Raw genomic sequence first — 71557 nt, forward strand, 5'->3', positions numbered from 1 at the left:
TCTCCGTAAAGTCTGGGTTTTTCCTCTCAGTCTGCTGCGCATCCAAACAATGGCGATTTTTCTGCAGCATCGGAGCGCGGTGCTCCCGCACGGATTCAGTTTGCGGTTTGTTTCCGCTCCGCTGCTCTAGCCGCACACCGTCACCATCATCTTCATCTTCGCTATTATCATCATCTTCAGTACCGCTCAAACCGGACCCGCTGTGATTTCAAAGGGAACAGGCCGGGCTCCGGCGTCCATGCCGCGGCCTGGAGACGAGCAGGAGGTCGGTGTCTGTCAGCGGCGATGAAGCTGCTGCTGCTGCGGCGTCGCCCCGCCCTGCGCTCCGGAGGCTGCATGGAGACCCACGCAGGTCCTCCCCCTCCTCCTCCTCTTCATCTTCATCTTCAGCATTACAACATACACTTCCTGGGAACCAGCCAGTCATTAAACGTCACCTAAAAACACACCTTTCACTTTTAGCGGTGGAAAGTAACCAAGCACATTCACTCAACTACTGTGTTTAGCACAGTTTAGAGGTACTTGTACTTTCTACTTCTCCTGCACCACAGCTCGGATTATTAACACAAAATACAAATCAACTAATACATGATGATGTATTATTATACATTGAGCTAATCAGCAGAATATAAAGTCATTAAAATGAGCTCCACCTTCAGCAGCTGCAACATGAAAGTGATGAAGTGGAAATCCAATAATATAATATATATTATTCTGCATAATGAGCACTTTTACCTTTGTTACTTTAAGTATATTTTCATGCTGATACTTTCGTACTTTTACTTACAACTTGTGTACAATTACAAGGACACTTCTGAATGCAGGACTTTTGCTTGTAGCAGTATTTCTTCACCGTGGTGTCAGTACTTTTACTTCTTCCACCGCTGATAACTTGATTATATTATACATTTTTATGTATGTTTTATACACACAGTTGTATCATATTTGGTTTTTATTTAACAAACTAGAATCTGAGAGTTTCTGATACGTAGCATCTGGATATGTTCAATAAGTATATTATAAATTAAACGTACATCATCATCCTGCGTGTCCACATTATTGCTCTGTGTCTCATCATCATCAGCATGCACTAACTAGGAATCAGCAAGAAGAGTCATTGAACATCAACTAAAACCTTATTTATTTGCATTCATTATTTTATCTCATTAATTTGGTTTTGTTGCTGTCTCTTTTGTTCTTTTCACTGTGTAACTTGTCTTTGTTCACAAAAGAGCCGTGCAAATAAAGTCATTATATTAATACACTTAGACTAGCTTTTCTTGTTGTTGCGGACATTTTCAGAGGAAGATTTAAGGGATTTAGCGTTTATAAAAAAAACACAAGTTGCTTTTTTCACACGTGAATTCATCTGCTAATGCGAGATAACGTGATAAACCACATCTGCTAATGTGAGAATTGATCACGGTTGGAAACGACACTGTGTGTACATGTAATTCAGGCTGCGACGTCTGATTGTTCAACACTGGGGTTGTTGATACACAATAAGTGGTTCTATATAGAACCTTTTATTGCCTAATTGCCTTTAAAACTTCAATAGCATACAGGATGCAGGGTCACTTGTGGTTCCTAGAGTCTCCAAAAGTAGACCGGGAGCCAGAGCCTTCAGTCATCAAGCTCCTCTCCTGTGGAACCAGGTCCCAGTTTGGGTTCAGGAGGCAGACAACATCTCCACATTTAAGACTTTCCTCTTTGATAAACCCTATAGTTAGGGCTGGCTCAGGTGAGTCCTGAACCATCCCTTAGTTATGCTGCTATAGGCCTAGACTGCCGGGAGACTTCCCATGATGCACCTCTCTCCTCCTTTCCCTCTCCATCTGTCTGCATTTTTATCCCATTACTGCATGTTACTAACTCGACATCTTCTCTCTCCCGTAGTTCTGTGCTTTCTCGTCTCTCTCCTCTCTCCTTCTGTCGCTTTCAGCAGGTATTTCTGCCTCCAGAGCTGCAGAGTCTGGATCTGTGGTTGTGGGCCGCCTGCTGCCCCCCGTGTTCCTGCAGAGTCTGGATCTGTGGTTGTGGGCCGCCTGCTGCCCCCCGTGTTCCTGCAGAGTCTGGATCTGTGGTTGTGGGCCGCCTGCTGCCCCCCGTGTTCCTGCAGAGTCTGGATCTGTGGTTGTGGGCCGCCTGCTGCCCCCCGTGTTCCTGCAGAGTCTGGATCTGTGGTTGTGGGCCGCCTGCTGCCCCCCGTGTTCCTGCAGAGTCTGGATCTGTGGTTGTGGGCCGCCTGCTGCCCTCGTGTTCCTGCTCGACAACTGCTGCTACAGTTGTTGTTATTGGCTCTGTTGCTAATACTGACATTATTCTTCCTATAGCTGCCATTCCTATTATTAATTTATTAATATTAACACTACAATTACTATTGTACTATATAAAAAAATAAAAATTCTACGTGGTCTTTGCATTGTGCCCCCTCTGAAAACCTAACACGGCAGCGGCGGATGGCTGCCCCCCTGAGTCTGGTTCTGCTCGAGGTTTCTGCCTCTTAAAGGAAGTTCTTCCTTGCCGCTGTGGCCAAGTGCTTGCTCACGGTGGGATCTGTTGGGTCTCTGTAAATAATATTATAAAGAGTTCGGTCTGGACCTGCTCTGTAGGAAAAGTGCAATGAGATAACTCCTGTTATGAATTGGCGCTGTATAAATAAAATTGAATTGAATTGAATACAGTAAGCCCTTTGCCACTAGCAGCTTATTGTGAATTGAAGAAAAAGACTGTATTGATCATCAAAAGTAGTTGCACCATATAAAAACTATACACAACATAAATCGTAGGCTACATTACAAAATATAAAATATTACAGTGATCAAAACTTTCCATGCACACAGTAATTAAAATATATTAGCACCGCGCATGAAATACATCTATGAATGTCGCTGGGTCATCATCAACATTGGGAATACAAATAAATGTTAGTGAATAGCAGTGACAGATGGATTAAATTCAACCAGCTAAAGAGGCTTAAGATTTTTAATCTTGGCTAACACTTTCTTGAAAATTACTGATAACATCAACTCCATGGTTCACTGTGAAAGCTGATCGTACATTTTGAGGAATAGACGCTCTTTCTTACCAATAAATAATGTTCCATAAATGAGAGTGTGTGTTTCATCTGTTTGTGCCGCTCTACAGAATCCATCTTTACGTTTGCCTTCACAGCAGCGAGCGGATTCCCTGCGTCGCGGAAGGCGTTGGCTGGGAATGAGCTTGTTGCTTCCTGCGGAGAAGAAACATGTGAAGAACGTCCCGATGGAGTCGAAGCTTTTGGTAACCGACAATACAAGAAATGTCAGCGACAATGCGAAGCTCCAACGCAAACCTCGTCTAAACGGCAGGCAGGCAGAATCAGCACTGCTGAGCTCCTCTGCAGGTCTGAAATTTCACAACAAATAAAAGATCTCTGCGTAAAACCATGTAGTTTTATGAATACAGCTGTGTGTGTGTGTGTGTGTGAGAGTGCACGTGTGAACGTGTAACACGCCATCTTTGTTGGCCTCAGTTCCCAGCAGGCGTGGCAGGAGGCCCCTCCCACTGCGAGCCCCCTCGTGATGTTGGGCGTCGTCACATTGAGCATCTTAAAAGGTTTAGCTCCAAAACGCCCAAAACCCCACCGGTCATGTCACGATGCATCTGCAACAAACGCAGACAATAAGTCCAACGTTCAGAAACGACGGTCACCAGGTTCTTTCAAGTATTCAGCTCAAATGAGACTAAAGCCAAACTTTGATAAAAACAAAAAGTATACTCGTAAATACTTGATAAAGTTTAACCAACGCAGTTAGAAAAGTGTCCCACTGCCTGAGATCTTTAATGAGACGTGTCTGCTGTGGCTGAGACACGAATATTTAAATAAATCTCTAAATGTTGTTTAAACAGTGCCGTCGCAGCAGCAGCGATGGTTCATCAACACTTCCTGTTGCTGGGAGGATTCAGGGTCAAATCAAAGTCGTGGGTTCAGTCAGTCGAACAGTAAAACAAGGCGACTTTATTCTGTTTATTATTGTTTGTTTCTCTTACTTTATACTTATCATAGGCTGTACACATTACACAGTCACAGGGGACATTTCTCTACTTTTACTACTTTAAGTACATTTTCCTGATGATACTTTTACTGCAGTAAAGGATCTGAGCACTTCCTCCTCGCTTTCGAATCCATTAATTGTTTGATTTCTGTCTTTATTGGTGTAAGTGCTTTCCATCTGTCTTCATCGCTCCGATCGGACGTGACGTCATGTGTTCGTCACTGTTTGTTCAGGACATTCGTGACGTCAGCCTGCCCCCCTGCCGGTGGAAATAACGGAGGTGTGATGACCCCTTTAACACAGTTCAATCAGGAAAACTGGGAAAAGATGGAGACCTGGACCTGGACGAGATGAAGGAGACTCCACCTGGACCACTGCAGGTCCTTCTACCTGTGATTTACTCTGAACTGGAAGTGTAGTCCACAATCCAAGGCTATTCGAAATGTTGGCCCAATCACCAAAAATAAACCGGATTATAGATTATGTATCTTTCCAGTTCAGGTGATATGAGAACACAGCTGGTTGGATGCTGCCACCTTGTGGCCACATGTGCATATAACAGCTATTTAGATTTTCTTAGAATTGAAACTGCATTTAATTTCTGTTCATTATTTAATACTTTTATATAATGTCTGTGCATAATGTAGTGTTGTATTAGTATTACATTACTATACATTATTATTTTTCTTTCTTCAGCCACGATTACACACAGAATTCTACAGTCGTACTGGTAGAAGTAATGAGTATTTATTATTAATAATTACTCATTATTAGATTATTTTTTTAACAAAAAAAGCAGAGAAGCAACATTTTAAATAGTGAAATCCATTTAAACAGAAGAGGAAAGTAATAGAAACGGCTAAAACAATAAAATAATTGCTGATGCCACCCCCCACTGTGCTTACCTCACTTCAGCTACATTCATTATCTGAATTTCAGCATGTTTCCGCTCCTCTCTGAAGGTTAGGGCTTCGAGTGTTTAAACTCTGAGGTCATTTCACTGAATCAGGATCAGCTGCAGACGCTTCCCACGATTGATATCCCCGCTGCTCGGCCGCTCAGAGACCCAGAGGGACTGCTGATGACTCTTCGACTCAGAGTTGTTTCTGCACATCTGGCCCTTCGACTCCAGCTGTTAGGAGCTCCATCGACCGCAGCGGTTCAGATTTAGCCGTCACAATAAAAGGGTTCGACGCTGTGATTGTCTCATTCTCCTTCCCTCCAGATAAATGTCATCCGGACTGAACTCCTCTCAGAGAACAAACTCTGATCCAGGAATCCTAAAAACACGAGAGAGATCATTAACGACAGCGTTAACGATCTCTGACATGAACATGAATGAAGTTCCTCCGAGTCTGGGATCGGTTTTAAAAGTTTTGTTTCGGGCAGGATGTTTGGTAATTATTCAATACTTTTATTGGAAGAGTTTCAACGTTTCCTTTGATTTAAAGCCAGTCTGGAAATTAGGCCAAATGTTTTCTGGTTTTTAAGCTTCTTTGTCATCTGAACAAGGAAAGAGTTTCTGTGAGTTTTCAGACTCTGCTTCCAAAATGTTTCCCATTATTTAAAGAAAATGTTTTTTCTAAAAGTTGTGAAATGGCTCCACACAGATCTGATGTTTTCAGCTCTTCATGCTTCATGTACGTCATCGTGTATTTATTTATTCTGTTTCTGGTTTTAACCACAAACAACTTTCACACCTCACACAACAGGAAACACTATATATATATATATACACACACACACACACTATATATATATATTTATACTTCTTTTTAGTAGTAGTTTAGTAGTTTTGGGTGTTTCCAAATGTGCAAACTGTGCATAAAAACAGGTGGATGGAAACACACAAAGTTAGCTCTACAGGTGAGAAATTAAAGGTGTGTGTCTCAAGCCGTAAACAGGAAGTGTGGCTTCAAAACACAGAAGCCCCCCTCTCACACGTAGCGTTAGCATAAAAAAAGTAAGAAAAAAAGTTACATTAGCATAGAAAAAGAAAGGTTAGCATTTAAAATTAAAGGCTAGAAGTAAAATAAAGTAATGCTAGCATAAATAAATAAGGTTAGCATGAAAAAGCAACTTTACTGTAGCATAAAATGGTAACATTAGCATTAAAAAGGTAACATTAGCATGTCTGAAATTCCTGCTGCACAACAAAGTAAACAAAAACAGAATCTGTTAGCAAACCTTAAAAGAGATTAAACAAAAAAGCTACCCACCACTACTGATCCCAGAGCTGCTATGTAGAGGCAGGCGGGCAGGCCGGCCTTAAATACACACACACACACACACACACACACACACACACATATATTCTGGATATTCTGGATTCTTTCTGACTCTGAGTTTCCAGTTTAGTTTTGGTTGGTTGGATATTGAAGAACCATCGACACCACCGCTCGGCTCGCTCTGCTCGGTGTCTCTCAGCTCGCCGACCTGCTGCCAAACCAAACCTGTCATGCTGCGAAGCTGCAGCGGTGGGAATTATTTTAATGGCTCGTAGAGGAGCCAAGTCCCCTGGCCTCATTCTTCAGCCTGGAGCTGTTGATCTTCCCTAATTGAATTCTGGATGGAATTTATGATGACGGACGGCAATTTGTTGACACTTTTGCTCTATTGAGTGGAAAGTTGTGAGTTTCTTTCCTGCTGTATGCGCAGAAGTTTAAAAAAAAAGCTGCCACAGAGGCTTTGAAATGAGTTCTCAGCTGATGGGGACAATTTCCTGGTGGGCAGCTGATGGTGATTGGACGTTAGTTGACTGCAGGAGTGATGACAACCTGCAGAAATACAGCGGAGAGTGCCGAGGGGCCTTTAAAAAAACCTTTATTTTAGCAGAATTTGGCACATAGGTTGAGTCCATGCTTCATGTGAGTGCTGATGTTACACCACAGGGGCATTTTGAGTTGCCCTGCTGTGACTTTAGGACAAAATAAAAGAGGCTCCTCCTAACTGCAGAACCTGCCTGAGAATCCTGCTGTTTCTAAGTTTCCTTCAGTCTCGCAGTGATCCAGAGACAGCCGTCTGTCCGTCCACGGGTCCACTGCAGACAGGAGCTGCTGACTGCTGGTTCAGACGGGGGTGTCGCAGGAGTAATCATCTCATCTTTGTTGGGGAGGAGGGGAGGCTGGTTTTGAAGGATATTATAGTGGGATGGGGTTATTAAATGTATTAAACACACAGATGACTGATGCAAGAATGATGCACTAACATGAGTAACTGCTGAGCGATGTGTTTCAGTCTGTGTTGGAAACACAGTTTCAGTCCAGCTTTTAGTTTTTGTTCGGCTTCAGTGGAAACTTTCATGTTTCTGAACCAACATGACTCAGCCCGATGAAACCAGACTGACTTCCAGAAAGAGTTCAGTGACTCGATGTTTGGAGCCACAGCGGAGCTGAGAGTCTGAGGACAGAGACTGGAAAGAAATACCCGTCAGATAGCTGCAGATTCATTTTCAATAGCTCGACTAATTGTTGCAGCTCTATCTGAAGCCCGTCTGTCAGATCATTGTGACGTTTTGGTGGCCAAAAATCAATGAAAGCAGCTTTTAGTGAAGTGATTTGAGTGACTGGAGATTAATAGGAAATAATCTGCCATGCAGTTTTCAGTAGAGTTGAAGAACTTATTGAAAATAGACATTTTTGCGACATTTTGAGGCTTAAACGAGATGTAATTGAATACCTCCGGGGGCAGCACAAGTCAGAGCTGCAGATGAGGACTTTACAGCCTCCTCCTGTGGATTTCTGCATTCTCATTACCAATAATAGGACAAAGTGACATCAAAGACACGGGAGACTGCGAGGAGGATACTGTCAAATGTTTAATCTGTTCAGTACAGGGTGTTTATCTCAGTGCAAGTGCCAAAAACAACAATATCGAGCCGTGTTTGGTTTATGTACAAATCTGAACTTTGGCATTGAGAAGCAGAGCGGGCCGTGGAGGAAACGGAGACACTGAAGGCAGCAGGAGGGTCGAACACACGAGTGAGACAACAAGCAGCTTCGATCAGAGCCGAAAGCATCCGAAAACACAGCAGCAAAGAAACCAAAAACTGGACGTCTGAACAGAGCGAAAGGTCAAGAATCAAACTGGAAAATAACACCGTCGATTTTTCTTCATTTCAGTCAACCACAAAAACAAGTCAATGAACAAAATTAATGGTATATATATTTATATTTATATATCTAAAGTGCAATATGGTACAAAAATATAGAAGGTCAGCAGCACCTCGATACATTTACAAAATAAATACACCATTCAGACAAAATAAATTACCGCCAAAACAATCTGACATAATTGGAATAAAAAAAAGAAAAAAGCAAGGATTCACAAAGATTAAAATCTGTTGCCTCACAGAGCATCAAATAAGTTTTTTTTTTTATCATATTCTGCTATTTATCCTGCTATATTTAGAATATTTACAGACAATAAATATTTTCCAATTTCTTTCCAAACAATCACTATTACAGAAGACTGTGACGTGAGTATTTAGGAGTCCACCCCAGCTGTTCCTGAAAGACAAGCACAAAGAGGGAGACGCAGGTCAGCTCGCTGGTCTACTGTGTTTCTGGTGCTTTCACATCAGAATTGACATCAGACACAATGTTAATATGACAAAAGGTATTAAAGTTGAAGTAATGCAGAGATGCTACTCACAAGAATTCATTAAGATAGCTAGAGGTTTAGTAGCAAATCGATTAACATTCGTCCAGCGCTCTTACTTATTAACTTTAACTGGATTGCAGTGGTTTCCCAGCGTTTAGTCGTCTTTGAGCACTGATGAGGAAGTTTCTAATCTGCCGAAGGTTTCCGTCTGATTTCTAGATCGTAAGAACACGCAGGTATTAAATCACGGAGTGTGTGTTTCTTGTTTGAGTGCATTTCCCTGTACTAACGGACACCGCACTCAGGAAGACGAGACTCGCTTTAAACCGGCACGTTCAGTCGAAGCCTTCGTGCTCAGGACTTAGTTTGGTGAGTTTGCCTTTCCAGTTTTATGTTGCTCTTACGGCGTGTAAATCCCCCGAGTTGTTTTCACTACTTCATCTGCGACCTCGAGTGCAAATGTAGAGAAGCTTTGAAGCAAAGACTTTTCTAATGTTGTCGTGTTGCTTCAGGCCTGAAGGAATAACGTTTTCTTCAAAGGTCTACTCTCTCAGAACTAGTTTTAAAAACTACTTCTAGACTTTGAGCTGTGGACTCACCTTTGTCAGAGACTGACAGCGTTTTAAAGCAGCGCCCTCTGCAGGCCGAGCAGAGACCTCCACTCCAGGTGGAGTCCACTCCCGGGTTCGTCCTCCAGCCTCCACCCCAACGAACGCGCCCTCCTCTTCCTCTTGTCTCCTTCCCGCCTCTTCCCGGACCTCCCTTTCTTCTTCTTCTTGCCGGGTGCTTTCAGCACGCCGTCTTTGTACGTCTGAGACTTGTTGGTCTCCTGCGGCAGGTTGGTGCCCTCCTCCTCCTCCAGCCTGAAGCTGATGGGGAGGTTCTTGGTTCCTCCGGGGGGTTTGGAGTGCAGGGTGCTGCCGGTGGTGCTCAGGTTGATGCCCAGGCTGACCCCCGGGAGCCCGAAGCCGGCGCCGCTGCTGCTCCCGCCTCCGCCGGCGGTCCGGACCGGGAGGTCGCGGATCTCCGCCGTGTGGACTTCGTCCAAAAGCCCCTGCAGCCACATGCGGCGCTTAAAGTCCTGCAGCGCCCGGCCTTTGTCGTGCATCAGCTGAGCATGAGTCACAGACCGTTTTCTGCAAAAAATCACACCGAATATTTGCTTCAGTTAGACTTTTCTTTCATTTTTACATATTTCAAATATATGTAGTACAATTACATCCTACCGAGACGGCAGGGAAGTACCTCAGAAGTCCATTTTTAATTAAATAAAAGTGTTCTTTACTATCTTTCTTTACAAGTTCAAGTCCTGCATTTAAATGTCATAAATTCAGGACTTTTAATATTAAAAAACAACAACAAAAACTCCCTCTTGTTCCTCATGGCTGAACTTCACCAAACCTCATTTTAACGCTTTTGAGTTATGGTGACTTCTACACTGCTTTGGACAAAAGCGTCTGCCAAAGTAATGTATAGTCATGTGAGAGAATATTATATTTACACCCTGCTGCAGGAGGGAAAGTAGTAGGCCTAGAAGAAACTGGATTTGGGAAGTTCACTTGTTTCCCCAGCAGAGAGCAGCATAAGCAAAGGAACGAGAGTGAAGGCTTCAAACAGCCCAGCAGTTTTCCAATAACTCCCTGTTGCATCCATGAGACGACATGATTCATCGAACCGCAGGAGCTGAATCTGCTTCCAGGGTTGTTAAAACTGATACCGAAGATCTCCACCCTGCATGAGGAGGTCCAGATGAGTTTTCTCTTCTTTTTCTTTTCTACAGAAAAAAGCCAGTTTTCCTTTTGATTGGTCATTAATGCGATCATGGCACGTTTGAGCAAAGCGAAACCTTTGGCGCTTCACTTTTCATTAATATGGACGTTAACTGACAGATTCATGGCACTCAGACCCCGGGGGATAAAAAACCAGTGCCACAAACGCTACAAAAGAAGAACAAGAGGGGGCCGAGGTCTGCTGGGATTTTTAATGAAACTGACTTCAGAGCAGCCAGAGAGCGAGTACCTAAATGCTCTCAGGTGACATCAGGACTACGACGATGAATTGGGCAGAATCTCACTCACAGTTAATATGGCTGTTTGTAATTGTACACGAGTTTCATTCAGACTGAATTTGACACATTCGGAGAGATAATTTCTTAAAACAGCTGAAGGCCCCAGCGAGATTTGAACTCACGACCCCTGGTTTACAAGACCAGTGCTCTAACCCCTGAGCTATGGAGCCCCGCCTTCTTAATCGCACCCACAAGACTCGGCAAAAAAATCAAGAAAACACCAAAGAATTTAAAGAGAAAGAAGTTTTTCAGACTCATTCAAATATCAAACATTCATGTGCCAAATATATCAGCACACAAATGTTAAAAAATCTACACTGAGGCCCAAGAACGCGCTCCTTCATTCGGCCACGGCTCATCTTTACACCGAACTCTGAGATCTTTAATAGTTTTCAGATGTCACGCTTCCTATTTTTCATGTTGCTTTAGCGCCACCTACAGGTGAAACGTCATGAAACATTGCAGTTCTGCATGCGACTGCAGTATTACAAACTGAAGAAACACTGAACTTTGTTCATCCAGAAGGAAAGTTTGAAAATATGTCACAGGCCCCAGCGAGATTTGAACTCGCGACCCCTGGTTTACAAGACCAGTGCTCTAACCCCTGAGCTATGGAGCCCTGTGCTGAGTCTCCTGCCTGGGAAAGAACTACATTAAATGTCCACATGGTGACACTGTCCGCACAAGTAAACTTCATTAGACTTGTGTTTGCAGTTGCACAAGAGTTGTGATGGAATATGAATTAAATCAAAGGAAATCTTTGAAAACGTCTGGAGGCCTCAGCGACATTTAAACTCACAACCCCTGGATTACAAGACCAGCAGTCCAACGCCTGACCTATGCAGTCATGGCACAACAAGGCCACATGGGGGGGCTGTCTGCACAGACAACACTGAGCCCTTGGCTGAACTTCACACCAAACTTCATTGAAATTTGTTGTGTTTTTGAGATGTCATGATGGCCCTTTGGACAATGTAATGTAATCCTGCAACTACAAAAACAGACAAACGGGACTGAAAACATTGACCTGCTTGTCGGTAGATAATAATAATAATAATAAATAAATAAATAAAAGATTTAGAGTATAGAGAAAAAACTAAAACAACAGTGGACTTTAACAAAGTTTAAAGGCGTGACAGAAGAAAGAGGAGCTCCAGCTCTCCATCAGCTGTGCTTCTGCCCAGATGGGACGACCTGTTATCTTTCCAGATAGAGCCGGAGCGGCAGAAGGATTCGGGCTTTGCTTTGCCGCGGTGTCGCGTTACTCAGAGTCTTAACTCTTAGAAAAACAGAGAGGCAGAGGGCACGGCTCGAAGCCTGGGAACCACCGAGCACCAACGCCGGCCAAACACTTCAGGTGTCTGAGCACACAAACACGCCGGCTTCAATGGCAGATACCGGCTGCTGATTGGAGCTCAGCGCCGCCCTTTAGCTGTCAGAGTTTCCCATGATGCCCTCCTCCTCCCCCCCTTTGGAGAGGTCAGTTTTATCTGGAGGGCGTTTAGCTCCACAGAACTGCATAGAAATGATTTACAGTTTGATTTGGATTCAGTTACGGAGGTTTTACAGCAGCAGACGAAAGTTTAGTTGGAAAAACTGAAGCCTGTCGACCGGCAAAAGACAAAAAGCTAAATCAAAGGAAGCAATTTCAACCTGATGAAACCACACGGACAGAAAAAATTAAGTTCTCTTTCTTATTCAGCTCCCCCAAGGTGAAAGTGTATTTTTCTGCTGAATAATAATAATATCCTGAACAAAACTCGCCTCCCAAACACAGAGGGAGCCCCTGAGAGCAGCTTTTGTTTATATGCATACAGATATTTCCTGTAAATCGCAGCCTAAAGAGAAAAAAAAAAGCACACTCCCTGGGAGAACTAGCTTTGAAAAGTGATCCGGCTCTGTTTTTACCTTTAATAAAGCTCACATCAAACAGTTGCCAGCCAGAGGAAAGGAGGAGGAAAACGGCCCTGACACATCCTGAGGTGGCAGCGCTCCAACGCCCCCGTCCTACCTGATGTTAATTGTTTCTCTCTGTGGGAGAGGAATGAAAGAAGGAGTGTGTTTCCTAAAATCAGCAGCGTGTCATTTCCCAGCGCTGCTTTGGCTCGCGCTCAAATGTTTGTCTGTTCAAGTCCCGAAGCTCCCGCGCCTCGGAGATGGACTCGGGTCAGGGTCGACTGATGATGCATGGCTCTGCTTGCTGTTATGGTTTGGTTCTGATCCTGGAGGTTCATTTAAACTCAGGTCATCATCACATTTTTTAAGGAGCTGATGGTCTAAAGTTACAGCTGGAGATAAACAGCTGAAGGCCCCAGCGAGATTTGAACTCGCGACCCCTGGTTTACAAGACCAGTGCTCTAACCCCTGAGCTATGGAGCCCGCTTTCGTCTTGGATTTCTTGCAAAACACTAAATTAAAATATCAAACATTCATGTGCCAAATATACAATATATATATATATATTCATATATAAGCACATAAATGTTGCAAAAATCTATACAGTCCCATGGCCGCCGCGCTATCTGCATAAAACAGAAGAACACGTTCCTTCCGTCGGCCACGGCTCATCTTTACACCGAACTCTGAGATCTTTAATAGTTTTCAGATGTCACGCTTCTTATTTTTCATGTTGCTTTAGCGCCACCTACAGGTGAAACGTCACAGTTCTGCGACTGCTGTATTACAAACTGAAGAAACACTGAACTTTGTTCATCCAGAAGCCAGATTTTGAAAACATGTCACAGGCCCCAGCGAGATTTGAACTCACGACCCCTGGTTTACAAGACCAGTGCTCTAACCCCTGAGCTATGGAGCCCCGCCTTCCTAATCGCACCCACAAGACTCGGCAAAAAATCCAGAAAACACCAAAGAATTTAAAGAGAAAGAAGTTTTGCAGTCTCATTCAAATATCAAACATTCATGTGCCAAATATATCAGCACACAAATGTTCTACACTGAGGCACATATTGATCATTATATAATAATCAGCAAAACATGGTCACATGACTGCGCTATCTGCACCTTATACAAATAAACAAAACCCGCACTTCTTCTCTAACGGGGGGTTTCTGAACCTCCAGGATCAGAACCAGGATCAGCCAAAAAACTGACTAACTGGACAGGAAATCAGGAAAACGTTTTTTCCAGGTCAAATCCTGAAACGTTTCACCTCCTTAAGCTTCTGAAAATATTCAAAATAAACATGTGAGAAGAAAAACTCTCAGAAACGAGCAACCTGCGATGATGCAGACGGAAAAGTCCCGAACGCTGGCCTCGAAAGTCTGATCAGATTCAAAATCGTTCTCTTTTATTCTTTGATCAGACGGCTCCTGATCTAAACCAGAGTGTTTTATTCAGGCGACGTTGTTGTACAGCTGCTTGTGTTTAACAGCTCAGAGTTTCTTCTTCTCTTGTGAAATGAAAAAAAAAAAAAAAGGTTTCCGAAAGAGCTTTGCTTTGCAACTAAAGATTATTTTCATTATCGATTAAGATGCCAATTATTATCTTGATTAGTCGATCAACAAAACCTCAGAAAACTGTGAAAAATGTCCATCACAGTATCTTACAGCACGAGGCGATGATGTCTTCCGACGTCCAAAACCCGAAAATATTCAGTTTACTCTGCAAATCCTCACATCTGAGAACCTGGAAACATTAAATGTTTTTAACATTAACATTTTTTGCTTAAAAATGACAAATGATTAATCGAATGTCAAAATTCTATTGATTTTCTTTTGATCTACTAATTAAATAATTGACTAATCGTTGCAGCTCTATTAGGATCAGAAACTTTTGCAACGATATTCAGAGTTGACTGGATTTGAACCCAGAAACGTCGGGTCCACCGTCTCTGACGTGTTTCGGAGCCAGATTCAAGCTAAATCTACGTTTTGTGACTGAAGGCCACAGCAGCAGATGGAGGAGGGTCAGAGGTCACCAGCTTCCACCGCTGTGTGATTTTTTCATCGCGCCCGTGCTTTCCTTTCCACTCAGGTGGCGTTAACCCCCGTCCCGAAATCCTATTAGGTGCGTATCACACAACGGGTGTAGCTCGAGTTCCCCTGACACGAGCTTAACGGGCCCCCCACGCTGACAGCAACGTCCCCGGTCCCGAACAGGGAAACCTGGACGACGCACGGCTTGAATCACTTGAAGACTTGACTCTCTTCCTTCACCAACCGGGCTCAAAATTCAACTGCCGCCACCAAAATGCATTTCAGATGTGATCTCCCTCCCCTGAGACTTCAGTCAGCGAGGCCAGAAGTTTAGAGAAAATCTTACTTACAGATTGTTTCAGAGTTACAGAAATCCAAAAGCCTGCCTGCCTTTAGAGCATCTCCCCACTGTTTCATTAAAAACTGATTACATCCAAAAACTGCCTCAGCGATATTATCTTTCCAAAGTTTAGCGTTCTGGCTTAACAACTTGAAAGAACATTTATGCAGTTTGGCATCAAACACCTCAGCAGGAGCGGCAGGTTTGGTTTGGTCCACAGCCGAGCCGAACATCAGCATTATTCATTTCCCTCCTTCGCAAAGACTCAAAGTCTTTGTCCGGGGATGGACACCAACATGCAGAGGGTGTTAGAAAGCTGCGAGGACAGAAGCCTGAAAGCTCCTGCCGAGGCCCCGAAAGTGTCCGAGACAGAGGAACAAACCCTCCGAGTCCTGGATGGAAAGAGGCAGCGAGGGTTTCAGACGGAGCCGCTGGGAGTTTATCACACCGAGACGGCTTCTGCTTTAGGTAAACACACAGGTGGGCGACGGCTAACTAAACAGCTGCCGGCACGATTCACAAATGAATACATTTTCCAGCCTCGCCCACCATGTCGGGGGGAGCTGGAAATAAATCAAAAGAAACGTGCAAATATCGGAAAAAAAGATTATCTGGAAGTTTATTCCGCTTTTTCAGCTCTCCTAAGAGTTGGATTGAGGAACACAGACTGATGTTTTTAAGCGAAAAGAGAGTTAAAAAGCAGAAAAGTGTGCAAAAAATAAAATGCAGACTTACATTCTGCTGCTCAGGGCATCAATTGGCCGTCCAAAGTGCGGCACCGGAGAGCAGAGAAGGAAAAGAGCGAAGCACCACTGCTGCAGGACTCTCCTGGAGCAGAACATCGTGGAGTTTCTGTAAAGACACAAACAAACATCGACAACCGGAGGTGAAAATGCATCCGTTTATATCTCAGAACAGTTTTGACTTAAAATGCATCTTGCACCATCTATCTCTAAACTCTGACAAGAGTTTTTCTCTGAGCCCCAGTTGTTGAAATGATTAGCCCTGCTTCACTCCACACTCTGCAGACGAGACCAGACGGCTGCAGAAACCAGTCCAGCATGTTTCAGAGCAAACTCCAAATTAAGCCACAACAAAGCTGAAATTAAACAAACCAAAACAAGAAGGGGGAGAAGAAGACGAGTTAATGGGGGGAACTTACTTTCCCACAGCAGTGTCTGTCCCACACGGAAAAAGATAAAGTAACAAAAAGAAAAATAATTCACTTATGTCCTTTCTCAAACTTTCCAGTCTGACTTTCCACCACAAATAAAGAGCGTCTCAGGAGACACTATCCAGGTGATGACACCTTGGGGAAAGGAAAAAAAAAATCCCCACGAGCCAAGAGACATCCAGGAGTTCGTCTTTAGTACTTTATTGTTCCTCAGTTTTTAAACTCCTTAAAGCGGAGACGAAGAAGTCCAGCTGCAGCTCCAGCGGTCCTCCAGGTGTCCTGCGGTTAAAGGTGAGCGTTAGAGTGACGGCAGGGCAGCCAGCGGCGGGACAAGCTGAGGCTGCACTGCTGCTGCTGCTGCTGCTGCTGCTGCTGCAGGTCGGTCTGATGGGAACGTTTGCTGCATGCTGCCTGAGAAGGTCAGAGGCGAAGGGAAGGGGAGGACTTATTAACAAGGAGGAGGGCCTCCGTGATGTCTCTGCCCACCTAATGTGGAGGAGGCAGATAGTGAAAAGAAAAGAAGAAACGGCAGGAAGGTGGCACTCGAGCAGCACACAGTGAGTCGACTTGAAACCACAGCTGGAGCTACGGAGGTCAATAAGTGCCAAAAACGCCGTACGTTCACTGATTTGTCCATTTGATCCTGAGTCTGGTGTTTTAATATTTCAGTGTGAAGGCTGGGAAAATGAATCCATGCTTCACTTAAAGATGACAAGTCAACAACAAAAACACAGAAAATGACAATTACAGAAAACCCCAAAACAAAACAAAGGCAAAAATCAAACAACACAGATTACGACGCAACAAACTTCGAGTCATTCTGAGAACACAGCTGGAAGAGCTATGAGGGGCGATTAGTGCCAAAACTACAGTCGGCCCTCCTGTTTGTCCTTATAACATTATTAATGTTGACTGTTACTATTCTTCTTTTAACCTTTTTGTGATTGTAATCTAAAGAACTTGAGTATTGGAGTGTTAAGGTGATATATAAATAAAGTTTACTATTATCACACTCTTTTATAATATTATAAAGAGTTTGGTCCAGACCTGCTCTAAAGGAAAAGTGCAAAGAGATAACTCCTGTTATGAATTGGTGCTATATAAATAAAATTAATTTAATTGAAGATGAGACAAAGATAAAGATAACAAAAACAAAAAAATGACTAAAACAACACCTTTTTCTGAAACCGTACTTATAAACATTTTGTTTTATGTCAAATATCTAAAAACAAGCAGCTGTACATTTGCTTTTCCCACTTTAGTAAATATAATGTACAAGAAAACAGAATCTTTTTTTAAACCTTACAGCGCGATGAGACATCTTCTGTTATGAGTTGGCGCTCTATAAATAAAACTGAATTGAAATGAAATAAATAATTGAATAAAAATGCAAATTTCATTTCAGAACTGTTTCAAATGGTAGAATAAAAACTGAAGTTTATGAAAACTGAATGGCACACGTATCTGCAGATGACTTTATCCCCGTGCTGAGACTCGGAGGTATTTCCTGTTTGAAGCTCTTGCTGTGTGATGCACAGTGACAGCTGCTTTGAGTGGGTTTCACAGCATTTCACTCCGGGCCACCGCTGGCCTTTATACGCCCACTGAAGACCTGAGGAGTCAGGTGGTCTGTCTCAGGTACAGCACCCGGCCTCTGGACATGAAGTCTGGCAGGCTGAACCCTGAACTGTCAGCAATGTCAAGATATGCAGCACGAAAACACAAAAACTCTACACAGAGTGACGACTGCGTCAAACCTTACGTTACGTATCTGTCATGTGAGAAGTTTACGAAACAGTGAAGCGTTCGACAATTTTTGTAATCCAATCAGACCCAGTTGGCTAGGTTTGCATTCGCGTAAAAGACTGCAGGGGCTGAACTTCTCTCTAAAACTACTTCTGTCACTTTTCACGTGAACAACCGAGTACAACACCATGAAAGTCTTATTAAGTTGTGACTCACGAGATAACAGAACCAAAACATTATTGGCTAACATTCGCTGCTCTGGGCTTCTATAAAAAGCTGCAGACTTCTGAGTCATGATGAGGTTGAAAATCTCCAAAAATGTAAAAAAAAAAAAACAACCTTGATGCCATTTCAGAGGGGGAAAAATAAAATGTCTGACAATTTTAGTAACTTTCCAACAATCACGCCCAATTAAAGGTGGTTGGCCTAGTTCATTTGAAGCATACATCCATCTTTACTGTGATCAGCTGAGAGTACAAAGTGCGTGACCTCCTCTACAGCCTCTAACCTACAGCAGATTATTCAAACTTACATACATTTTACACATCAGATAATGCGAAGCTTCTTCTGCTCTGTATGTCGGCAGAGACACACTGTTATAATGAACTGTTATCATCTTTAACTTCATGCTCTGTACTTTAACACATATTTCCATCTGACCATTAACAGCTCCCACACAGATCATTACATTCGATTACAGGAATCTAATCTGATCTAATCTAATCGTGTTAACTTTGACTCTGGGTGGAAACATTCCTTGCGTTTGAGGATCAAACAGCTTCACACTTAAAAGCCTCAGACCACCAACACTGTCACTGCTCCTTGGCTCAGTTTGCTCTTATGTAACCTCTCATACTGTGCTGCATTTATTAGCCTGAGGAAATATAAAGCACAGAATACAGTCCAACTAAAGTCTTCCTTTGCAATTTATTTAATCTTAAATAGGAAGCATTTTTCCCTGTCCAAAACCCTGGTCCAGATCTAGATCGTGATACGGGGCACTTCTTCTCACGGAAGCCGGTCATTTCAATCACTCAACACTCCACGAAATTAATAAAATTACAGAAATACTACTGAAAAACTGATGGTCTTCTTTATATATTTTCTGGCAACACTGTTTTATCTTTTCTGTTTCAAAGCTGCCTCCTGACAGGAGCTGAATCAACCAATCAGCTTGTTGGACACTCGGGTTCGGACCTATGGTTACCCGTAACACCTGTTTCTGCCTTGATCCCCAGAGATGTTTACCCGCATCTTCGGAGCAGTAAATAATAATTCAAGACTGAAGAAGAAATTCTGCGTAATTCATGTTTTTTGTTACTTTGCACGTCATTTTTTCATAGCCTGCTATCCGGTGAGTTCGCTTTTCAACATTCTTCTCGTAACTCATTTCGTGAGCAGTGGAGCGACTGAAATGTCAAAGTTCTGGGCGACGGCCATCCCGGACCGTGGTACTGGATCAGGGCTAGTCATATTCATAAACCCCAGAGGATGAACCCCCCCAAATTCTGGTGACTTCTTGACCTTTCCAGAATTTCCACTTATACACAAAATATTGCACATTTGTCACGAAGTTTACTGATCGAATTCTGTTCAACACCTTCACACCGTCTGTGAAAAATCTGTGATGTTGCGTACATCAGCGGTGGTCATCCGACATTCATAGAACCGTAGTTACGTACGTGACTTCCGTTCGGAGTTGTAATTTAAAAAACAGGTGGGGGGGGGTCGGGTTGTCCTGCTTTTAACTGCAAAACGCGGACTTATTCAAGCTAATTTCTGACTTTGGTGACTCCTACTGGTAGTATCAAAAAAGACACTGGGGCACACAGATACGAGATGAAGAACAGGCAGAAACAACACAGACTGCACCAAAAAACTTATGCCATCAGAATAATCTGAAAAATAATCACGTAAAAATCTACACATGGTGGCTTTAAGTAAAGCACACGAGTTTCCCGAGTTAACCTCCACACATGGGAACCTTCCCTCCGTTCTAAAGAGCAAACAACAGTAAGTCAGACAAACACTGCGGGCAGCAGCGCCATTCCCCTCCACTGCTCTGACTGACACGTGTTGAAATATCAGCAATGCGTTCCAGCTGTCGCCTCCGACAATTAAAAACAGATCTCCGAGAGAGAAAACCAGCCCAACGCACACACAGAGGGTCTTATCTCTCAGACAGGACCCCCAAAAAATCTGTGTGGAAATCATTTGTGGGGGAAAATGTTTACACAAGCATGTGGCATCAACATTTCATAGTTGTACAAGTTTTTTTATATCCCAGTACTATGTGAATACTGGGTTTGAAGCAAGTTTAGAAACAACAGACATATGATTATTGTTACTTACTTTTTAGCCAGTTGACTTCTTTGTGATGCAGACTTTGCACACAGACTTTTTTTGCTGTGTGAGCAAGTTCAACAATAGCTGATTTATTCGGCTTTAAACTGGACTAATAGTCTAAAGCAGTGATTCCCAACCAGGGGTACTAGTACTGGGGGGGGGGTTACTAGGGGTGCTTGGAAAGATTGCAGAGTAGCTCAGCTAAAGTAAAAAAAAAAAAAAAAATAGAAGTTATGATTTTAAAAACCAGTTGGGAGTGGTTTCCAAACGGCATATACTGGCTGGAATCGAACAAAATATTATGTGTACCACAGAAAAACGAGTTAGCGCCCAAAGAGAGGTCGAAATAGATCACCAAACATAATGAATAAAAGTGGCAGTAGCACCAAACTTTACCAAACATAAATTCCAGGTTCACTGTGACTGCTTTTATATAATTAAACCTGCAATAACAATTTTTTGTCCACTTGGGGCCAACGGAAACGATCTGTAAACATTAACAGCTTTTAAGTCGACGTGTTGAACTTGTGATCAAACAGCTGCTTGTTTCCGCCCAGCAGCTGCAGAGTCACATGACGCTTCATCAGGAGGCGTGTCAGAGTCACATGACGCTTCATCAGGAGGCGTGTCTGTGTCTCCTGATGGACGTCAGTCCGGTCTTCTCTCTGTCAGCTCTGTGTTTGGTCTCCAGCAGCTGCTGAGGGAAACATCTGGCTCTTCAGCAGCTAGATGCTCCGCTATGTCCAGCAGCTGCTCTCTGACTGCGTCTGCCTGCTGTTTGCTGCCGAGCAGCTCGAGTTCAGAGGCTTTTTACAGCTTTTTACGCTCTGAGAGCTGAGAGGGAACCAGAACAGTGAAGCTGTGGGCCGGAAAACCAAAACAACGGGCTGAAAGAGGCTAAAAAGCTCCGTAGGGCTGCAGAGTCGGACCATAATTCTCTGTACAGGTGTCACTACGAGCGAACCCTTTCACATTTACACACAGTCATTTCATCCATTGTTGTTATGAAAATGTTGATAATAGCTTTAAACCAATTGAAATGAACACATCTGGAACGTGACCAGAGGTGCTGATAAAGGGGTGCTGGGTGGTACACCAGACAAAGTTGGGAACAACAGGTTTAAAGTCCTGCTAATGTCCCAGAGAGGCTTAACACCTCTGGGGTTGACTCATATGTCCACCCTGCCTGGGTTGGCCATATTTTTGAATAAATTCATCTGGACCTGGGTTTGTTTTGGGGCAACTTTAATCAGTGTCCCAGCTAAACTGACCCCCCCCCCCCCCTCATCAGCTACTCTGAGTGTGGACACACTGAGCATAAAGAGCAGCATGAAAGGCCGTGGGTTAGCCCACCGTGCACTTCCAAAATGTTTAGCTAACGTTACGGGCGGCCTCCAGGGGTTTCAGACGGGCAGCGCTCCTCCAACAGCTCCAAATAACCCTGAAGAGGAACGACGACTTTTCTTCTGGGGGAGAAATCCTATACGTCGAGAGTGGATATAGGTATTTATCAGGGCTTCCTTACAGTACGTTCCCTGACTCAACACTAAGTCGACTGGCTGAGTTTAGTCAGACTGTGTTTTCAATTTACTCAATTATCTCAAACATTCAGGCTTGGCGACTGTAGTCTATTGATGCGTCCTTGATTTTTACCCAGAAATAGCAGCTCCACTGTAAAGGTCACTGTATGAACATGAAAAGCACACAATGAACACATTATTTGTTAAATACATAGGCTGCCAACATGAGGTCTGGATGTGGTGATGCAACAAACCTTTCTGCTGCTCTTTTCATTCATTAGGGATCATAAACAGAATCCATTGTTCCTTTCCAAGTCATCATTTGGTGTGTAAAGTCACCATTTTGATGGTGAATGATTGGTGCCAGGGAGAATCATGGGAGTCGTTTTCCCCCAGTTTGTCTGCAAATTAGTCAAGTTCCTTCCAGTTTATGGGCTCCTCTGGTTGGAGCCGATTCAGGAACACGAAGTCCAGGCAGGTTTTTTATACACCAGAACAAAAGGAGGAGTGTCAGGGATCAGCGGTGGGAAAGACTACCTGTCGTCGTCCCTCCCACCTCCTCCGACACCCACCTCGTGCAGCACACTGGGCTGGAAAGAAAGATCTCATGTGCTTCTGCCCTGTGAAAGCTACTTTACCTGCACGTAAACAGGTACAAGAAAAAAAGTCTTTTCCTGGCAGCGGGCAGCATGTGGGGTCCGAGCCAGGAAAGCTGTTTTAGATTCATAGAAAATTGCTGCGTCTTGGCAGAGCACGACATACACAAAACAAATGTCCGCTTTTAATCTTTGCGACCGCACCCCCCGCCTCTCCTGCCTCTCCTTTTAAAAACAATTCTCCTCACAAAGGCACGTACTGTTAGCCCCCCCCCCCATCAGCGGTCCTGACTCTGCCACCCGCTCCGTCCTGAGGCCCCCACGCCGTTCAGCACACTGATAGGACGTTAACCCCGTCAGGTCGCAGCTTCTCGCCACACAGAAGAGGCAGACATAAAGGGACAACATCTGCAGCTTAATGCATTTCAAAACGAAATCAGTCTATTAGTTGATCAGCGGAAAATTAATCTGCAACTATTTTGATAAATTTATTATTGTTTGAGTCAAATGTTCTCTTGTTCCAGCTTCACCAATGTGAGGATTTGAAGATGTCACCTTGGCAAACAAATGGAACATCTACTCAGTAGAAAACTAAAAAAATTAAAATATCTTAATCGTCCCATAATCTCTACACACACACGAAATTCTGTCTACCGTTCAAACATGAGGCGAAATGAAATGTCCAAATCCAGAGTACAGTGCAGCAGGCCGTGCTTTGCATTACAGCAGGGGCTGTTTGTGAAATGCACCGTCAGTACAAATTTTTCAAACATGCAAGCAAAGGCCAAACGACGCATGAGCATGAGAGACGCAAGACTCGCAAACGTATCTGCGATTTGCAAACAACAATCATTCCATCATGACTGGAAAATCGCGGGTCAGGCTGTTAGCTTGGCACTCAGTGGAGACACCGTGAAAGAAAGGAACGACGTCAATTCCGCAATGCAGTTTAGGGATTATGTGCGTTGTGTTCGAATTAATCGGAAACTAATTACGTGTCAGTTGTCATTTGCTCAAAATTGATTTTTCGAAAAAGTGGCAGCACTATCAGGAACCCAGAAATCTCTCAGTTTGATGCCTCAAGTGTCCCTTAATTTGCAAAATTATCAGACAAGCTACTAAAATAAACCTTAAATTAAGATTTTGAATAAGAAAGATTCTGCTTCCTGATCGTATATGCCTTAACAGCGTTTGAACCTGTAGTATGGATAAATTATACTCTTTTCAGTCATGTAACAATAATCCATGTACAATGCACAACAAAGTATAATCATCTAAAACCTTAAAAATCTGGTGTGGCAGCCTAAGAGAGTAAAAAAACTCTACTTTCAAATTAATTGCAAGGCTCTGACAAAACTAGACAATTTGTTTAAATGTATTCAGACAAACCCCAAATGTTGGTGGGTGCTAAAGGGTTAATCCCTTAATCTTCTATAAGAGCAGATTTTTAAGGTTTCATTTTGGTTTGATAAGAATCAGATTCAGTTGTTTTACCCATTAAAGTTCCTTATTTTCGTGACCGTTCCACCTTAATCTGAACACGACAAGTCTAAGGGGCTTTTAAGGTCTAAATGAAGTGATTCTGTGAAGCTAAAAAAGTGACCTCAGACTCCGTTTGGTAGACGTGATGGCGGTTTGTGCAGCAGCTGTGTGACTTGCAGTAAATCACAGCGGACTCCTCAGGCTGAGGAATGGAGGCCGGACGGCAAAATGATGGAAAAGTGCGAGCAGAGGGGAGGAGCGGGGGCAGGGTGATGAGGGATGATGATTGAGGGATGATGAAGAGACCACGAGACGTCTCGCTCATTCTCCTCTCAGGGGTGGCCTTCCTCTCTCTCATTTTAACCTCTGGCTTACCTTCGACCCTCCTCCTCCTCCTCCTCCTCCGCGGCCCTGGCTTTGCTCGGTGGCGACATATTTTAACGCAGGAATTCAGGAATGTACGTTTTTGGGTTTTTCTGTGATGGACAGAAACTCTTAGTGCCATAAAGAAAAACTCCGTCTCCCTCTAGTTTTACTCTCATTCACATTATACAACACACGCCCACCACAGAAACACATGCTCCACCACCGCTGTGCAACCACAAATAGTAATTCTCTGGAGTTGTGCGCTGCACTGAAAGCTGCAGCAGACATATTTTCGGAGGTTTTTTGCTCCCCAGCCTGACCCTGTGACCATCTGACATAATATGAAAAGTGCAGCCCACAAAAACACAGTCACAAGCTTGGGTTTGGGACCCCATGTAGGGTCGCTTCATGCACAGACCGGGCCGTGTGAGATTTCTAAGCATGACATATATATATTTGTTTGATTAAAAATAAGCCATGTCATGTCACAACGCAGAAATGAAGCTCTTGCATGTTGCATTGGATTCTTGGGGGGAGTTTATGGCAAATAGCAGTTTGCTATTTAGTTTAATGAGCGACCATGATCCGGGTTACTTTAACACAGACACGGTGAACGTTACTAACTGTAGTTAGATCACTACAATGACTAAATTTCGCCCAGTATGATGTGATTTGTTGTCGGTACAGTTTCCGTTCAAGTTCAGCGAAATTAAAAACGTGGTTCCATGCAGTGCGCTGTACGGAAGCCCTGAGAGGAACATGAGAAAACTAAAGACGGTGATCCGTTTTCTCAGTCTGATCTAACTGGTTTCTCTCCTGCGTCTGTGACTGAAGAACAGGTGAAAACAAAAGGTGATTTTGTTTTTGTCAGGATCGAGTGTTTGTAGTTGTAATACTCATTTCGGCCACAGGAGGCTGAAGTGCACCACCTGTTCTAAACAGGACTAAAAGCATTCGCGTCTTCTTCCAGGTGAGTTTTAATTTCTCCGAGCAGTCTAAACACAAGGTACACATCTTTCTTTCGGCTAGAAATGTATTTTACCTGTTCTTAAGTCAAAAACACAGGAGAGAAAACAATTTAGATCAGACTCGGATCACCAGACTTTTCTTTCCTCACTTGCCTCTCCGGGCTTCCGTAGAGCCGTCTACATCAGCGCCAGAACCAGAAAAAACACACATCAACAAGCTGTTTTGTAATGAGTAATGATAATAATTGCGTCCCGTCAATGGACCTCAAATAAATCACTTTTCAGTCCAATAACAATATTAATTAAATATTGTTTATTGACTCTCGGTATAGTATTATCATCGTGTCATCACGTTGATTGATTTGAATTGTAAGTCAAAGAAACGTATTATTATTATTATTAGAGCTTATTTGACTAATTATTGAAGTTCTGTTGTATTCAGATAAAAAGCATAATAGTGCGACACAGTTCAGTGCATTGAAAACCCTTTTCATTACTTTACGTGTGCTTCTGCTAAAGTGCCACGTCATGCTATATAACAACATTGGGAACATATCCTTATTAGTATTGTGATATATTCTAACCATAGCCCTACGTAGAGCATTATTTAAGAAATAGGGGAACAGCCGACCAAACATTGGCACAAGAAAACTGGAGGGCAAAGTAAACAAAGCTCATTAGAGTTACAGTAAATAACTCTAATTCTGCACAAAATAATATTTAGTGTTAACGGTGAAACTGTCAAATCAAAATCTGTTACAATTTCAGACAATTTGACCATGGCCAGCTGAAGCTAAATGTCTGTTTTCACCGATGTGCCATCTGAAGTCGCATCAGAAGGAGCCGGAGAGTTATAAATAAGACATCATGTCAGCATAAGTGACTAAACTGGAACTGAAGACAAAGTCATCGTTGCTTCTGAAGCCATTTGGCAGATTAAACCTTCTCTGCATGCTGCATGTTAGCGCAGCATGAAGCTCCAGCAGCGAACGACCAACAGTTTTCAGAGAAAAGGGGAAGGCGCCTGCAGTCTGTCTCTCACTGTGTGTCTCTGGGGGACTTTTGCAGATGTCACCAGATGGGTGTACATAATCTGCTGGTGTGTCACTCTTGGATCCCACTAAGGCAATCACGTCCCTGCGCTCAATTAGATCTGATTATGGTTAGCGCTGCGCTGCCAGCAAACTGGATTAGAATATGGAGAGGGACAGAAAGTGGTTTCAAGCAGTTTTGATTTGCTAAACATTTGTCATCAGTCTTTATGGGTTTAGGTTTATGATTTGATTAGCAGAGACACCGAAGATATTTAGCACTGACTCTTTATAAAAGTTTTTAGGCTAATAACAAAGACATGCTGACAAGTATCTGTCGGTGAAGGCGTGAAACCACAACCCTTCTTTAATTTGGATTACAGGAGAAGGACGGCTCAGCGTCGCTTTCACTGGGAAACAACAGCTAACAAGCTAACGGAAAAACGCAGAAAGACATTTACCGAACTTACGTCTGCTGCTAGCGAGGGCATAACCGAGTCTTTGACCACTGTTTTTAGAAATACTTACCAATTTTTATTACATTTGGAAGAAATAAATTAGCCTAGTGTAGCTAACAATGCTAACCACAGAGGACAGTGGACTGTTTATGTCAGGTTCTGTTTTGGATGGCAATGAATAGTTGATTTTTAGTTAGTGTGACAGGATCTGTCTGTGAACTGGAAAAAAGATTAGCTTAAAACAAAACAAACCTATTGGTAATACAAATGACATTATATTGTATGTATTGGAACTTCATGTGTTTGTATAATGACACCATGGTTAAATGATTGCTAACGTTGCTCCTGTAGCTTTCCTGCTAATGGCAGTCGGCAGAGCTAATACTTAAACCACTTTGAACTAATTTTAAAGCCTCCATATGTCGAAACTTTTTGCGATTAATTATCTTTAAAACTGTCTTTATGATGTATACGTTTCTGTCTATAGACAAATGAATAATCCCAGCAGAAAAACATTTGCTGCTTTTCTCTCTTTTATATAATGATAAATTTGATATTTTGGGGTTTTTGGACTTGTTGATCGGACAAAACAAGCAGTTTTTAGAGACGTCACCTTCGGCTCTGGGAAATTATGATTTTATAGAATAAGCAAGTACTCAAGCAATTATGAACAAAACCATCAGTCGCAGCCGTTTATTGTAGGAATCATTGTTGAAAATAAAAGCCAAACCTGTTTAAGACCTGTACAAGCAATATTCAAGATTATTAAACTCCAGACAGCTGCATCATCTCGGACAGCCCGGAGTCAGTTTGTCCCTCCCTGGGCTCCGTCATGTGCACCTTTCTTTCCTCCTACAATACTACCTGCAGGCTTCTACACAACAACCTAAACTCTCTGCTCGTCTACTTGGATCCGAACCGAGACCTGACCTTGGATCCCTTTCAGATCAGGTCTCTTTTTCTTTTGAAAATGAATTTATGCGTGTTGGGTCACGTCGGGTAGGTTTTCCATGAGTAAGGTCACATTCAAAATGTTGAACCCATGAAGAACTCTACTCCACCGGTCCAGATGTGTCCAGAATCATCTCATCAACATCGGCAACATACAAACGTTATAGAGAAAAAAGTTCAGAATATTTTGAGAAAAAAAGTTGTAGAATATTGAGAATAAAGTCAAAAAGTTATGAGAAAAGAGTTGTAATATTTTAAGAGTAAAGTCAAAAATGTAGTTTGAGTTCCTACTTCATACTTTGAGAATATTGAGAATATAAGATTTATTAGAATTAAGGCAAAGGGTTTGGCCCCAAAAAGTCAGAATCTTTCGAGAAAAAAGTCGAAATATTTTGAGAAAGTCAAGAATTTGCGGAATTTAAAAAAAACATTTTTGATAAAGATTTATGATAAAAGAAATCTGAAGGAAAAAGCATAAAGATTTTGAGAACAGACTACAATTAATTTTGCTCAGCTGTAAAATACGCTGGTCCTCTTCCTCACGTTTTAGAAGAATGTGAACAATGAAACACATTTTTTAACTTTGCAAAGTTGACTCACCTGTATGCGAGTTCCTGGCTTCTTCTGAAAATCACGAATCCGCTGAAGAGTTGTGAAAAATACTTCCTCACTCCTCTGGTCCTAAGCTGAGTTCCTCTGAAGAGAAGAAGCCGGAGAGTCTCTGCACTCTCTTTGCTCGGCTGTGAAGGTTCGAAAAGCTTTATAAATAAAGTTAAGCCCTCCTGCTGACATCACACGGTGGTCATCACCATCATCACGGTAGCAGAAGAAGAATCCATGGCGCTGCGTAGTAATTAGATGGATGAACTTACTCACTCTATCTGTTCCTCCCTCCCTCCCACATCCCCTTTCCTCCGTCCTTTCATTCCCTCGCAAACACACAGACACGCCACAACTTTAGTTCAGAATTCAGAGTCTAAACTAATCACACGTGAGCCTGCTCGCCGTCGTTTCAGGTCTCTGGCCGGTAGAGCTGGTGTTTTCCAGCAGTCGTGGTTTTTGTGGTTTCTTTACTCTCACTTTGTGACAGTTTGATCCTCCTCGCAGTGTTTTTCACTCTTCTGCACGTCACTGAGGCATGGCAGTAAAACCTACATGTTAAATTCAACCTTAAAATGTTATTTCTACACCTACCTAAACTTTACTTGGGCAGATTAATGTCATAATTTAAAAGCCGATTGTGAAAACAGTGTTCACACACAGAGCAGTCTAGGTCGGTGTAGTCTGTGTTTTTGTCTCAATTTAATCCTACTATATTAAGTAATGACCCCCTGCTGTCAGACTTGTGTTTGACTGACTGGAGGCGGGAGGGAAAAAGAAAAACCTCTCCAAAACATGGTAGTAGTGGTTTTGTTCGTCAGGCCTACCCCTGCTTGCGTAGCATCCCTCCTAATCTCCAACACGAAAGCAACGCGCTCTAGTTTCCAGTCGTGCCATCTGGTCTGAGGTTCTCTATGTTTAGCAGAGGGTCGTGGTTTTGGTTGTGAACGGCGGGTCAAACACTCCTTCATACGAGTGAGGACTGAGCCGAAGCCAGACGCTGCCTGTCTGCCGTTTCCACTGTGCCACCAGCGCTGGCTGTCTGTGACTGCAGTGTTTACTGTAAAGCACCACCTGATGTTCCTGGAAGAAGCTCTAAAAACACCTGAGAAAAATCAAGATCATCTGAGGAATTCAAAGTACAGCTCTGAGATCTGTACACACTACAGGGGTATCAATAAAAGGCTCACTCACCGGGTTTCCATCCAAATGAAGAGCAAATTTTAACCGAATTTCAAGAAAATCAGCAATGCAAAATGAACGTGCGTTTGCATCCACTGCCGATTATCAGGAGCCGATCCTCCAGCCGCTGCCGTTAAAGCGTCGCAGAAGAAGAGGACGCAGCGAGACGACGTCGCTAAAAGCTCAGACGATGGGAAACCATGATGGAAACATGACGTTTCTGTTGGTTTCATGTGTTCATGTGAGGAAGGCTCCAGCCTCCTCATCGCTCCGCACACAGCTGCCGCTATTTTTCGTCTCTTCAGTGAACGTTTAAGTCACGTGCTTCGTGATTCATTCGTTAAGTTTGTTTCTGTTGCACTTTGTCACATTTTGCTTTTATCGATGCACCAACTTTTCCACCTCAGCCGAGAGGAAAAGCTTTTTTGCGATGTTTTATTTAACTAACTAGTGGATTAATAAAACCGGCTCCGTACAGTTCGAACCACTGACGGCCGAAAACATTACAAAACGAAATAATGCAGTTCGACTAAGATCACAAGCATTTATAACATGGCCGTGAAAAATAGGTTTCTGATTGGCTGGCAGTTAGTCTGTGAAAATCACGAGACAACTCAAACTAAGTGTATTATTATATTCACCGTTTTAATGCAGAATATGGAACCCGGTTCGCTTGACCACATGTCCGAGATGCGAACTGAGACGGGTCTTTTTAGATACGGTAACGTTAGCTTGTCCAAACTCCGCTAACGTTAGCTTCATTTGGCTCAGCGAAGCAGCTAGTCACTCAAAGCGAAGTTCACCCACGTTCATCTTCTATCAGACGCAAGTGATTCGCTGCTCCAGGCGCTGGAGCATCTTACACATTCACACCTGACACGTTCAGCTACTCTGATCGCGTCTGTGATATGAGAATAATGACGTTTTTACATTGCAAACCCGTCAGAACAGAAATATTCAGCTGCCTGGAAGATTAATATCAGCTCCTTCTGGAGCTACTTTCAGATTCAACACAGATTTACTAAATCATACCTTAAGATTATATGGTTTGTTCCCTCAGATGAATATTATTGTCACATTTATTCCATTAAAAGTCATCTTCTGGAGCCCGACTGATTGTTGCCGTCCAGAAGAATAAAGGGAGGAAGTAAGCGAAGACATTAGTGTTCCCACTGCACAAATTATTAATCCAGTGGAACTAATGAAGTAAATCAAAGGTACACATTAAATTGAGGAAATATAATTGGTACAGTAAACGGAGCGCACACGTCAGTATAATAATGTTCAGTCTTCCCAGCCGACCAGGGGAATCGAACTGGCGACCTTTTAGTGACAAACATGCTACTTCAATCTGAACCTGAACTGCTCACTCTCCCCGACTCATCTGCCTCCTCGTGCCCTTCAACACCCTCATCATCATCATCATCATCGTCGTCGTCTCACTGGAACAGAAGCCTACTCTGACTCACTTCATCAGCAGTAAGCTTCCCGTCCGGAGGAGCCGCGGAGACTCACTCCTCCCAGTGTGCAAGCAGCGTTTCCCATCGCGTCGTCTTCATCTACGCAACCTGAAACTCTCAGGCCAGCGACTGCTGCGCGACATCAGGAAGCAAAGACACGACGTGGAGTCTGATAGTTGATGCTTTATTCAGTTAACAAAATACATTCATCGTCAGTTTATAGGTGTAAAGCACGGTGTGGTAAATATGAGATTTCATGAACAGTCAAAACATTTAGAGAAATAAGTCATGAGGAAAAAACATGCAGAAGTAATCCACAATATCTTGAGTTTATGATAATAAAGTTAAAGATCTATGATAAAAACATAATTTTTTTGTAATTGAGCTGATTGTTTATCAAACAAAACAGCTGTTAAACATAAAACACCTGCAAGTTTAAGCTTCTTTATTTAATTATGTATTTGTCCCTTTATCACATCGGTCCCCCCCCCAGGTGTATTTATATGCACAAGTTTGTTTCTTGCCGTATCTGTTTCAATAAAGTTTATTGAAAAACAAACAAACAAGTCATCTAACTTACCAACTCTAATCATGACGTTCATTTTGCTCTCAGGGAACCACGACTTTCTTGTCATACAGATTCCGACTTTAATCTGGAAATATCCCAAATAATCTGGAGAATTAGATAGAAATCACTGAAGTCTTCATGTTATTGTGACTCTTATGTAACAATGAAGCTTGGAACTGTCCTGCTGTGTGTCAGGGATTTATTTTTTCGTGGAAAACATTAGTCAGTGAACCCAAATTAAATTATTACTCCTAATTAAATGTCCGGCCGATGTCTGACGCTGTTAACATCAAAGACGAGGCTAAAGATAGAAACGGCACTAACGAGATAACGTGAAGAGGAATTATCATTAGAAATACATTCTGCTTTGCTTCCATGAGCTCAATGTGGTTTCCATTTGGAGGCTTTCTTCTTCTGTGAAGACACTGAGATGAAAACGGTGCAGTAAAATGTTTCCACATGCGTAAACAGTCGCGTTTACTGTGGAGCGAGTCAGATACAGACAGCACGTTAATGCAGATACAACTCTTCTAATGAATCTCGTTTTGAAGTCGCTGCATGATAAATTCATTAACGTCCAGATGCGCCGGATTAATTCGCGTCTGTGTGGATCCTCGCACCAAATAAACTCGCGGAGATTAAAGTGCCTTAAAGACACAAATCAGGACACGCTTGACTGTTTTATGAACACATGAATGTCACAATCAGACTCAAGGTGGCTGAGAGCAGAGGCCACACCTGAGCTGCAGACAAACCCACTGAAACCCCAGAGAGTCAGGGAGACCGACGACCACAAGCTTATACAGAACTGAAGTGAGACCAGGTGAGTGAGACCAGGTGAGTGAGACCAGGTGAGTGAGTGAGACCAGGTGAGTGAGACCAGGTGAGTGAGTGAGACCAGGTGAGTGAAACCAGGTGAGTGAGACCAGGCGAGTGAGACCAGGTGAGTGAGTGAGACCAGGTGAGATCAGGCGAGTGAGACCAGGTGAGTGAGACCAGGTGAGTGAGACCAGGTGAGATCAGGCGAGTGAGACCAGGTGAGTGAGACCAGGTGAGTGAGTGAAAGCAGGGAGTGAGACCAGGTGAGTGAGTGAGACCAGGTGAGTGAGACCAGGTGACTGAAACCAGGTGAGTGAGACCAGGGAGTGAGATCAGGTGAGTGAGTGAGACCAGGTGAGTGAGTGAGACCAGGTGAGTGAAACCAGGTGAGTGAGTGAGACCAGGGCATGAGACCAGGTGAGTGAAACCAGGTGAGTGAAACCAGGCGAGTGACACCAGGTGAGTGAGTGAGACCAGGTGAGTGAGTGAGACCAGGTGAGTGAAACCAGGTGAGTGAGACCAGGCGAGTGAGACCAGGTGAGTGAGTGAGACCAGGTGAGATCAGGCGAGTGAGACCAGGTGAGTGAGACCAGGTGAGTGAGACCAGGTGAGATCAGGCGAGTGAGACCAGGTGAGTGAGACCAGGTGAGTGAGTGAAAGCAGGGAGTGAGACCAGGTGAGTGAGTGAGACCAGGTGAGTGAGACCAGGTGACTGAAACCAGGTGAGTGAGACCAGGGAGTGAGATCAGGTGAGTGAGTGAGACCAGGTGAGTGAGTGAGACCAGGTGAGTGAAACCAGGTGAGTGAGACCAGGTGAGTGAGACCAGATGAGTGAAACCAGGTGAGTGAGTGAGACCAGGGCATGAGACCAGGTGAGTGAAACCAGGTGAGTGAAACCAGGCGAGTGACACCAGGTGAGTGAGTGAGACCAGGTGAGTGAGTGAGATCAGGCGAGTGAGACCAGCAGGTGAGTGAGTGAGACCAGGTGAGTGAGTGAGACCAGGTGAGTGAGTGAGACCACCAGGTGAGTGAGACCAGGTGAGTGAGTGAGACCAGGTGAGTGAGTGAGACCACCAGGTGAGTGAGACCAGGTGAGTGAGTGAGACCAGGTGAGTGAGTGAGACCACCAGGTGAGTGAGACCAGGTGAGTGAGACCAGGTGAGTGAGTGAGACCACCAGGTGAGTGAGACCAGGTGAGTGAGTGAGACCAGGTGAGTGCAATGAATCGCTGTAATTCAGACGTGCCTACACTGAGGACAAAGAGCAGCGACATGAAATGCAAGATGGGGATCCTGAACATCGTCGTGTTTCCATTCCGTTTCTTTCATCCGCAGCCTGTTTTGTTATGTCATAAACCAGAGCTTCTTCTTCCTGTAATCCCCGATGTGACGGTCGGTTAAATAAAGCTTCTAGAGTCTTTTGAAGGTGAAAAATTTGAACACAATCTCTCATTTTCATCTCCTTGACAATAAAAACATGTTTATCCATAGAAGTGGTCGTGAGTGAGTGTGTGGCATTGCAGAGCTGCCTATGTTCTTCTGTTTCTGGTGCCAGAATCCATTTTCCCCTCTGAGTCAGTGAGCATATATTACTGTCCTGATCCCCTCTGTCAGCCGCATATATTCCCCAATATGGTTTCACTTTGAAAGCATAATTTGATTCAGTTACATTTCATGCAGAATACAGTCGGGCCGTTTCTTTTCAAAATGAACAACACAAGAAAAGTACCACAGGTTCTTCATCCTGCAGAACGTCCCTTCATCATCCACCAACATTTAGACGACAAGAGATCCCTTTGATGATACGGTTACAGTAACAACGACCCCCGCTGCTGCCTGCAGTATGTGGGGTCTTTATGCTGCTCTGAATATGCAAATCAGAAGTGATCTTATAAGAAAGGAACCAGAAACTGAGACAGAAAAACAAATGCGTTCAGTCTGTTGGTGTTTCTGATATTAATACGTTCATTCATGGTGATGAAAGCCATCGGTTTATCAGAAAGTCAAAGTTATTTGCAGTGTGTAAAAACCAAATATCTCAACTTTAACTTGTGTGATTGCTGAGTCAAATAACGGAGGTTTTATAGGAAGGGAAGAAGTTACGTGTACTATTGGATGGCAAGAAAAACAAGAAGAAGAAGAAGAAGAAAGGAAGAGGGGAAGTAAGAGAAATAAGAAGACAAATGAAGGAAGGGAAGAATGGAAAAAAGAGGACATTTTAAGAAAATAAGATGTTCAGATCAATCAGAGCCGGAGTCTGGATGTGGTTAGCGTAGCTTAGCATAAAGACTGCAAGCAGGGGGAAACAGCTAGCCTGGCTCTGTTCAAAGGTAAGAAACCCCCCCCTACCAGCAGCTCTAAAGCTCCCTGATTAACACGTTACATCTCGTTTGTTTAATCCGAACACAAATAAAAAGAACTATTTCTTGACGAACAACAGTGTATTCATCCGCCCATGTGCGGTGTCTGTAGTGTGGGTTGCTAGATATGGTTTTTGAGCTCTGGTTTTGGTTTCTGCGGCCTCTGCTGTTGGAAAGAAAGCAAAAAAGGCATGTTTCCCAAAATGTGGCACAAAAGGGAGTTTACATTTTACAACTGAATCATGACACGAGATCTTTGTTTAAGTGGTGATTCCAGTAAAGATTCAATAGATTTAAATGTTTACCGTTAAAAAAATGAGTGATTCACATTACTTTTCCACCAGAAGCTGATTGCTGGCTTTGCAGAAATTAGATCTTCATGTTGTAAAATATTTATCTATAATCAAACAGTTGAATAAATGAAATATAAAAAAATCACAGTGTTTGTTGTTGGGTCAGACCCAACCTGAAGCTTGTGCACAGCGGTGTTGCAGACCCTTTAATTAAGTAACAATACCACAGTGTAAACATACTCTTACAAGTAAAAGTCCTGCATTTGACACTCTACTTGAATAAAAGTATATAAATATTACCAGTAAAATGGACTTAAAGTGTCAAAAGTAAAAGGACTCACTACGGTAAAATGGCCCCTTTCAGAGAGTCAAATCATGGAGCCTTCAAGCTCCCGAAAGACGAGGATTTTTAAGATAATTTGTACACACAAGTTATTATCGTGTGCAGCAAGATATAAATATTCAGCTGCTCTCCTGATAGTTTTGTTGCGGCGCAATAAATATAAGTACATGATGACATCACATGGAGCAGAACATCCCAGCAGAGCTCCAACCTGATTGGTCTAATCAGCAACATAACTGAAAACACCTGTGAGGGTCTGTGGGGTTTTAATCTGTAACAGTGCATCATATTTAATACGCTGAGCAGATGTTTTGTAAAATCAAAGTAACTACAGCTGTTAAATAAATGTGGCGAAGGAGAAGCATAAATGGAAAAGTACAATTTTGAGCTACTTCTACTACAGTACTCGAGTACTTTGCATCACTTTGTCAACTCATCTCCTCTCTGATTCTTTTCTCCTGCAGAGATGCAGATTCTGGAGCTTCTGCAATATTTACTGTGCATGTGTGATGATGTGCTGTTCTTCTTGTGGCTGGTTTACAGTATTTTCCATGTGCAAAGGTGTCCTCGGAGATTAAACTCGCCTACGAATCTGTAATTCCAGCCGCATTTCTTCCACTGCAGCGCAGCGCACGCCAGGCAAACTGCTGCAGAGCACGGCGCCGGCATCGGAGCTTTCCGGCTAAAAGTGAGGATGTAGGAAGGTGATCGTGAACAGCGAAACACAGATATACACTCATGAATCAGGCTGTGACGGCTGGTGTCAGCATGCGAGGTGAATCTGAGGCAGCACAAAGCAGCCAGTAAAATGTATAACTCTGCTGTAGTGGAGACGTCTGCCTGGCTTCACTTGAACTGGCTTCAGTTAGCTTCAAGTTCCAAGTTGACTTTCCGCCACGCGAAGCACAGCAGACTGCTCACGCTACTATAAATAGCTCTATAAAATACTGCTGCTAATAACAGAGTGCAGCAGACGTATGTTGATTTAAGTGTGTGTGTGTGTGTGTGTGTGTGTGTGTGGAGGCTGATGGAGCTCTGAGTTTCCATGTGTTGTGATTTGAACGCAGCATCGCGTTCAGTAATGGACCGACAGGATTTTAGGCCTGACATTTATTTGATTTTGCTTCTTTTTTTCACCTTCAAGTGCATAAAACTAGTAATTCAACTTAGTGATCGATTCCCTTTAATTCCTTAAATAGTTCCTAAGTTGGCCCCTCTCTTCTGTTGTGGAGGGCAGAAACGTTTTTTTCTTATTATTTGTTGATTGGAAACCAGCCGGATTATTCATCGTATGTTAACTATGTCAGTAATGTATTATGGAAAACTGACCTTGGATCTGCCACAAACGATCCCATCTGTGCTTCGAGCTCGTCTAAACCGCTTTGTGATTGTGTTCAACAGATTTCATTTGGTTTCATGTCAAACTGTTTAGTTTGGTTGAGTTTTATTTTGTTTATAGTTCAAAATGCTAAACCTGCAAGCTGTGAGGACGGATGTGTCCCGGTGTGTCCTGGTGTGTCCAGGTGTGTCCCGGTGTGTCCCAGTGTGTCCCAGTGTGTCCAGGTGTGTCCCGGTGTGTCCAGGTGTGTCCCAGTGTGTGTGGTGTCCCGGTGTGTCCTGGTGTGTCCCAGTGTGTCCAGGTGTATCCAGGTGTGTCCTGGTGTGTCCCAGTGTGTCCAGGTGTATCCAGGTGTGTCCCAGTGTGTCCAGGTGTGTCCCGGTGTGTCCCGGTGTGTCCCGGTGTGTCCCAGTGTGTCCTGTAGCCTGCACAAACCCTGGTGAGCTCATGGATGTGTTGTCATATACAATGCAAACTCTGGATTTGAATGTACGGTGGTTTGGCTTGAAGTCTTATTATTTGGTTCTGGGGTCTTCATCAGGGTCATCACATGACTCTTTGCAAGAACCTGATGACCACGATGAAGGCCACAAGCTGAAAGTCAGCAGTCAGACAGTAAGGTTGCTCTTTATACTACAACTGTTGAGACAATGTTCCTTCTCCATGCACCTCGAGAGAAGTTAAACCAGAAACGCACACTCTGCTAGAATGTCAGGTCGCTAGCACTTGTTAATGTCCAGAGGACGTGACGCTACGGCACCCTGGACACCAGGAATTACACTTTCATGCTTTCAGTTTTAATCGTATTAAAATATATTGAGATAAGTTGCTTCTGGAAGTTGCAGTGACATGAAGCCGCTGTGGGTGGCAGAAATATCTGAAAATGTCTCGACCTTTAAATGAGCCGTTTTTATTCCCAGCGCGGGCAGAGTAAGGCAATTTGTAGAAACTAGGTTTTGTCTCAAGTTTGACAAATGTTTTCTACAAATCAGTATGTTCCCCACATGTATTTATTCATAAATGGCTTATGAGTGTGGTGGGACTGAGCTCGCTAACTTGTCATTAGTGACATCTTTGTGCAGTGGAAAGTCGTGTTCCTGTAAACCTGCGCGGCCGCCTCATTAACGCGCTGAGCGTCCACATTACAGCCCGTTAGCTCGTCTCGCAGGCTGACCTCTTGTGATGTGGGGGGGGGCTGAACAAGCTGTGTAAAAATGGGGGTAAATCCCTCGGGGCCAGACGAGGCTGATTGGATAATGCTATAATAACACAGCAGACTGAGAGTCATGGCGGAGGAGCACCGCAGACTGATCTGAGCCCAGCCATCGCCGTGGTCTGGTCTCTCCACAGCTCCAAACACTCTCAGCTCGCCGCTCGCGGGGTTTTGGCTTTTCCCGTCGGAGGAGTGGCGCTCTGACGCAGGATTCCTCCCTCTCGGTGGAGCTCCCCCAGTTTGTCACAGAGCAGCAGAGAGAGTCTGAAATCAGCTCCAAACGTCAAACACATCCAAAGTTAGAAAGAGGTTTCTATTCTTGGAGCTGCTCAGTGTGTCAGAGTCCCGATGCAGAAGGTCGGATTTTATTTTCAGTCTTTCCAAACATTTAGAAGTTTGAAGTCATTTTCAGCCACGAAATCCAGAGTGAAATATCAGAAGAGCTACTGGACAGATCTCCATATTCATGATCCCCAGAGGATGAATCATATTCTTTACTCTAAAGATGGATGTAATATTGCTTTGTTGTATTCATGGTCATTCATATTTCTCTTGTAAATTGTATTTTGCAAAACCTAAAAGATAATGGCAACATTATTTTGAAGGCAAGATAGCCGACAATTTCATGAATAAAGCGCGGCGTAGTCCGCCACCATCAGGCCACATTATACATTTTTACATAGAAAATGTCAAAAATCTGATGAGCAGATGGACATTAAATGTTAGATGTTAATGTTTTGGATTTGGGGTATCGAGGCCTTTTCTGAGCTGATTTCACCACCACAGGATCTCGTTTCATGCCATCGATCATTTCACTAAAAGATTGATCTCTTTCCTGCTCTCCAGATGAAGAACCCTTTCAGTCTTAGTGACCTCATGATGTTTCCTCTAGCGCCACCCTCAGGACACACTTTACATTTATAGATCCACTACTGGTCTGACTCTAAGAACAGATAAATCACCACTATGTTGAGAGTGAAAGTTAATTAGTAATAGCTGCACTTTAAATGTTTTATCTGTAATGATCCGTCCAAATTCCAAAACGCAACAAGCCGTGTCTTGTATTCCAGCGGGGTTTTAAAAAAATTCATTGTCACTCTGATCGATTGATGTTCTGTCAGCAAGCTACGCTGGAGTAGTTTAGCCATGCTAGCAGCATGTCGGCCTGTCGGAGGATGAACCCTACTGACTGGTGACTGACTTTTCCTCTAGCGCCACCATCAGGTTGACATGTTAACGTGTCCGACACTTTGGTTTCTGACCGAACACCTGCAGAGCTGCTGACGCTCCCATCAGCCTCAGCTGCACTGTGTCTACTGCTAACTAGCTAATGTTGCTAACATGCTAAATTAAATGGTGAACATGGTGAACATTATACCTGCTAAACATCAGCGTGTTAGCATTGTCATTGTTAGCATGCTGATGTTAGCAGTGAGCTCAAAGCACCGCCGTGCTGCTGGCACGGCTGCAGACTCTTTTAGTCCCGACTGAATATTTTGAAACACAAACTGTTTACATGCATGTTTGCTGGCTAGCAGTCTTTTTCTTTTTTTGCTGTCTTTGTCTTGCAGCAAAAGTGACGAACCACAACTGGCCGGACTGCTAAGTTTATATTCCAGACATATTCAACAGCATAAATGACCTGAATGTGGGTTTCTGCACGTGCTTTTCATGTACAGTCACAGATGTGCAGCAGCAGTAGTTTTCCACAAGAAACGGCGTCCGAGAGGTTTGTTACTTTATCACGAGGGGAAACCAGTGCTTCACACCTTTCATGGTGTGTTTCATGTCATTAACATTATCGCAGTTATGATGAAGTGGACACATAATTCAAACGAAAACATAAAAGTATAAATACTTTGCTTTCTTGTATGTTTGAATGTAAATGAGAACCATCAGGATCTAATAGTCACATTTAGAGTCTGAATGTGTCAGGGCGGTACGAAGAAGCCCACAGCATTTGTAAAAAGCTCTCAGTGACAAGTGACAAGGCCGACTTTGTGAGAATGAGCTCATGCTTGTTCAGCGCCCAGACAAACAGCCCCCCGCTACGACTCATTTACTCGACCACAAGTAACTCTTCAGATGATTGTAGACGTAATGATCGATGAAAGGTCATAAATAGGCTGCGAGACGCCTGTTTCTGCAGCCGAGCTGAGTACTCACATTTGCGACTGACTGTGGCAGCTCACGGTGCGCTGCAGCCCGTTGTGTATTGTTAGGCTGAACGCTCAGCATGCAGGTGTGTTAAATAATGACTGCAGGTCTCTGGAGATATCACATGTGGATGGAAACAACTTACAACATACTCTGGTACGTGTTCGCTGTGCTTGTGTACTTGTCACAGTGATGATGAGGAAGTTTTTATGTCCAGCTGGCATGAGATTACAAGACACGCAAAACATATAGAAACCAGAACAACACAGACATTTTTAAATGATACTTTAAGGAGTCCAAAAATTTGAGTCTGCAGCCCTGCTAGCAGCTCTGTGAGGCTGTACTTGAGCTAAATGCTAACATCAGCATGCTAACATGCTCACAACGACAAAAGGTGCCCCCCTGCCTTCTTGGTGGAGGTTGTTGAACACTTGCAGACACTACTCAGGGCTGAAAAAAGATACTACCAACTACATTATGTGGGCTAAGAAGAGACTCAGGGTGGGGGCACGTTTCATGTAGGAGCTATCTGTAGAAAGAAAATAGTCCCTCCATGAAACTGCTCACAACAAACCGGAGGATTATCTTCAGTAACCGGGTCCTGATTTCTGGAAACAGACGTCGCTGTTGAGTTTTTCAGGTGTATTTTTTGGCGCTTTGAGCTCCACAAGCCGAGCGCCATGTAGTCCCGTTACATTCAGACGTCTCTACGGCCGATATCTCCAAAACTCTGCAGCTCGCACCGAAACTATCCAGACGGATAAACAGCTCTGCAGGTGAGAGGAGACACATGTTTTAGATTTTGGGGTGAACTGCCCCTGTAATGTTGCAGCTGGTAAAGGTGGAGCTCATTTTAATTTATTTGCTTTTATTTTATATAGGCCTATGTTACTTTATGCTGGGTAGCTTGTGAATTTCCCCCTGGGGATCAAAGTTTTACTGATATAATAATATCATCATTTATTTGTTGATTATATTTTGTTTTCTTAATCTGAATCTGCAAAGTAACGTTTCTACATGTAGAGGAGTAAACACGAATCCTCACAGATGTTGCTTTATAAAGTGTTAATATGCAGGCCGAGATCCCACGAGCTGCAACGCACCGAGCTGCAGCAGAGACCAGCAAGGCCAGTCGGCAGCTGAGCCGCCATCTTGGCTCCTTATGTAGTCGACTGGGATCAGAAAGGAGCCGATCACCTGCGGGGACCGGTAGCCGGAGGACCGATCACCTCTGCGGGCTGGCACGCACCTGTCACACATCCTGCCGTAATGCTGTCGCTGATGAGAGACGCATTGACACACAGAAACAGTCGTTTTGAAACTCCAGCAGAAACACGAGCAGACATCTGTAGGATTTATGAGCAGAGTTTCACACGGTGGAAATGAAACGCTCTCATGATCACTGTCAGCACACAGGCCTGTATTATTTATTGACCTGTAGGGTTTCATTATCCCATCGGCGTGGATACGACAGGCTGAGCCAGTTTGAGTGGTTTGCAGTTTTAATGCAGAAATAATTGAAAACATTTCTGGGCGATTGTTAATGAATATAAATCTGCCCGACGCCCTCTGGTCTGTTTGGCACGGCGGCGTGTGACGGCGTGTGAAACGGAGGGAAACACGTGTTGTTAGTGTTACATCCCAGCGGCAGCGACAATGTGACGGAACGACAGCGAGAATTTACAAAAGCTAAAAGAACATTATGAGTGTAATGACACGTGAGGTACACTACATTGTACATTTTCACAAAATGATATCTGTCAAAACAGCTGACTGTTTGCTGACTGCTGCACTTAACTCACGATTTTGAGGTGCTTGTACTTTACTTGAGTATTTCCATTTTATACAACTACTACTTATACTTTGTACTTCTACTCCACCACATCTCAGAGGGAAATATCACTACATTTATTTGATAACTTTATTACTTTACTCATTCAGATTATTAATACAAAGCATAATCAACTAATACATGATGACGTATTATTATAGGTTAAGCTCCAGAATATAAAGCTAAAGTGAGCTCAATAATTATAATCCAGTAATATATATCATTCTGCATAATGAGTACTTTTACTTTTGGTACTTTAAGTACATTTTGATGCTGATACTTTTGTACTTTAACTTAAGTAGCATTTTGAATGCAGGACTGTTTCTTGTAGCAGAGTATTTCTACACTGTGGTTTACTGCTGTTACTGCAGTAGCAGATCTGAGTGCTTCCTCCAGCTCCGGCTGACTGCATGATGAAGAAGAGCTGCAGATTGCAGCGAAATTAAAAAGAGTTGAAGAAAACTTCAGGATGAGACTCACCAACGTAACGCTTTGTTACGTCGTGTTATGTCCGCACCTGAGGACACCTGAGGACGACAGAAGAAGTGCTGGAGGTACAGCAGCTGGAAAGAAGTGTGATAAAACAGCGGACGTGTTGATGCAGCTGCGACACACAGCAGAGACTCAACGCTGATGGTGTGAAAACACAAAACACAGCTGTTTGTTGTTGTTGTCCATCCCCGCGTCCCTGTGACATCATCACATCGCGTCCCTGTGACATCATCACATCGCGTCCCTGTGCCGACTGTTTGTAGGCAGCGAGTGCGTGCGTCTGGCAGAGGTGGAGGAAGTGCTCAAGTAAAGAAATGTAATGTAAAAATACTCCAGTCCAGCATCCAAAATCCCCTTAAATAAAAGAACAGAAGCTTTAGCAGCTACATGTGCTGAAAGTATCAAAAGCAAAACTATTGTGACTGACGTTAATACTGATGCAACAGTTGTTTAAATGAAAGCATGTGAGAAGTTTAGAGGGGAACCGTCTCCGCCTACACGCTGAACCACTGATTTAATCTTTAACAATTTATTTATCATGTTTTTTTTGTGAAATCTAAATCTGAAGAGTAACTAGTGACTGTAGTTATCAGATAAAAGTAGTGGAGTAGAAGTATAAAGTCGCATCAAATGGAAGTACAAGTACGTCAGAACTGTACCTCAGTACAGCACTGCAGTGAACTTGCTTTGCAGCGCTGGTTTCTTATTGGTCGTTCTGTCTGGACGCTTCGGCTTCACCTTTCAGCCGTTTGACCTGAAGCTCCAGCGGCAGCGGTTGCAGCTGTTGGTTCGGCACATTTCTGCTCTCGCTCTCGACCCTCCTCACGGTAGCCGGCGTTCGGCCCCCGGGGCCCCGGCCTGAGCGAGGCCCTCCTGTTCTCTCCTGGGTGCCTGGTGTCAGCCAGCTGGAGGCCCACGCAGGCCAGACGCTCTGTTTCTGCTCCCAGCAGCCCCCACTGCTCCCTAAACCTCAGGCATCGCCACAAATGGCCGCGGCGGCTGCCAACAAACACAGAGCAGAAAACTGGGAGTCTGACTCTCAGTTTGGCCGCTGCTCGCTGTAAACACAGCCGGCTGTAACGCCGGCGGGGGCGGCACGCCGCTTGACGAAGGCGGGATTCCACATGCTGCTAAATAAATCTGCCTTTTCTGTTGTTGAGGCAGCGGTGATGTCATCGAGCTGTCTGTGGAGCGGCCACGGTGTCAGACCGTGGGCTCGGACGCTCCGATTGGCTGCTGATGGCGTGGGCGGGTTGGTGGAGGCCGCCGTGTCATCACTGTGGGACGAAGCCCAGGGCAGCATGGGAAGTCTTCATCACATAGGTCATCCAGCTCTTCTTCTTCTGTCTCATTTAGACGTTTGTGTTAAACTGTGTTTTTCAGTCTTGATCAGATCTTTCTGAATGTCCCAGATGCTTCTTACAGTGACGCCGATCACGGCGTGCGGGGCCTTCACGGGTGAATCTGCACATGTGACAGGCGGGCTATTAAAAGCAGCAGTGGGCGTCGTGTTGTGGATAATGTCTGTGGTGTCGGTCTAAACCCGGAGAGCTTCACTTGTTATGATACCAAAGTAGAAAGGAATACAGTTCTGGCTCACGTCAGAGGCCTCAGAGTAAGCCGGGGCTTACCAACACTGCCAGAGCGTCTGCCAGCACAGCTCTGTGGTCTCAGTGCAAACGCTCAGCCTGATCACAGACCAGCCGGCTCTGAAACGCAGTTTGTATCGCTCATTCGGCCCAGTGAGACGCCCTGTTCATAGATACAGTCACACTGACTCACTGGCAGCTCAGTCGCTACAAACTCATGTTGTTTCTCCAACTTTGTTCAAACACACAGAACTTTGTTTTAAATAGTTGGAGATGCAGAGCCTAAAGTCCCCAGAAATGTGTAGAAAATACTGCAGAGGACATTTAGAACAACTTGTCTGGCCATGAGCTCATTAAGTCACGGTCCACATGTACCTCATGTTCATGTCACTGGACTGTGGGAGGAACGCGAGGACAAGACGTGAGAGACTTCAGACTGCGGCAACAACGATGCTGATGAATGTGTAGTGACGTGAAGTATCTGAGAGCAGGAACACAACACACAAACATTTTGATTGGTTGGTTTGTAGCAGCAGTCACATTGTCAAACTGCCTTTGGGTGCCAAAGATCCAAATCAGCCGTCGGTGGACGAGTTTCAGTGAGATCTAGGACCAGCTTTCATGTCCGACAGCCCAGAGTCCCGCCGTGTGACGGCCCTCACCACCGGCCCCTCACCACCGGCCCCTCACCACCGGCCCTCACCACCGGCCCCTCACCACCGGCCCCTCACCACCGGCCCTCACCACCGGCCCCTCACCACCGGCCCCTCATCACCGGCTCCTCACCACCGGCCCTCACCACCGCCCCTCACCACCGCCCCTCACCACCGGCCCTCACCACCGCCCCTCATCACCGGCTCCTCACCACCGGCCCTCACCACCGCCCCTCACCACCGCCCTCACCACGGCCCTCACCACCGCCCCTCATCACCGGCTCCTCACCACCGGCCCTCACCACCGCCCCTCACCACCCCTCACCACGGCCCCTCACCACCGCCCCTCACCACCGCTCACCACCGGCCCCTCACCACCGGCCCCTCACCACCGCCCCTCACCACCGGCCCTCACCACTGGCCCCTCACCACCGGCCCTCACCACCGGCTCCTCACCACCGGCCCCTCACCACCGGCTCCTCACCACCGGCCCTCACCACCGGCCCCTCACCACCGGCTCCTCACCACCGGCCCTCACCACCGGCCCCTCACCACCGGCCCTCACCACTGGCCCCTCACCACCGGCCCCTCACCACCGGCCCTCACCACCGGCTCCTCACCACCGGCCCTCACCACCGGCCCCTCACCACCGGCTCCTCACCACCGGCCCTCACCACTGGCCCCTCACCACCGGCCCTCACCACTGGCCCCTCACCACCGGCCCTCACCACTGGCCCCTCACCACCGGCCCCTCACCACCGGCTCACTCTGCTACCACTGGAAGTTTCTTCTCAGACAGAAAAACAATAAAAAAGCAGATGAAAGCACAGCCTTCAGGGTTTTGTTGCAACGACCCTCTTTGGTCTGGTATGACCGGTAGCTTGTGGAAGCTAACATTAGCCAACTTTAGTTAGATGTTTCTGTGTAACATTACTGAGGCGCTTCACGGACTTCTTGTGCCAGCGTTACACTGTGTCTCAGCATTTACTCCTATATCCTGTATTTACACTGTTCAGCAAATGTTAAAAAAGCGTTCTTTAAAGCTCAAGGAAATAAAAAGCATTGCAACAAGACAAAGTAAAAAAAGGTTTATTCAGGATACTGAAACATGACGTGTAAATAAGCCCAATAAGAAGAACAGGACAGTAAAATTGCTTTGCAGAAAAGAAAAAACATCCAGAATTCATAGAACCTCATTTCAAGCCAGGCCAGTGTTTCTCTGCTAACATACGGAGGTGTTTTTGTGGATAAAACCAAGTGTAACTTCTGTTTTGTCATGAGCGAGCGAGCTTCTTGTCCATCTTTGCTACTAGCAGAGGGATCAAGACCAAGTCCACATGACCAACAAAGCCGACACGCTGCAGCAGGTTCAACATCTGGTGGAAAAACTGAAAGCAGAGGAGTGGAGGCTGTCAGAGCAGCACATTAACGAACATGGTGTCACAGTCACATGCCACACGTGTTCAGCTGTCCATATACTTGTGGCCATGTTGTGTAGGAAGAGAATAGGACAGAAGGAGGGAAGGCAGATGAGAAGGAGACGAGTGTATCAACTATGTGAAGTGTCCCTGAATGATGGATTACTAACAGACCTTTCAGGCTTTGGCAGTAAATCTTTATTATCCCTGAAGGCAGTTTGTGGTGGAAACTGTGTTAGTTTGTCATTAAAGTCTAATAGTTTGTTCTCGTTGAGAGAACACAATGTTACATCTGGATATTTACCCACTTTTACCATCGATTAGTGCAGAAAATGCCATCAGCTTGTTTTCATAACCCAGCCCTGATTCATAATCTCAGTTGTTTATGTTCTGCTGCTTTATTACTTGTTTTACTTTTTTGGGCAATAAGTCAAAACTCTCAGACTGGCCACCAACATGTCCAACACGCTTGTCTGCAGGCAGAACTGCTGCACTGAGCACGTGCAGACCGGATCGTCTGTGCCGCAGTGGGAGCAGGGCCCCTCAGGGCCTCGCACCTTTCACACCTTCCACCTGAGACGATCCCAGACTGTCCTCCAAGAAAAACAACAGCGTCAGTCATTAAAAATGACGTCTACTCACCCGACAGGGGAACTCCAGTGGCTGTTATAGAGCCACAAAGCCGTGTGAGGAGGAGGTCCTGAACCAAGTGGTTCTTTTATCTTTATTTCATTTTTTTCTCCACGTATCTCCAACTGTGTCCTCGGACAGAAGAAAGGAGAATTTCAGAGGCGGGACGACTGCATACCGTCATGGCTCCCAGATGCACGATTCAGAAACCGACAGGATAAGTAAAAGAAAAAAAAGACGAAACTCACAAACCAGGCAGGCAGATGAAAACAGGCAAACTGGGGGGCAAAGGTCACCATGGGCAGGCAGAACAGAAGGCTGGAAAGCTGGGCCGGTATATATACTGCAGGACTGAAGGGGAGAGTGGAAACAGGTGTGGGGGGGCAGAGGTCAGGTGATGGGGAATGGCGGGAAAAGGGGTTCCTGCAGTTCAGGATCTGGAATAACGGGAGCGTTAGTGTGTGGCAGGGAGTTTGCTGGCGTTCTGACACGTGAAAAGTCCGTTCGTCTAACCGACGCAGTTAGACGAAGATGTTTCCGCGCGAGTTGACAATGTGGGAAATAACAGCAAAGAGTTTTAGAGTTTCAAAGATCAGTCAGAGGCTCAGCTGGACGCAAACGCAGAAACACTCCCATAGTCGAGCCCGGCGCGTCCGCCGCTAGCTCACAGGTAACGTCTGTGCCGTCGGCACGCTGGCTGCGTGGGGGGAGGAAACTCAAACGGTCCAGCAGTCAGATCTGCACAAATGACACGAGGTGAGATTCGCTTCACTTTCTGTCTGACATGCAACAAAGGTCCCAAACAGGACTCGAACTGTGGACATTACGGTTCATGGTTGGTCTTAACCTCTAAGACACGGCAGTGGCCACGATGTCCTCAAGCCTCACTCCAAACTACAAATCTTACTGGCTCAGCTGAAATTAAAGAGCACCACACATGAACTCGGTTGGTTAAGATTTCGGAAAGATGACGTTCCTACAGAAGAGAACTTGGGACATTGTTGATACTTCACTTTGCTGCCTAACATGATCATATTACATTTCTGCACATAATTATCTTCCCCTAAAAATGCACGAGGTTCAGTTTGTGCAAAAATAGTGTTTTGTCTGCTGCTTTGCATCCCATCATATATAACATCAAGGAAACTGTAAAAAAGGTGCTGTTCTCGGATGAAACAGTGCACATCAGCATATATTTCAGAACCAGCAGAACCGCCCGAACTGTGACTCCTGAAGCAGAAGAGTCACATGTGAAGTTAATTAGTTGCAGATTTGGTTGTAAAAGACAAACTGTGCTGATTCCCTTTTAAAAGGTTTATCATAATAAGTGAGCAGTCAGGACTCTGATCCTGTGAGTTCAACACCAAGTTTCAGTTTAAATTCCTCACAGAGAAGTTTGTCAAACTGCCCGCGAGAGTTTCAGCAGCATCTGGACCCCCCAGACCTCAGCGAAGGAGGGGCTGCTGGGAAATCTGCCAGCTGGAGGCCAAAGCAGCATCTCAGGAGGTCTGAGAGACAACAGCTCCCAGCCAGAGGACTCAGGAGACAGAACGCAGCAGAGTCCAAAGCTCTGCAGACTGGAAACACCTCTGTCCTGTCTGTCCTCTTCTGTCCTGTCTGTCCTCTTCTGTCCTGTCTGACCTGTCTGACCTCTTCTGTCCTGTCTGTCCTCTTCTGTCCTCTTCTCTCCTCTTCTGTCCTCTTCTGACCTGTCTGTCCTGTCTGACCTCTTCTGTCCTGTCTGTCCTCTTCTGACCTGTCTGTCCTGTCTGACCTCTTCTGTCCTGTCTGTCCTCTTCTGACCTGTCTGTCCTCTTCTGTCCTGTCTGACCTGTCTGACCTCTTCTGTCCTGTCTGTCCTCTTCTGACCTGTCTGTCCTCTTCTGTCCTGTCTGTCCTGTCTGTCCTCTTCTGTCCTGTCTGTCCTCTTCTGTCCGTCTGCCCTGTCTGTCCTGTCTGTCCACTTCTGCCCTGTCTGTCCTGTCTGTCCTCTTCTGTCCTGTCTGTCCACTTCTGTCCTGTCTGTCCACTTCTGCCCTGTCTGCCCTGTCTGACCTGTCTGTCCTCTTCTGTCCTGTCTGTCCACTTCTGCCCTGTCTGTCCTGTCTGTCCTCTTCTGTCCTGTCTGTCCACTTCTGCCCTGTCTGCCCTGTCTGTCCTGTCTGTCCTCTTCTGTCCTGTCTGTCCACTTCTGCCCTGTCTGTCCTCTTCTGCCCTGTCTGTCCTGTCTGTCCTCTTCTGTCCTGTCTGTCCACTTCTGCCCTGTCTGTCCTGTCTGTCCTCTTCTGCCCTGTCTGTCCTGTCTGTCCTGTCTGTCATCTTCTGTCCTATCTGTCCTCTTCTGCCCTGTCTGCCCTGTCTGTCCTGTCTGTCCTCTTCTGCCCTTCAGCCGCGATCAGTGGATTCACTTGCGGAGGTGAAGTTAATCTGGGCTAATCTGGACAAGTTCAACTTTAATGAACTTTGACAAGCTAAGTGACATCGTCCACCACCAGCAGACCGTCCTGTCAGTGTTGACCTTTGAGGAAACGGAGAGCACGAGAGTCATAGCTATCGTAGCTTATTAGCTCTGTGTCACCAGCCAGTTTTATTTAGTCCTGCTGAAGATGAACAAATGGAACAGTACAGAGAAAGTAGAAAAAAGCTCAGAGAGCTATGTGACTGGCTAGCATGTTAGCGGTTAGCTAGCCAGCTACAGTTATTTACCAACCAATCCCTGTGAGTAGTTACTACATCACCAAGCTTCTAGAAGCACCTCTTTCACGAGGATGTATGGATGAACCTCGCTGTACACACAGTGAAACCAGGCCTTTATCGTGTCCCGTCGTGTCCCGACCTTCATTTATTTACTTTCACTTAACCTTTATTTAAACAGGAAAAATGTAAATCTCTTTAAAAGTGTATTGGTTAAGATAGGCAGCAACAACAATAAGTTACAGACAAACATCATAAGACGGACAACTCAAAATGCCACAAAATCAGAATTAAACAGAAATGCAATTATAAAATCACGTATAACACTTGTAACATGTAAAAGACCTGTCGTGACTTGTTATGTCATGCAAGGTGGGAAATTATTGCGTATCATCTGTGTAGAAATAAGAATATATTATGTCTATTAATCATGTGTCCAAGGGGAAGCATGTAAACAGAAGAGGACCCAGAATGGAGCCTTGGGGTACACCACCACTGCACTACGCTGATGAGAAAATGGAGCTATAGAAAAATGATTATTGAGTAGATTGAGTAAGGCTGCTTTATGCACAGTGTGATATACAGTATTGATGACATTTGAGTCCAGAAAGGAAAAACATTTTCGGGCTGACAAATGGAACATTTTGATGTGTGATCCGCCCTTTACGTGTTTCTGTGACATCAAGATTTGGGTGGAAACCCAGTTTGTCTGTTTTGAAAGCGGACACCTCCTGTCAGTTTGTGTGTGTGTGTGTGTGTGTGTGTGTGTGTGTGTATGTGCGCTTTGAACACAGGGAGGAGTGTGTGATCAGTATCAGCAGTGACATCACTCCGTCTTGATGTTGTGTTTGTGTTCAGACTGTTTACATCTGAGCCGCTCTCCAGACACACTGTCACTCTGGGTGTTCGGCTGTGTGATGATCAGAGATGGTGACTGGGGGGCAGAATGAAGCGACCGCAGAGTGTCTCCACCCGCCTGGAGACGCCTCAGCGGGATGACGTCGTGTTGGACATGTTGGCTCCGCGATGCAGCTCGTTGATCAGCAGAGAAGGAGGTCGGCGTTGACAGAGACGGTCCTTTTGAAGGTTTCTCACTGATCCTCTGGTCCACAGCTGAGTCCTGGTGGTCCAGAAAACCAGCATCTACATCTCTTTACAGTTGTCATGTTTACAAATCCAACTTTAACCAAAGTTGTCTTTGGACCCTGGGTTTTGGCCGTAGGCTGCAGAGTGTGCAGATCCTGTCGACACTCAGCAGTGAAGCCCTGTAAAGACAACTGTGACCAAAGAAGATATTTATCAGAAGTTTGTGTGTGTATGTGGGGGGGTCGGGCATCCTGGCAGAACTGGAACTGAGTGGAAGAAAAGTAATTTATGCTTCGTTGTCCTCTGAATATATACAGTAATTATGTTACAATTGTGTTGATGCTACATGTGTATTATTTTTGACAGTAAATAAACAAAAATCCACCAACTGTGCATGTCGTATCATGACAGCAGCAGAAATAAGAAATGAACTGGAGGCGATAAAATGATTTAAATTCAACATGCAAAACAATTATTAACACGAACAGGTGTTAAAAGTTGTCTGATTTTGAAAAACCAAATATATTTATTAAAACGTGGTTTAAGTAAAAAACTCTATTAATCTGAATCGCAATTCACCCGTACCAAGTTGCCTCCACTGCTGCTGCTCTTAAAAAGGTAAATCTTCGTGTTAAAATCGTACTTATTTACAAGTTAAAAATCAGTTTTCTCTACGAGTCAACTTTGTCTTCAGTCTTTTGTCTTTATTCTTGATTCCAAACTGGTTGATTTGTGTTTTATGAGGAAAAGATTTGAGATGTTTTAAGCTGTTCTTGTTCAAAGGGTGAACCGCAGAGAGTTAAACAGGATATTCTGCGTTACATGTTTTTGACACTTGAGACGCCTAAATGCGTCACGGTCTGACCAAGTGTTGCTCTGAACCTGTGGACAGACGAGGTGCCCTCGTCCACCAACGGGACCAAAAAGATTTAACTGGCTGTTGAAAAATGATGCACATCATTAGGCGGGAACTCTGTTCAGCCACATTATTTTCCCCTCTCCACGCTGCCAGGAATACGTTTAATTAACATTTTGTTCTTTTTTAAAATTCAAATTTAAAGATTTTCAGTCTTTGCAAAACTAAAACCCATCATGTGTCATTTGTGTGTATTTGTAGGATCAGGGGCCACGTCGTATCGCTGGGGGAGAAACCCACTGTATCCTCTAGATCCAGTATTTTAGACTTTTATAGTATTTTAGACTTAATTATTTAACATGAGACTACTTTTAAGCCAAAACAACAACAACACGTGTGTGTGTATGTGTAAATGTATTTCCCCAGTAACACACTGAACTTTTCACAGCGACGAGGCGTCACATCATCACCAACATGGCTGCTGTGGAGTCTTTACACGTTTCTCTCTGAACTTTACTGCCGTGCTTTGTTGTTTCTAAAATCTATTTTCACTGGAAGTTGTAGATTTTTTACAGCGCTGAACGCATTTTATGTCCAATCATAAAGCAGCGCTGCCTGACACCGCTGATAAAGACATGAAAGAGTTTCCTCTGGAGGAAACGAAACCTTCAGTATCGACAGCGTCTCTGTAATTAGTGTCCATCTTCCCTCCTGGGTCAGCTGATCTGAGCAGCGACAGCAGCTTGTAGAAACCACACAGCAAAATCACCAACATGTGAAATCGAATCGGCTGTTTATTTTCTGACAGCTGGACTTTTTGGTTCTATGCGTCGTCGTTTTGGACCCTGGGTTTTGGCTGGAGGCTGCAGACTTTCTAAAGGATGAACAGCTACGTAAGCCCAGAGGGACAAACATGATTAAAGCCAACACTGACAGTTTGTAACATATAAAGGCTGAGTAGAATCTGAGTGCTTTTATCAACGGGTGCGAGGCTGTGGCTATTTCCTGGAAGCAATACATACATTTGATGTATACACGTACGGCACCAGTGCAGACCAGAGTATCAGTAGAAAAGAGCTGAACCGTCACTTAACTTCAGTGATGGAAGAAGAAGTATTCAGAGCGTTTACTGAAGTTAAGTAGTAACACCACAGTGTAGAAATACTCTGCTACAAGTAAGAGTTGTTATAATGTTACTTGAGTAAAAGTACAAAACTATCAGCATCAAAATGTACTTAAAGTACCAAAAGAGAATAATATATATTACATTGTTGGATTATAATTATTGATGCATTAATGTGTTCATCACTTTAATGTTGCAGCTGCTGAAGATTTTTAATGACTTTATATATAATAATACATCAGAATCTATTAGTTGATTTATATTCTGTATTAATAATCTGAATCTGCAAAGTAACTAAAGTTGTCAGTAAAAAGTCAGATGTGAGATGTGGCGCAGGAGAAGTAGAAAGCAGCAGAAAATGGAAATACTCAAGTAAAGTACAAGTACCTCTAAAGTGTAAGTTAAGTACAGTACTACTGAGTAAATGTACTGGTTACTTCCCCCCGCTGCTTAACTCTCTGGTTAGAGGCTAACTACCTGCATGCTACTGGTTAGCTTGCCTGCTGTAGAAACCTTGCAGCTCCACCTATCATACTTTCTGGTGAGACCAGGTCCTTCTACTACTGCACATCCACAGCCACAACAGAGAACTCCAGGTCAGGATCCAGATCAAAGACAGAAACCAGTTCAGCTCTTTTCTCTGCAGAGTTTCCTTTGTGTTGTTTGTGTGCTCTGCTTTGGTTTGAACTGCTGGATGGTGGGCATGTTGGGATTGGCTGGCGCTCAGATGGGTGTGGGTCCAAAAAAAGAAAAGAAAAGGGAAACTAAAAGCTCTGACACAGCTAGGGGAATACTGACATTTAAAAAGATTGTTTGCAGGTTGCAGTTTGACTGTAGTCTGCAGGGAGGCCAAAACACTGTCTGAGCAGGATCCTGAGTGTTTTACAGGATTTCATTCACTTTAATGAAAAACTATCTAGTCTGAGCCTTTAGACAGTTATTATTAAAGCAGAAAACAATTAGAAACACACTCAAAGGTTACGAGAAACACCTGTGGGAGTTCAAATGTTTGCCGTCATGAAACCAGAGCGAACTCTCTGCTGTGATCTGTTCTTCTGAATGGAGGAAAGAAAAGAAAGATTTCCTCAGGATTGTAACAAGCTGTTGTTCAGGGCGTTTTTTTCCTCTTTTCTTTGGTTAACTAACAACTCGGTTAAACGTCACGTCGTATTAAAAGCGCCTTGATCCCGTCCTCCACAATAATGCATACCAGAGTCCTGGAAACATCTCAAGGCTGCCCGTCGGTCCTGGCAGAGCGCTGACGCCGGTGCGTGAGTGTTTGAGCTGTTTTCACTGCACACACATTCCTGAAAATGAGGCTAATACACACTGCAGCCGCTCTGTCTAATGTTCAAATTGCTTATCTTTAAAGGAGAGCCACAAACCGCACGTCTTCCTGCTTTCAACACTTCACATCGTCAGTGAATGATGTTACTATTGATCTGCAGCCAGTGGCCTGCGTTCTGTCTGTCTCTTCACTGACTCAAGCCATCAGCACGTCTGCAGACTGCTGAGCAGCTGATCATTATTATTATTGTTATCATTATTATATGTTGTTCTGTTATGGCACACAAACAGCCCTTAAAAATGCCTTCATAGTGTCTGAATCTGAACATACACAGTTTAATATAAACACAAGTAATATAACACAAAATAAAACGACTACATAGGAATAAATAAATACTAAAATAAAATAATAAACCTGAATAATAATATGAATAAACAAATACCAAATTAAAATATAAATCAATGTAAATACATTAAAATATGATACATAAACAAATCATATGAATACAGAAATTATAAGTAAAAAGTACAAAATAAATAATAAATAAAACTAAAAGGTCCCTCATCTTATCTCCCTCCAAAGCAAGAGTCTATTTTATTTTTTCAACTTTAACTGGTCAGTTAAATATTAAAAGTAATCGCATTTTAAATACGTATTTTAAATATGTCAGATGTAAAAATACTGGGGTCGGAGTATCAGTCAGCATCAGCAGGGAGCACACGTGTGCACAGGAAACCTCCGGCTCTAGTTCTTCGGGCGACACAGTGACCTGAGAAGCAGGTTTATCTTAATGTGGGTCTCCCACAGGAAGCCCAGACCGCTGAGATGTCAACTGAAACACGCTGTGATTAGATGTATGTGTGGTTTGGAGCTGACAGACGGTGAAAACAGCCGCACGCTTTAAATTCCTCACATTGAGATGCATTGAGAAACATTTTGCCCTGGGATCAACCTGCAGGTTTCCAGTCAGGATGGTGAAACTCGTGTTTCTGTCCGCTCCTGTGTGAGGGTTAGATAAAGATTTTGCAGATCATTCCGGTGGTAACAGCAGATTCTGTCGGGAGTCATGAAGAACAAACTCAGTCTTATCTTCTACGGCTGACAACATGTCTGCAACAAAGGGTCGACTCGGCCTTTGTCAGACAAAATGTAGGTTAGCTAAACGTCTGTAGTAACATACACCTCAAACATCAACAGTTAGCTGGAGAGAAATGTGTCGTTTTATTTAATCTAATGTCTGTTTTACTGGTTTCATTTTATTCCCCTATCTTTATTGAGAAAGTACCAGTTTATGACCAAATATCTGCAAAACAACATCTCAGTTTAGTATGTTAGCATGCTAACATTTGCTAATTAGAAGTAAAGTACAGCTGAGGCTGCTGGGAATGACAGTTTTAGTGTGTTTAGTTTATCTAAACTAAGATGGTGAACATTATACCTGCAAAACAGCAACATGTTAGCATTTTCATTGTGCGCATGTTAGCACGCTGATGTTAGCATTTAGCTCAAAGCACCGCTGTGGTGGTTAGTGTTGTTATACACGCTCAAGTGCAACACAATGAATGTCATCCGTTCTGCGGGTCTTTGGTCATAAACCAAAGTATCGGGGAACATGAATGTGTGAACCAGGAGCTGCAGAGATACCACAAAATGTCAACCTCATGGTGGCGCTAGAGGACAAGTCAGAGGATCACCAAAGTCAGTAGGAGTCATTGTCTGGGGAACATGAATGTCTGAACAAAACTTCAGTCCCTCTGATAGTTGTGGAGATGTTTCAGTCTGGCTCAAAGTGGTGGAGCCTCCGTGTGGAGTAAAAGTCAAACTGAACTTTTCCCTCTGAGAAACCTTCACTCGTTCAGACCTCTGGGTTGATCTGAGGTCCAGAGAAACACAATTCACCTGCTAAACTGTTTGTTTTATGGGCTCAGTCACAGTTGAAGCAGGAGTGTTTCCTAAAGTCGGCTGTTTATTGAAGGAACACATTCAGTCAGGGTCTCGCTGTGGTTCACACACATGTAAAAACCACCGCACTTTCTCTCCATTTCATGTCTTTTTCCACCAAAGAGAGACGAGGAGCTCCACTCTCTCCGCTGCCAGGTGCACCTGAGCTTCAGCTAACTACATAATTGGATTGGCTGCAGTGTGTGATTGAATCCTGTTAACCTATTTCCTCTGCTCGCAGCAGGCAGCAGACTCCACCCTTCAAACCATCAAACCATCCTGAGATTCAAGGCTGAAAGTCCACACCGTCAGCCTCGCCGAGGATTATGGGTCATTATGAGCCGTTAGTCCCTCCGTTCTCCAAGCAAACTCTTAATAAGATCAGGTTCTCAGCACCGCCTGACTTCCTGTCTGTGGCTCTCAGCTGCGAGCCCATTGGTTCCTGCTGAAGACGTAAATCTTTAAAAACACCTCACAGATATATAGTTTCATGTTTGAAAAGGCTCAGTAGTTTCCTCAAACAGCTGCTCGCTGTAGCTTTAATCAAACTAACAGCAGGAAACAGTGCATCTGTTGGGGACTACTTTCAGCGGCGGATTATAGTCCCCAACAAATGTGTCAGAATAAGAAAATTCTCAACAATTTAGAAGATGAAACTAGGAAAAAAGTGGCATTGTTACAGTTAATTGATTATTAAACAATTTTTTTGGTTGAAGGACGACTCGTTTCAGCTCTGTAGTGGAGTGAAAAGTACAATATTTACGTCTGAAATGTAGTTGAGGAAAAGTAGAAAGTCTCACCAAAACAGAATTACTCAGCTGAAGAAGCAGAACCTCTAACCTGTCCTGAAGTTCGGTAGTAAATGTACACAGTTACTTCCCTCCTGTGTACATGTGTGTTGGCTTGTTTACCTGCGTGTCTGTGTGTATTTACTTGTGCATATAGACCCGGCTGACTGTGGCAGGTGCTGTGGATTCCCGTCAGAGGGGGAGGCGGAGGGGGGTTTGACTTGAGGCTGTGGTTTGGGGTCTCACAGCTCAGACCACCGTCAGTTTGCTCTGCGGCCTCGGCACCGGCCGGGCGCTCTGAGCGCGCTCTGAAGGCCCTCTCAGTCTCCGGCCACACACTCATCAGACCTGACAGGTTAATGACGGGGTGAGCAGCCTCAGCGAAGAGCAGGGGCCAGAGTCTTAATGAGGGAACACACCACAACGCCACAGCCAACAAACAGGGCAACACTCCACCACTACGTTTCTACTTCTGCATGATTAGAAACTCTCAGCTGTGGTCCAGTTGTGAGGTACTGTGAGTATTTCTATTTTGGGAGACTTTCTACTTTTACTCAACTCTTCTGTTGAATCTGGAATGTGTGAGAATTATTATACTTGAAATGTGCTTCATCGTTCATGCTCCCCTCAGGATGAACTGTAATAACTCTGCTTTTATTATAACTCTGACTTTCCATCTAGCGCCACCATCAGGTCGACATGTTAACGTGCCCGACGCTTTGGTTTTTGACCAAATACCTGCAGAAATATCAACCTCCCATCAGACATCCAACTGTGATTTTTTTTAATACTCAAAAACTTGTACAGAGTTTGGTTGGTGGCTAGTCAAAACTTTCTAAGGTGGGTGGGGCTTTAGACATATTGCCTCAGTATTTTGAAATCCTGCAGCAGCCCTGAGTGTTATTTCTCTAATTTTTATAACATTTTGTAAGTATTAGCAGTAAAATATACTCATGTAAACTGTTGAATGCAGAACTCTGACGTATAAATGTTGAGGTGTTACTGCCTTTATTTAAATAAAGATTTGAGTCCATGTCTCCCAGCTGCACGTGGGCCTCAGCTCAGCGCAGCTGCAGCTGGGAGACATGGTGTTGAGGCGGTGTGTGTTTTCTTGGTTAGTGTGTGAGGTCTGAAGTGGTGAGCGGGCAGCGCTGGCCGAAGCCCCGACTTGTTTATCCATAACTGCTTCAGACAGAGATGGTTGTGTCTCGCTCTTTTCGTGGCGGCCTGACTGGCCTCACTCAGCTGCCTCTGCTCTCATCTCAGGCCTGTCACTATGACTGATGGTCACTTTACAAATGGGGCATTTCCCCCACATGGCCCCACTGAAACAAACAGCGCAGTGCGGGGCCCCTACCAACCTGCCACACCTGCACTGAAATCATCACGCTCAGGCTGAGCACGTTCAAGACTCGAATAAAGTCACCGAACACAGTACTGCACGTTTGTCAATTTGTGCATGAGGAAACTCAAATAAAAACACCAGACATACACACGAAGCACATACTGTTGCTGCCGATGGCTGCAAATAAAGGTGTTCCACAAGGATCAATATTAGGTCCTCTGCTATTTACTTTATACATAATGTCAACAATGTTTACCAACTTAACTAACTTCTTAACGCTTTTAAAATGCTTGAAGTTGGAAAAGTTGGTGTATTGATAAAAGAAAGATGTGTGAATGTTTGAATGACATCTGGTGTTGCATGGCAGCTTTTTTTAAGACAAAGTTGTCAAAAGTACAACAACTAGCACCACAGCTTTAAAGAGGCAATGAAAATCTAGAGATGGATCCAGTGGGCAGCGAATCAGGAGGAAGAGGTCACTCAGCTGGATAATGGCCTAAAAAAGCTACCAGGGAACACAGCAGATGTATTAAACTGGGCAGAAACTGGGCGGATTAAACCCGGCGGTAACCCACAAATTGGTTGAACCCAACTAACAGAATCGATTAAAATCTGCCAAATTGATGTTGTTTGACATTCAGTTTGAGGGACATCAGAGTAAATCACGTCTGATCGATCAATAATGTGGCTGCTGGTCGATCAAATGGATTCTTGGCAGGAATTCTGGCCGTCTGTCTTCAGTTTGAGCTGTTCAGAGATCTGATTTCCAACATGTCTGCTGTCTGTTAGAAACTGCAGTGAGCTTGAGTTCATATTATTGCAGTAGTATTTTACATGTTGTGGCTTCTGTAAGTGCAGTCAGATCATCTGCATCTTCTCAAGCTGGAATTCTGCTTCTGCAGCGACACATGAAAACGTCTCTGTGAACCGATGCAGAGAAGGGTGTTATGGGTAACCGCAGGTCGCAGAGGCTCACAAAGGAGCCGACGTGCACAGCTCTGAAATCTACGTGTTGTGCGGACCTGCGCGCCCAAGAACATACAAGTATAAAAGACACGCCATGCAACAAGGACAACAGATGTAAACCCCCCACATATCATGACACACATGTCATCACCTGAAGACAACTGAGCCAGCTCCATTCGCTGAGGAAGAAGTGATTGAAAGCTAGTAAGTGGACCTTTGAGTTGAGCTGTCACATACTGTTCCTAAAGGTCAAGAATGAACGTGGATGTTCATGTCATCGTCTCAATATGGCAACAATTTCTGCCCCAAGACAAATTTTATTAGTAGTTTCAGATCCTGTCTACACCATAATCAAAAAATACAACATGTCAAGTGTTGTTTTTAATCACATTTATGGTCCTCATATAGAGAGGAATCCATATTAGCAGCCTGTCTGTGAGTCATGTTGCTGTTGTGGTGTTGTGGTTACAGGCGCAGGGCGAAGCTGTCGCCTCCATGGGCGTGTTTGGTCGCTCTCAGGAAACCGGCCAGGCTCAAAGTCATTTAAAGAAGTGTGTAAAACACTAAATGAGCTCTGGTTTAACAAACCGCTGCAGGCTGCTGATGGCTACTGGGGGAGGGGGGAGGGGAGGCAGGGTGCTAAATACTCCTGAACCCACTCACCCCTTCATCACCTGCAGAACATCAGCTGTTCACTACTACAACTAACAAAACTTAGCAATGTCTGACATTTTAACACTTCTTTCCACCTGATGGGGTTCAGGTGCAGGAGGTTCGATGATTGCATAACATGCTCACATTTAGCAACATGCTAACATTTAAAGTGCAAGCTAAGAAATAATGAAGGAAAACATTTATATTAATTTCATGGAATATTAATAATAATTTTGTGGGTTTTTTTTAATTCTCAAAAAATTGTACAGAGTTTGGTTGGTGACTAGTCAAAACCTTCTACGGTGGGAGGGGCTCTGCGAACTTTAGACATAATGCTTCAGCATTTCTAAAATCCTGCTCCAGCCCCGAGTGCTATAGCTCTAACTGTGGGGATTATTTATTATATACACTCCCTTCAACACTTTTTCTGGTCCTTTACACTTATTTTAGCTTTTATATTTTATATCCACTTTTGTACTGAATTTATCTTAGTGTATTATATTTTGATTTGCACATCTCTCATTTCTTACTAGAAATAATTGTCTCGTTGCGGACTTATTTTATTATTATTTCTATTTCTATTCTATTAGTACTTCTCTTCCTGTGTGCACTGACGTGACAGCGAGCAGCTGTAACGAAAGAGTTTCCCCTCGGGGATCAATAAAGTATTTCTGATTCTGATTCTGGTGTAGCTCACTTTAGCTACTAGCTTAGCTTCACTCCTACATTCCTCTTTGCACTTTCGTCTAAAAGATCTTTCTATAGTTTAGCGTTTTACCGACTGCTTTTCTGCAGCTGTACATTTCACCTGCATCTGAGCTGTGAAAGTTCAGGAGGCTTTTATTTTGAAGCAGCTACAGGAAATGCATTTGTCCCTGAGGTTTGCGGGGCCTTGTGGTCCATTCGAAGATATTCAGCGCTGTTTCATCAGTGGATCTGTTTTAAACACTGCAGGGAGAAACACAGTGTGTGAGTTTACATGCGCATTAGTATCCCGGTTTTGATCTTATTCGTGATGTTTACATGGAACATAAGAAACCTGGTTATTCAGCTCCCTGTTTACATGATTCTAACAGTATCCAGGTTTCTGATCATCTGTGTGCAGGTGAGTCTTGATTTCTCACCATCTCAGTTACGATGTTCTGTACCAACAAAGACCAGGATCAGGTGTTTATATGACACAGTATCCCGATTGCTATCGGAGTACTCCAGGTAGCATATCCAGGTTTCTCAAAACCGGGATATGATGTTTACATGTGCAACACACAAGCGGGACGATCCGATAAACGATGCCTGTTACTGTGTCCTGTCTGTTCAAAAACAGAGGCCCAGTTTGACCCCAGGATACTTAGACCTGATCCAGAATGTGTTGTTAATGAGCAGTGATACACGTCATTTCTCTCCTGTGCTGCTGCTGCTGCTGATGATGATACAGCAAACGATCAGATCCGGTCACATTGAATCCAGACTTACTGACACACAGACCTGAGACCTGCAGCAATACAACAGGACCCTACAGGACCTGATTATTTGGACCCAGCCTGGGAACCCATGAAGACCTCCAGCATGCATTTTGAGGTTGGCATGTCCTGGCGTGGGTATCCCAGTCCTGTGTGCTTCATTACACAGGGACCACACATCCATTTACTTTGCTCACCCAGATTATCTGCTGTCATGCGATGCTGCAGGTCCAGTCAGCCATCATCTGGACTCTGGAAACAGGAACGTTCATCAAACTGTCTTTTCAGTAACCCATGTAAACCTGTACAATCAGAAATGCTCAGATTATCATGTAAAGGTGTGACACTGGACTGGAGAGCCTCTGTATAAGCAGTATTAGTGTTTCTGTCTGTCAGGTCACCGTTTCTCTAAACCAGAGCTCTGCTGACTTTTCTCCCCTCTTCATTACAAACTGGGCCACTCTGCAGAGCACATTTAGAAACTCCACCGCAGACCAGGCGACTGTGTGACTGTGGTTAGGCACCTTTAAGAAGAGGATGATAAATCGCCTTTTAATTGCTTGTAAACGTGTAACTGGGCTTGGCCGGCTGCCCTCGGTGCTGATTGCTGTTTGGAGTGGAGAAGCTCTGCAGAGCTCGATGCTGAGGCTGCACATCAGGTTATAAAGTGAGAGAAGTGTGCAGTATTTCAGAGAGGCCTGCATGGATACCACTCTGACTTGTCTGTTTGTGGTGGTATTATGGCAACTTAACATGTTGCATATTCACAACTCCTCTGCTTCTAATTATATTATTCTCTGCCAAACATTTTACATTCTTTCATAACACAACATGACTGCACATGAAAATCATGTTTTCTGAAACTTGAACTCCACCCAAAACATAGAAATGCCCCCCAAAATGCCAAATGCAATAATATTCAGCACAGTTGGACCTTCGTGTTGAGAGTGAGCGACGTGTCTGATTGGCTCGTTGTAACCTCCTACATTACATTTTTACAAGATTGTTTCTAGGAGGTCTTATGTATTTGCAGTATTTGCCTGGATTTGTTGATGAATGATGTCACAAACTGGCTCAGGGAATGTGTCCACACGAGAGATTCACCTAAAACAAACATCAGTTATTAAAACTAAAGCCAACCCCACTGAACACTGTGCTGCGGGGATGGGTGGATGGATGGGTGGGTGGATGGATGGGTGGGTGGATGGATGGATGGGTGGATGGATGGGTGGGTGGATGGATGGATGGGTGGATGGATGGATGATAGATGGGTGGGTGGATGGATGGATGGATGATAGATGGGTGGGTGGGTGGATGGATGGATGGGTGGGTGGATGGATGGATGGATGGATGGATGGATGGGTGGATGGATAGATGGATGGATGGGTGGATGGTTGGATAGATGGGTGGATGGATGGTTGGATGGGTGGATAGATGGATAGATGGATGGGTGGGTGGATAGATGGATAGATGGATGGGTGGATGGTTGGATAGATGGGTGGATGGATGGTTGGATGGGTGGATAGATGGATAGATGGATGGGTGGGTGGATAGATGGATAGATGGATGGGTGGATGGTTGGATAGATGGGTGGATGGATGGTTGGATGGGTGGGTGGATAGATGGGTGGGTGGATGGATGGATAGATGGGTGGATGGATGGATGGATGGATGGATAGATGGATAGATGGATGGGTGGATGGATAGATGGATAGATGGGTGGATGGATGGATGGGTGGATGGATGGATGGATGGATGGATAGATGGGTGGATGGATGGTTGGATGGGTGGGTGGATAGATGGGTGGGTGGATGGATGGATGGATGGATGGATGGATGGATGGATGGATGGATGGATGGATGGGTGGATGGATGGATGGGTGCTGTGGAAGAAGGTGATGCCGTGTGGATGTCAGCCGCAGGAAAGAAACGACAGCGTGAGCACATGAGCCAGCTTTTAGCCCCAGGTGATCTAGATCAGCTGACGACCCTCCCCTGTCTACCTGCTGAGGTTGAACGGGGCAGCCGGTGCTCATCACACGTGTCCATCAAAGTGTCCTGCAGCTAAACAAAGCAAAGTTCACAAAGCCCCGCCTTCACCAGATACACACAGAAGCACTGAAACACAAGTAGCAAAAAAACACTCCTCAAAACGAAGGCAGCTCATGTTGGATAGAAGATTAGTACAACGCTGGAAATCTGACCTGCTCTGAGTTATTGGTGTTGGTAGATAAAAGAGTTAGCATTCAGATTTGCCACAGGACTGATAATGTTTTAATAAGCTGAAGGCTTTGTTGTTTCAAGAGGAACTCTACAGTAAATCTTACTAATTTAATTATATTTCATTGGATGACCCCCGAACCGTGGTCCACTCAAGGATAAAAGACAGTTGTCAGGGGAGCTGACACCAAAATATGTTTGGAGGGTGCTGGAGCTGTTCGGGTACATCAGACAAACAAAGACAGGGCAGGAGATTGATCAGCAGTTGTATTTACAGCATGATGTAATACAGGTCGACATATGCTTATGTAGCATATTCAAGTTAACTGTTATGTGTCTACCTGTGAGTATAGAATGCATTTTTCTAAATAACTAATCAGATCCTCCTCCTTCATTGGTGCGAGCAGCAGCAGCAGCAGCTCCAGGCCTCAGCCCTCACCCCCAGTGTTGGCCCTCTCTGGTATGTAAACAGTGCGTTAGTCAGCGGCCACAGTGATCCAAAGTTTCCAGAGCTCAATGGGGAGAGCCTTGCCACCAGGGGCGTCTGACCAGATGACTAATAAAGGTGTCATTAAGCCTGTTGATTTTCAGCTCCTCGGGCCCAGGTAGACCTTGGCAGGTTGTTGTTTATAGTCTGGGTCCGAGGGGGGAGGAGGGGGATCACATCCTCAACTTTTCAAGAGGGCAAGCAGTGTCCGACCCTGAATCAAGGTGTCATTAAGTGTGTTGATTTTCACTGTAGCTTTTCCACTGTACAGTCAGTCGGTCGGTAGGTAGAGCCTGGCATGTGTCGGCCTCTCAACCTTTCAATAATTATGTTAGCTTTAAGTTTGGGGGGAAAAAGTGACCGGTTGTTCCTGGATGTAGAGCGAAACATCTCCCTGAAGGGTGGACTCTCGTCCCTGATTGGCTGCCGGCTGCCCAGATGAGATGATTCAGCTCTGGTCTCCGCTCGCCCTCCTGATTAACTGACTTTTCATACAATTACTCGGGTAACAAGTGACTCCAGGGTGTGGGCGGCCTGTTAGGACTGGTGATGTTGAGATGACATTACTGATCAGCCGGGGCGTGAGGTTAGAGGCGAGGGCCGCCAGACATGCTGACCGCAGCTGTCATCAGCAACTTGCTCTGAGGTCTTGAATAAATTCAGAAAGAACAAGGAGTGAATTGTAAAGTCAGTCATTGTTATAAGAGGAATTTGTTGTAGCCTACGAGTCATTTAATGAACTCTCCACAAATAAGTCATTTGTTATGTTTGGTAAGTATTATTGGGCTGGATGGTTTTTAGATTTCAGAGGCCTAAAAGCTTTGACAGCAACCCCTGCAGGCCAAAATGTTCATTACACACAAAATACAAGTGTTGGACTGAACAAGAAACCTCCTGATGAGCTGCTCTGAGGAAGAAGCAAGTTTCATGGGTGTCATGGGGTGATTCAAATCAAAAAGTTCTCAGTAACTGACATAAACATTTGACCCGTGCATTGTGCAAGTGTAGATTTCAGCCTGGTTGTGGCACTGAGGAAAGGTCAGGACACCACCAACAGCATTAGGACTAATCCTCTGGGTGCAGAAATATCCACTATTTGCAAATTTGCTGGAAAACTGGCCAGTAGTTGTTGAGATATTTTGGACACTGGTACAGAAGGACCACCTAACGTGACATCCTCAGGCTGCTCCTGGGGCAACAACCATGTTAATCAGCTTTTCAGTGTGCGGCACAAGGAGTGTATGAATATGATTCAAAAACCTTTGTATGGTGTATTTCAGCACACACATTTGCTTCGTTAACCAAAAGCAAACCATAACCTTTGAGAGAACATAGATCTGTAGAGACCAAAACAAAGGATGCTATCGTATTAGCTTTGTTGCACCGTCCGGTATTACATAACCATGCTCTACTGGAGCGTAAACTGCTCCACAGCAGAGGCATAGTTTGTAGTCAGTAGAGACAGTCCAAAGTACAAATACGTCTCATGAATAAACTTTGTGACCAAGCTCAACAAACACAAAAGTTTTTAAGTCTCGATTTCAAGAAACTGAGTTTGAGCAGACGTCGAGTTTTCTGGGAGTTTGTTCCAAATATGTGGTGCAGAAAAACTGAATCCTGCTTCTCTGTTTTTAGTTTTTCTAAGTCTGAGTCCTTTTAGTCTTGTTATATTTTTGGTGACAGGCTAATCTTGTAATTGTCCTTGCATGGATGCTAAAATTCAAGGTAAGCACTGACTTTTAATCATTCTTCTGTGGCACCAAAAACAATTATTTCTCTTTTATCTTTGTCTAACTGGTGGAAATTTGGGACATCCAGACATTCATACATTTAATACTCATGGATTGTATTTGATCATGTCAGGTATGTAGATATCGAACAGCAGAGGCCCGAGAATAGATCCTTGGGGAACTCCAAATGGCAGGTGTGAGGAGTCACAGGTGGAAGGTTTTATTCATCCAAAAATGAAAGAACAATTTATAAAATATGCAACACAAGTTCTGGGCCCATAAAGGAGGTCAACTAAACAGAACTAAACTCAGACAGGATGTCCCTCCAGCAGCTCTGGTCAAGAAATAGAAATTAGAACAACTTAAGATAAACTTAACTAGAGACAAACTAAAGTGTGACAGTACAGAAGTTAACTAAATGTGCAACAAATAGAAACTAATGAACAACACTAAATAAACTGAGTATGATGTATGAAACAAAAGCTATGAGTCATCATTTATCTGTTTGATCTTATGCACATTCACATTGCACATCAGCAGAGGGTCAACGAACTTAAGTGTAAACTAACAGAAAACTAAGGTGAGTGCAGGAGGGTTACCGAATACATCCCAGAATCAGGTCTGAGAGGCAGAAAAATACTAGTCTACACCCAACTTATTACTCCTGAAATAATTAACTATATCTATAGTTTAATAGACATCATACAGTATAAGGATCCATTTAAAACAGCATATTGCAACCAAGGGTAGCGTGGAAGTAAGGAGTAGAAGAAAATAAGAAAAGTGCAGTCCTTCAAATTATAATATTTTGTGTGTTGTTATACTAAAATGTTTTCTGATGTGTCATCTGAACATGAACTTGTTGAAAGAAATGAAGGCCAACCTCAGGTTGTAAATACACAGAAGAATGTTCCTCAGCTACCACAGTGGAAAATGCCATCATTTCATCTTCCCTGCATATCCCGAATGGCTCAATCTGTTACAAATCAGTGACTAAAAACCGTAATATGTGCAGCAGAGGGTTAAACAGTTGTGTGGCAGCAGGTGCGGTCAACACATCTCATCCAGAAATTAACAAACGGTGGGAACATTTGTCTCTGGTGAACAAATCAATAAAGTTGAGCAGTTTGTTTGGAAAGTCTCTGTCTGATTTCTGTAGCCTCGACACAGTGTACCAGAGGAAATCAAGTGAAACTGACACAAAAAAGGTACCATAAAGTAATTTTATCCGAAAAAGTGAAGTGACTGTGTACCTTTTCCTGCCCTCATACCTCATTTTGTTGGGATTACAGTCTGTTTGAAGTCAGTCTTTCCTCAGGATTATAGTGGTTTCACCACCTTCTGGCTGCTGAGAGCCCCGGCACTCGGACAGTTACAGCCTGTGACACTTTTACACTCTGAAAAGCCAAAAAGCGGCGAGAAAGAGAGCAAAAGAGTCGACTTCTTTAAGTGAAAGTCGAGTACATTTTTCTTGTGCGGACCGAGGTTTGTGTGTGGACATTTATTTGACGTGTCACGTCATCGGCAGCCATGCCAAGCAGCCTGGCCACCCCTGCAGCCGACTCCAGGGCCATGTTTGAACTCCATGCCATACCTACACTGCTCTTATTCATTTGTGCAATAATTGCTCTGACCTTTGAGAGTTTTCCTTTTTGTGCTTCAAAATATAGGCTCAAAATGTGGAAGATTTCAGGTGCTAATTAAGCAGGGTATCATGGCTCTTTCCCTTCACCGCACTTCATATTTTAGCTAATTTGTCTGCACTTCTGTTCGGGCCCATTTGTGAGTTTGTGTTGAGAAAGTGTGATGTAATGGCTGAATAAAGTAGGAGTGATTCACCTGGATTTGTGAGCTTAAGAAACTTGTATTTTCTTAGCTGCAGGTTCCAGTAGTCGTAAATGGTGTTTGCAGAATGACTAATATTCAATATTGAAACAGTCAGTCAGCTCATTGATGAAATGGTGAGCGAGTATCATTTACCCTGAATCAGGGTAAATAATGGAAAGTATGCAAGTCAACACAGGAAGGAAGCCAGAAAGAGATTCAGTCCAGTTTAGCACTCCTGGTATCTGCTGGCTGTTTGGCTTTCAAACGATTTTATCATCTACTGTTGATCACCTCATCACATGTAAAGATTTATTTATATATGGCACTTTGAAAAACAAAAGTTTCAAAGTGCTTCACAGTTAAATTATTACGTTGAATGCATCCGGCTCCGTCACAGTGAAGCGTCTGTTCTTCAGCAGCCACCTTCTAACAGTTTAGACAGATGAGGAAGAAGTACTCAGATCCTTTACTTCAGTAAAAGTACTAATACCACTCATACAGAAGTATAATCAGCAACATGTTGTTAAAGTGTGACAGTGAGAGTCGTCCCTGTGCAGTAAAACGCTTCCTGTCAGTGTTTTATTATATCTGATGTTTCTGGATTCATATTCCTGCTGCATTCATGTGTGTGTTGCATTTTACTGCTGCAGATGTTTCAGGTTGAGCTCATTTTAACTGCTTTATATCCTGTTGGGTAGTTTAACCTGCAGCAATGCATCATGGTCTATAAGACCATCACGTGTTTGTAGCGTTGCTGTCCTGTGAGAACCACGTATCTCTAAAAAGTCAACTTTTCTGAAAACTGTAATCTGCAAAGTAACTAAAGCTGTCAGATAAATGGAGTGCAGGAAAAAGTGCAGTATTTCCCTCTGAGATGTGGAGTGGAAGTAGAAAGTTGCATTAAATGGAAATGCTCAAGTAAAGTACAAGTACCTGGAATTTATAGCCTACTTACGTACAGGGGTTCAGTAAATGTACAGTCTACCACTGAGTTTCTAGCTGTTTTGCTGACATTCTTCTTGTTTTTCAGATTATAATACACGTTGCAGCTCATTTAAATAACAGATTCTTTCTGGCTGGACTTGAATACGACAAACTTTTGTTGCTTCTAACTTTCATCACTCATTTTAAATGTCAGTAAAGTCGATTAACCTGTATTTATGTTTATTTTGTCTGACGATGTCGCGATCGTAAAATATCCATTTTTATTTTGTATTTGAATCATTTATAGTGGCCTGAAGAGGTGAAACTGTTCAGTTATTCACAAGAAAAGAATCTGACCCCTCAGATCAACCGCTGGTTAAAAATGTTTCTCCGGTCATCAAACTGGCTCCTTCAGTTGTCCTGACTGTTGAGTTTCAGGCATTTTAACCCTTTCGGGTCATTAAAGAGACTGAAGTCACCTGAGGATCGTTGAGGTCGCCTCGATCGCCGTGTGGGTTGGTGTGAAATCGCACTCGGATTCATGAGTTATACTTTTCCAACTCAAATAAGTGCTGCAGTTCATTAAAAGATAACAAATGTTCAAAACTGCTGTATCTTGAAAAGTTAAAGGAATAGTTTAACATCCATGGAAATAGTTTTACTGTCTTTCTTTCTTTTTGAGAGTGAGATGTTCAGTTGGATACCAATCTCATGTCTGCGTGTCCAGTACAGAGCTGGAGTCAGGATGTGGTTAGCGTAGCTTAGCATAAAGAGTGGAAACAGGGGGAAACAGCTAGCCTGGCTGTGTTCAAAGTTCAAAAATACACCAACACCTCTAACGCTCACTGATTAACACGTTGTATCTGGCTTGTTTAATCTGTGCACAAATGCAAATGCGTGGTTGTAGTTGGAGGTGCTGGAACTATTTCTTGACAACCGTGTCTCCCAACCACAGAAGCACAGAAGTACTGGGTGGATGGATACACTGTTAAAAAGTTCCAGCATGTAACTCCCCCTAAAACCAGAGATTGATATCAATGTTCTCATTTCACTCTCCGGAAAGAAAGAAACATTTCCCAAAATGTCAAATTATTTAATTAAGAAACGACGAGTCCCAGAAACCATTGAGCTAAACGTCCAATCAGAGAGCTCCACATTCTGTTGAATCTTGGATTAATTTAGGATCAGTTCAGCAGCCACATTTAAAATCCAGTTTAGACAGTGATGGAAGAAGCACTCAGATCTTTTACTCCAGTAAAAGTAGTAACACCACAGTCTAAAAATACTCCATTACAAGTAAAAGTCCTGCATTCAGAATCAAAAAGTAAAAATACACAAGTATTAGAATCAAAACTTACTTAAAGTATCAAAAGTTAACGTACTCTTTATGCTAAATGACCCCACTCAGAGTGTTATACATATATTCTACATATATTTATGGAATATTATTATTGATGCATTTATGTTAGCAGTATTTTAATGTTGTCAAGGTAGAGCTAATTTTAACTATTTAAAATACTGTTATTTAGTTTAATTTATAAGAATGCTTCGTATTTTTTAAACTGATCGTGTTTTACAATAAACTAGTTACTACAGCTGTAAGATACATTTACTGAAGTAAAAGTATTTCCCTCTGTACTAGTAGAAGTATAAGTAGCATAAAATGGAAATACTCAAGTAAAATACAAGTAAGTCAAAATTGTATTTTGTAAATCCAAAAGTGCAGTGAGGAAATGTACTTAGTTACATTCCACCTCTGACTTGCTTCAGGTTTGACGTTCTTTTAAAGAAAGAACCAGATATTTTCTCACGCAGCTGTTCGTGCTGATGATTGTGATAATTCAGTCACCAACGCTGTCCGGGACTTTTGAAAACCCTGGAAATAAACTCTTCCACAACCCTACGGCAGTGGCCGCTGAGGCTCATGGGTACTGTAGTTCTGAAACAACATAACCGTATAGAACTGTTAAATAATCCCGCATGCATTTCTGTGCTGAGAATCACTGAGGTTACAGGACTAAAAACTCACTTCTCCACTGCGTTCAGTCTCAGAGAGGATTTCGGTGCCAACCCTCTCATCACATTTTGGCTAATAAGGCGACCGAGGGGCCAATCTCTCAAAAAGAGACCTTTACCCATTCCAAAATCATGATTATGGAAAATAAACCAAAACCATTCTTTTAACCTTGTCCCTTCAAAAATACTTCAATTTTTCTTTCACTTATTCCAAACATGGCATCGGGCCTGCATGCTCTCTCCTCTCGCCGGTTGCCGGGCCTTGGAGCTCGGAGGTATCCTGCGGTTTGCCCAGTTGTGAGCTCACTTTTTATTTACTTACTCCCCCCTCCAGCTCCTCCGACGGGACGTCTGGATATGAAGGCCAGGTGAGGAGGTTACCCTGACAGTCTGACGTCTGAGAGAAGCAAAATCTGGTCGCTTTAGTCCCAGTCAGACTTCAGGGAACGTGGCTGAAAGTGCGAGAGATTAACACTCCTACACCAGCATGTTAATGGTCTGCAGTTGTGGATCATAGAATTGCCACCAGCCATTACTGTAGTTATGGCGAATTCAGTCGGGACATAATGAGAGGCATTTGTTTGAGTCTAAAAGGAACAGTCTATTAAAAACAGAGCTCGTAAATACTCCCATGTCCACACCTCTTGAAAAACACAGGCCGAGTCTGACAGAAGATAATAAGCAGTAGTGGAGTCGGTTTTAATAACGTGACCTCCCTCGCCTTCGTTTTTTTCCGCTCGCAGCCACAGAAACCTGCTGCTGGAGTCCAGGCTCACGGCTTCAGGTTGTAAAAGTCAGACAGCTCTTAAAAATGTGGAGGAGGAATGTTTGATGGGTCCTCATCGTCCTGCCTGACCTCATATCTCCATAGGAAAATGTGTAAATGTGGAGCACAAGATGTAGAAAATAACAAAGTACATTTACTCCGGTCCTGAACTTCAGTACAGTTTACAGTATTTCCATTTTGGGAGACTGCATGTCGGAGGGAAGTGTTGTACTTTTTACCGACATTTATGTGACGGCTTGGTCCGGGTCTCGATTTTTAGATTTTTAAAATAGTGCCGATACGAAACTTGAAATCCTCCGAACTAAACAAGAAAACACCACAAGGAGCTTTCTATCCTGTTAAATGATCTTCCTCAACAGATGGAGTCTGCCCAGTTGTCACAGAACTGTAGATGTTCAAATTTTCATTTTATTGAGCGCTTTCAGGACTCGTGTTCATGCTGGTTTAGAAGCGGAGGTTCAACGTTCATTCTTGACCTTGGAAACCGCAAAAAAGTCTCACCACAAGATCCATTTAGTAGCTGTTCTGGAGCTTTCAGTTGTCACTATAACCCAGATTATACTTTCTGTCTCTTATGTCTGCGTGATGTACATCTTGTCATCTGTCCGTGTGGACCGCCAACAGTGTACCATTCATGTAGACAAACGCCTCCGTGCATGCAGAGAACCAAAGTACTAGAAGCAGAACCGCATGTGCGTTTGCTTTAAACATCTACAATGACGTGACTACTGAAGAAAACTACTACGTAATGAACACGCTGGAGAGGTTTGGTTTGGGTCGCTGTAGGCGCAGAAAGGGAAA

General features: G+C 43.9%; 3 protein-coding genes, 1 long non-coding RNA gene and 4 other non-coding genes across 16 annotated transcripts in view; 1 reads left to right on the forward strand and 7 right to left on the reverse strand.

The window, feature by feature from the left end:
- Positions 1-365, reverse strand: part of ptpro (protein tyrosine phosphatase receptor type O) — a 56685-nt gene extending 56320 nt beyond the window's left edge. For 2 of the 7 annotated variants that reach the window (XM_044186749.1, XM_044186748.1), the window contains exon 1: positions 1-362. This exon is cut by the window's left edge and continues 68 nt beyond it. The gene's annotated coding sequence lies outside the window, so the exon portion shown is untranslated. The other 5 variants (XR_006376898.1, XR_006376899.1, XM_044186746.1 and 2 more) reach the window with 5 other exon arrangements.
- Positions 366-2513: 2148 nt separating this feature from the next.
- Positions 2514-5353, reverse strand: LOC122871357. 2 transcript variants are annotated; one of them, XR_006376855.1, is made up of 3 exons: positions 4943-5353; positions 3089-3645; positions 2514-2567 (listed from the first exon to the last, which is right to left on the reverse strand). It is a non-coding gene; the product is annotated as an uncharacterized LOC122871357 (long non-coding RNA). The 2 variants fall into 2 exon arrangements; XR_006376854.1 differs by lacking the exon at positions 2514-2567 and having other exon boundaries at positions 2613-3232; positions 3335-3645.
- Positions 5354-7841: 2488 nt separating this feature from the next.
- pthlha (parathyroid hormone-like hormone a) lies at positions 7842-28371 on the reverse strand. 2 transcript variants are annotated; one of them, XM_044186703.1, is made up of 4 exons: positions 28221-28371; positions 15718-15834; positions 9239-9775; positions 7842-8545 (listed from the first exon to the last, which is right to left on the reverse strand). In XM_044186703.1, exons 2-3 carry the CDS (start codon positions 15822-15824, stop codon positions 9262-9264), a joined length of 621 nt encoding a protein of 206 aa, XP_044042638.1. In that variant the 5' UTR covers positions 15825-15834; positions 28221-28371; the 3' UTR covers positions 7842-8545; positions 9239-9261. The 2 variants fall into 2 exon arrangements, with proteins under 2 accessions (XP_044042638.1, XP_044042637.1); XM_044186702.1 differs by lacking the exon at positions 28221-28371 and adding an exon at positions 16145-16935.
- On the reverse strand, positions 10805-10877 carry trnat-ugu. The gene has a single exon. It is a non-coding gene; the product is annotated as a tRNA-Thr (tRNA).
- trnat-ugu lies at positions 11254-11326 on the reverse strand. The gene has a single exon. It is a non-coding gene; the product is annotated as a tRNA-Thr (tRNA).
- On the reverse strand, positions 13014-13086 carry trnat-ugu. Its single transcript has one exon. It is a non-coding gene; the product is annotated as a tRNA-Thr (tRNA).
- trnat-ugu lies at positions 13450-13522 on the reverse strand. The gene has a single exon. It is a non-coding gene; the product is annotated as a tRNA-Thr (tRNA).
- Positions 28372-44486: 16115 nt separating the features above from the next.
- LOC122871601 (extensin-like) lies at positions 44487-45398 on the forward strand. Its single transcript, XM_044186918.1, has one exon. The coding sequence runs from the start codon at positions 44487-44489 to the stop codon at positions 45396-45398; it is 912 nt and encodes a 303-aa protein (XP_044042853.1).
- The last annotated feature ends 26159 nt before the right edge of the window (positions 45399-71557 follow it).

The sequence above is a fragment of the Siniperca chuatsi genome, linkage group LG23 (assembly GCF_020085105.1).
Source record: "Siniperca chuatsi isolate FFG_IHB_CAS linkage group LG23, ASM2008510v1, whole genome shotgun sequence".
In the NCBI taxonomy this organism is placed as follows: domain Eukaryota; kingdom Metazoa; phylum Chordata; class Actinopteri; order Centrarchiformes; family Sinipercidae; genus Siniperca; species Siniperca chuatsi.

Bases quoted from the DNA above. Each gene is read 5' to 3' on its own strand.
- pthlha (XM_044186703.1), bottom strand. From the start codon at position 15,824: ATGTTCTGCTCCAGGAGAGTCCTGCAGCAGTGGTGCTTCGCTCTTTTC. The intron at 9,776-15,717 runs GTAAGTCTGCAT...GATTTTTTGCAG, and splicing joins GATGCCCTGAGCAGCAGAAT to AAAACGGTCTGTGACTCATG.
- LOC122871601 (XM_044186918.1), top strand. From the start codon at position 44,487: ATGTCCGACAGCCCAGAGTCCCGCCGTGTGACGGCCCTCACCACCGGC.